The sequence below is a fragment of the Drosophila tropicalis genome, unplaced genomic scaffold (genome assembly GCF_018151085.1).
Source record: "Drosophila tropicalis isolate 14030-0801.00 unplaced genomic scaffold, ASM1815108v1 contig_463, whole genome shotgun sequence".
Taxonomy (NCBI): Eukaryota; Metazoa; Arthropoda; class Insecta; order Diptera; family Drosophilidae; genus Drosophila; species Drosophila tropicalis.
Genome location: NW_027172929.1, coordinates 2302556 through 2363613, shown reverse-complemented (window position 1 = coordinate 2363613; position 61058 = coordinate 2302556). Strand labels below are relative to the sequence as shown.

Genomic DNA, 61058 nt, shown 5'->3' with positions numbered 1-61058 from the left:
GACGGGATGGAGCTGCTCGAAAGGGCTGCCCCAAAATGGGTGAAAGAGACTGCTAGGGAAGGGGTGGGGGTTGGTGGGGGGACTGAAACTGGTGTAAAAAGGCAACGCGTTGTCGGAGCTGCGGACAATTGTTTGACTTTTCGCATTTTGAATTCAACTGTCAGGCGGCAGAAACTTTTCAAGTGCTTACCGCACACATGCCAGCCAGGACGAGGATGTCCTTCCCCCCCCACACACACACACACACACACACTCCACCATTATTCGGTTCGTGACGTGCCATACCGGGTCCTGGTCCCTGTCCTTCCCCCGCCTAGTTTCCGTACAGAAATATTTATGCAAGTCAAGCGTCAAGCATTTATGAACTGTCAAACATTCTCAACGCAATTCCAATGATTTTGATACTTTAACATTTTCGTAAAATACCAGTGTGAAAGTGGAGATGGAGGGATTGGGAGGGTAGGGAGTACACACACACACACACACACACACACACACACACACACACACAGAGCGAGAGAGAGAAAGAGAGAAGTGTGTTGACTGGCGTCAAATTGGCGGTGTTAGTGCCATATGTGGGTGTCATCCCACAGTATCTCTCTCCCTGTGTGTGTGTGTGGCGAGTTGTCTCCAAGTGGAGTAAAACTGAATTGACTGAATAAGGATACGAATAAGATGGAGTTTGAGGATGGATGGCTATAAACATGAGCATGAGAAGGACGATGATGTTGAGCGAAGAGTCAAACAAATTTTAAATTCCTGCTTTACGTCTCTTAAATTGACATACTAAAAATCATTTAAAGCCTTCACATTAAATTGAAATTGGCAAATTGTTTAAAGAGTTGAAAACTCTTTGAAAAACATCTGAGAAAAACTTGGTTCTAAACCAAACCAATATTTGACTTTGTAGCCAGAAAGTGCCTGAAACTGAGAAACACATTTCGACTATCGATTTATGGAGATAGTGCTATCGATAGTTTGCCATCTCTATGCTAGACCCCTTCAATAGATTGAACTCCACTTTTGAATTGAAACTACATTTCAAAACCATCTAAAAGCAAGCGAATCAGAAAATAAGTTGTATTTCATTTCTGAGCTGTAAATAACCAACTTGAAGGGTTTTCGTTTGGATTTTTTGATATTTTTCCACAAATGGCCCAAGTACTAATAAGTTCCCAACACCTGGACCAGGAATCCTAACCAAGTTTATGGTTTAGACAACAATCTGAGACTACTCTATCTCTATGATCTATAATCTTAATGAGGTCATGTCCATTATAAACTTTGAAATGATTGTCATCTGCGATTTTCAATTCATTTTCTTACTTTTTGGCAAAGAACTCTTCTAAAATGTCTGCTTTTTGGGCTTTGGTTAGTAAATGAAGCAATCAAATTTATATACATATGTATTTGTCGAGGCGTTATCACTGTTTACTGAACTCACTCATGTTTGTTTACTTTTGACTTTTAACTTAATCACTTTTCATTTAGAACTGCCCGAGGCCCCTCTCTATATAGAACCTGATCTGAAGTTAGCTCTCAACATTTGTTGTTGAGGTTGCTTAGATGTTTGTCACCTTCCAAACTGAAGACTCCAAGTGTCATTCTGTAGTCGCTGCAAAGCTAATGCCAGGGTATCGATTGGAACTAACTAGTAGGCTTCGACTTATTAATCAACACTATCCGATTAATCATTCAGAGACTAGAGTATACTTGTCAAGTAAATGATCTAAATTACACAATGAACCGCAAAGTAACAAAATTGTGATGAAATGAAATGGGGTCTGTCATTGGTTTATGGGAAAACTCCTTGTTAATCCAAGTCTAAGATGGATATTATTGAATTGATATAATCTAAACTATATATAGATAATATCCATAGCCATAGCATTCTAAAGGTTCACTTCTCACACATAATTGGAGGTGAAGTGATTCAAGGAATTTGATGTGCCTGCAATCCTTGGGACCTGACGCAGCTGAGCCAGCTAATCAAAGGCGCTATCAACACCTGAATGTTTTTCCCCCAACAACAACCACAGCGAAACGTCATAAAATTCAATGTTCAACTTCATTAGAACTAAACCAAGTTCAGAGGTGAGAAAAGTTAAACAAATAAAGTGAAGAATAACAAAGCGTGAACAAAGTCAAAAGATAGCGCCGCACCGTTCCGCCCCTGTCTTTTTTGCTTTCCGTCAGGCGCTAAGTGCAAGGTGTGAAAACGCCCCACCAAAAAAAAGAAAATGGAAATTTCAAACAAGAAGTAAGAACAAGACAAAATTGAAATTCCCGTGAAACCTGGAATAAGATCTTCTCACTCTTTGCCTCGGATGTTTTAATTGTATTTGTAATTTCGTGCATTTTTACAATGCTTTGAACAATTTGGCGTCAACTTTTAAATCAAATATGGCGCCAGTCGTGAAAGAATAATGTAAAGAACACAAAAAGGAGAGAAATGAAAATGAAAATGAAAAAGAGTAACTCGACATATTTTTCTTTTTTTCTTCCAAAGGGTTTTTCCTTCCTTTCCCTTCGTTGGTTGAGGGAGGTGGGACGCAAAAAAATTGGAAACCTGAAACAAAAGCCAGCCAACATTCATTTGCATAAATGCGACAGGAGAGAGAGAGAGGAGGAGGAGGAGGAGGAGGCGAAGAAGAAGATCTGCGGGTGTTTCAGCAACACTAACAGGATATGCCAGTGAAGCACCAATAATCCTTTTAATAAATATGATATCGCAAAGGACCAAAAAAAGCCACAACGGTATGGGGTAAGACCATTCGTTCCCCCCGCCACCGCCACTCACCACATTATGTATCCCCATATTCCTCTCGCCACCTTCTCCTTCAGTTGGTTGCTGCGTTGGCATCATTTGCATTTTATGCAAATTTTTTTGGCACCAAGCGCAAAAACGTAGCCAAACGTTCCAAAGGATACACAGCAGCTCCATCTCTCTCTCTCTCTCCACTCCCCGTCTCTTTCACTCTGTTAGCACAAAGCGAATATGTAAATGAAAAGTTCTGATGTTTTTTAAAAAGCTACCAAAAAATAAACAACATAAAAATGCGCAAAATGTGAAAGATGGTCATGTGAGGGGGGAGGGGGAAGGGGGCCTAAAAAGGAAATGGAAATGGAACAAAATGCATATTTACTACCTTGTTATGGCAGAGTATTAACTGTAAAGGATATATATGAAAAAAGGCAAGTGTTAATTTTTATTAGTTGTAACAAAAATCGAATTGAAATTTTTATTCCGAAAAGTTATGTAAAACAAATTTCAAATTTTTGTTTTGAATCTTTAAGATATTTTGCGAAGTTTTAGCAAATGTTTCACATTTTTTGAAATATTCCTTGCATAGTTTTTTCAAATGATGCAGCATGCTTTTAGGCGCACTAAGACTGCTTGTCAAGCGAAAGGGCATTAGAGATTCGTTTAGAGAGCGGAATTCTCTGACATTTGCCTGGTTGTTGGGGAAAATATGGTCGAATATTTTGACTGGCGAAGGCATCACAAATACAAACACACATATGCCATGGCAAACATACTCCCCCCTCACACACACACACACACCCATACATAGAAAACTTTTTGCACATATTTACATGCAAATTGTTTGCTTTAAAATATGCACAAATACAAAGAAAGAACAAATGAAAAAAAAAAAAAACACACACACACACACACACAAACCAAACGAATTCTATTTGAGAGAAACAACAAAAATCCAAATCTATATATCTCTTTAGATAAATCAGTTCCATCTATCAAGAGAAAGCAAAAGATTTATAGATTCACCATGGTTAGGCCGCCTCATTCAAAGTGTGGGCGTGGCCATGTGCACCTGCAGCAACTGTAACCGCAATCAAAGGCCATTGATCTGCATAATTTTTTATATTCTATGCCTAATCATTAGCAACAATTGCCGCAATTTGACAAATAGGCAATGATTATCGGTAAACAAATATGCAAAAATTTCATAGAATTATGAAAAACTCAATTCGGGCGTAAAGTTCTGATATTTTTTTTTGTTTTTTTTGTTGTTTGAACGAAACCCTTTGCCCGATCAAAGGACAAAGCAGATGAATGGATGATTGCAAGTGGTTAAGCAGGGTGGAGAGGGCGATGTGTTGTCAGGGGTTATGGGATTTTGTTGCTCAGTCGCGCATTAAATTCAATTTGTTAATTTACAAATCCGCAAAACTATTTGCCAGTGAGGGAGTTACCTAAGGCAAGGCAAGGGTCACCCAAAGGTCGGGGGTGTTGGCACTGGCATCGGCATCGACATCGGCGTCTGTCTGCTTTGTGGTTTCAGACAGGACAGGATAGTGGGGGGGGGTCCACTTGGCCAAACTTGTTATTACTTTATATAAAAAGTTCTCATATTTCAATAATTGTGATACATTCCATTTCATTTCACTTTATATATTTTATTTCATTTTTATTACATGTACAATGAAATCAATTGAAATATGTTGGCAAACATGTCAAAATAAATTATATAGCACATGTCTATGTGGTTAAGTGTCGTTGTGTGTGTGTGTGTTTGCCTGTTTGCTGGTGGTGCCTTCTCGGCATACAAAAGCATTTTGGTGGCAACCAATGTAGGTATATGTGTATACGTGTGTGTGTGTGTATGTGTGGTGGTGGAGTGGAGTGGAGTGGGCTGGTTATGCAAGTGTAGCAACCACAAAAACCGAATTTTAATTTGCACGCTTGCAACATTTGTTAGTCGACGACAACCAAAAACCAAAAACCCAAACCAAAACTCACTCCCCTTCACTCTCTCTGTAAGCGGCTTACATACAATCATCCGCGAAAGAATGAAAAGAAAAAGAGGTCGAAACAGGAAATCATTTGAACTCACCCCAACCGACCAACCAACCTACAAGTCCAAAGGGGATTGGACAACTTTAACGCCTATTTACAAGTTATAATTCGGTTAAATCTTGACAATGGAAGGAAGGAAAACCAAAAAAAAGAACAAAAGTCGAGTGACGGTGGCTTCAATGAGTGCCGAGGGTACTCAATGAATGCTAAATATTGTGTGAGTGTGTGTGTGAGAGTATGAGTACAAAATCTTCCACTGTTCTTCAAAAAGGACATGCCGCCCACCTCAACACTTCTGGCATCTCCTGTTCTGGCACCAAAATCCTAAGAATCCTTATCACAGAGTAAAGGCCAAAAGGATTTAACTTGGCCAACACAAGGTCTTTACGAATCTAACTTGCCTAAATGATTTGAATTCTTAACTCAAATCTCATTCCCAGTCTATAAGAACGCCTATTTGCCGTTAACCTGGTTTATGAATTTCCTCTTCCCAGGCACAATCCCAAGTCTCCAATACCAATTTCTGAGACTGAGATTCGGAGTCGGTTGCAGTTTCAACACCTTGCGGCCAAAGCTGAGGTTATGCATCATAAATCAACACTGAGAAAGATCATTAAAACCGAATCTGGCTATCATAATAAAGAAATCACACGAGAAAACAAACTGAAATGAGTCAAAAACAGAAAGAAAACAAAAAAAAAGGCAAAGGCAAAATGTATGTACATATATAAGTCTCCCTCTCTTTCTCTCTCTTTCTCTGTGTGTGTGTGTGTGTGTGTGTTTCTGTCTCTGTCTCTTTTGATTTGATCGCTCAATCAAAATGATAAATGAAAATTAATATTTCTTAATATTGTTTACAAAGTGAGAATTATATGCACGAAACTTGGGTTTCTTTTTGGTGGGATGAAGCTTTTCTGTGTCTCTCTCTCTCTCTCTCTCTCACACTCTCTTCCCATTCATTTATTTCATGTTTCTTTGTTTTTTTTTTTTTGGGTTTCTTTGGTCTCTCTCATAGGGCAAAAAGGTTAGAAGCAAATGTAATAAGCTATAGAAAGAGAATCGTCAATCGTCAAAGGGTATATAGATTTTGTGGTGATTCTCAGTTTAATATCTGGGCTAAAGGGTATAGCAATGTCGGCTACTTAGCTGGAGCTCACAAATGAAAGGAATTCTTTGCTTTTGTGGGCGGAGTAATATAGCCATCTATGGGAAAGGCGCTGTGGTTAATTTTTCATTGCTGCTATGGTCATTGTTTGATAAGAATTATTGCAACATATCAATCACGAGGTTAAGTGGTTACCCTTCCCCCTACCCCTACCCCTACCCCTACCCCTAACTCCGTCCATCCTAGCCTGATATCTTGCTTATTTTGAGCACATAAAATTTGACGGAACATGCATCAAGCAGCACGCAAGAAATTCACAAAATAAAAACATTAAAAAACGAACCGAATGAAAATGAAGAAGAAAACCAACAACAACAACAACAACAACAAATATACATATGTATGTACATGTATATATGTATATAAAACAGCCAACACAAAGTTGTGGCCAACATTCATCAACATCAAAAATCAACAAAAAGGCGCGAGTCGGAACAACAACAACAACAACAAACAAATAAACACACACACACGCACACAGAAATAACAAGTGGACTTATGGGGCACCATCTATAACCATATTCTCCGGCTAGTCGGACTACCTCCATCTACCTTATTTCTTGGGTCTTTTACTCCCGTATTTTTGACGCCGCTTTTGGCGGTTGTCGCGGTTTCTGGATCTCTGAATTATTACCGCGCACTTTAGGCGATTAATTGACTTTATGGCCAAGCCGCAAGATGAGGTTATGAGACCTGAGAGATACTTGCACCTAACTGAATCCACAGACAAGTGTGAGTTGTGTGAGGAGTGTGAGGCGAGGACTTAGGTAAAAGATGAAGAAGGCCATGGGGTTCCAATTAGAGAACGCCTGAACAGCTGAGAAAGTTATAGAAAAGTGTTTGTTACTTTTTCTCTTTGCTTGTTTTCTTCATCTACGACAGAAAGTATATATCTAACTCTCTCTCTCTCTCTCTCTCTCTCTCTCTCTCTCTCTCTCTCTCTCTCTCTCTATCTAGTCTCTTCAAAATATGCAATTAAACCTTTCTAGGTTCATTTCCTTTTGCATTTTATGGTCTGTCGTTTTTGATAACTAAACGAAATCCAATTGCTTAATATTTCTTAAATTTATTAATAAGATGAGGAAGAGAATATTGACAAAAGTCTCTAAATGATCATTTGTCCATTTCGTAATCCTTACATAAACTATGATCCGTGGCCAAACTGTGAAAGTCGAAAGGTTTCTAAGATCTGCCACCTCTCCATCTGTTTTTAGGGGTCTTCTATGTTGAAGTTTGCTGGTTTGTATCTTCGGGTATCTAAAGAAGTATACTTTAAGGGGCAAGTTTTCCCATTTCACAGCCCAAGAAACGCCTGTGACCAAAATTTCCCTAAACATATGTGACGTAGATGAATGTTGATAATAATCTTTAGATGAAATTATAGCTCTATCTGTAAAAGGAGGCAATAAGTTGGATCGGGTTACTATAACATAAATAAACTCCCAGACGAAAGCCAAAACTGAAGCAGCAAGAAGGCGGTCCCTTAATGCGAGAGAGCAATAAGGATACTTTTAAGTCTGTAACCGATCTGAAAAAGGACTTTAATACCTAAAATAACCTTCGGAAGAACAATTCAAAAAATTCCAGCCGAAGAAAGCCTTCACTTTTGAACACTAGACATAATGCCAATCGCCTTAAGTTTGTCAAAGATCATGAGAATTGGCTTGTCCAAAACTAGAGGAACCTACAATGGACTGATGAAAATAAAGTTGTAATGTATGGTAGAAAAGGCTCTAGACCATACGACTGGCGTCCACAGAACCTGGAATTCAACTCCAAATACACCCTAGAGTCTAGAATCAGTGTCCTTGGTATGGGGCTGTTTTTCTTATTCTGGTGTCGGTCACATATTAGTCCACAAATCGATTATGGATCAGCAAGTTCATATACACTATACGCTGAGGATAATATGCCCCAAATATGAGCCTTTCAAAAGGACATCGGCCTAAAGCACACCACCAAGAAAGCCAAGCAGTGGTGCTCAGCGAATTATCTTAATGTAATTGAGTGGCTGGCACAGTCTCCAGACCAAAACCCCCCAAAAGAAGTTGCTCTTTTCATTACCAACAAAAATTGAGATGTTTTGGGAAAGTAATCCAGGAGTCCTGGGGCAAATGCTATCAAGACCTGGTTGACTCAATACCAAGACGATGTGCAGCGGTTATTGCCAATAAGAGCAATACAATCAAGTATTAAGTTTATAATTTAATAATATTTTGAATATCTAATCATAACTTATTAAATATAAACATATTCACATGCTCCTTGAACCTTAAAATAAGTCAAGGAATCCTTCGAACACATTACCTTAGCAAGTGATGATATTTTTAAGTTCGCAGCTGTATAGCTAAATGGAAGGATCGTACTTAAGTAGGTTTAGTGCAACATTTTTGATCAAATAATGCAAATTGCAAAGACTTTGCTGACCCAGTTACACGATTTATCTCTCTCACGATTTGTCTCTCTCATTAAGGACTAGATTTCTAATATGATTCAATGCTGCGGTTAATCCTTCAAGTAAAGAACATGCATATCAACTTATGAGTCCTTTCAAGCAATGTTTTCTCTAGCCAATTCAAGATTTTCATGTTATGGCCAAATCTTTATGATATTAGAGAAATCTTAAAGATGTCTTATCGAATGAAAACAACATACTTATTTAAGTAGGTCTATATGTATGTGTATGTATTTGGCCCTTTTGCTTCTGACCACCACCAAGTGAGTGGCTCGGACCAATGGGAGTCCGACTTTAAGCAAATTAGCAATTCAACAAAAGTGTTGTCAGCTTCGACTCGACTGAAATCCTATTCCCTGTCACTCTCCATGCCCAACTTCTCCCCGTTGCCTACCATCTATCCCTGTATCCCTGCTTTTGCATCACGCTTCAACGCAACGCCGTTCGCCTAATCGTGGCACGTGCTTCCACATACATAATCACAGGGCACATACTACATGCTACTACAACAATATCTACAGAAAAAAAGGGGGTCGCCTTCTGAAACAGAGAGGGAGAGGAGCTACACACACACACACACACAAGAGAGAGAGAAGATAATCCAATCTTATGCTGCTAATTTTACAGCATCAACTTGGAATAGAAACCCAAAAATGTTGAGATACAAAATAAAATCAAATCTCGTGTGTGGACGAGCGTGTGCAAATGTGGTTAGGGCGGCAGAGAGGTAAGGAGGGGTATATACAAACTGAAAGTGTGTGTGTGTGTGTAGGGGGAAAGGGAGGCCTGCTAGGATATATAAGACTTCAAGTTGAACTCAAAACCGCTTGCCAGCTTGCAAAAACTTTTATCCAAAGAAAACCCTCAGTCAAATAAATTCGATTATATGTGAGCAGTCGCCGTCTGGTCCACCTCCTGTTAAAGGGGGCGTGGTTGGCCACCACAGGGTGGCACTTTTGTATTTGTTTAGAGCTACTTTTTTTCTTTTCTGCTTCTTTTCTTTTCTGTCCTGCCTTCCTTTCTATCTTTTGATTTTTTTTTATATTTTTATATTTGTTTGTTTGGCAAAAAAACTTTTGCAGCGAGAGAGCTGCCTAATTCGTTTATCAAATTTACTTTACATAGTTGAGAAACGAGACAGAGATAGGGAGAGAGAGAGAGAGAGAGAGAGGCATAAAATATGAAAATTCAATCAACTTCTTGGGATGCTGGTCCTGCCACTTGCCACTTGCCACTTGGCGCTTAATTGTGCGTTGCCGTTGCCTGTTCTCGCACCTGTTTGTTGTGTGTGTGTGTGTGTGTGAGGGTGTGTGAGGGGGGGCAATAGCACGTGCACCGTGCACTGTGCACCATGACAAATGTAGAGTGCCGAGGTGGGCGGAGGGGGAGGGGGGTTGGATGGCACAACACGCACGAACTGCATTTGCAAGTGGGCGTGCATAATTTATGTTAATTTTCTTGGGAAAGCCCAGCCGAAAAGCGTCTAAACCCAACAAGAACTTTTCAAGGCATCAACTTTAAAGATGAAAAGCATATTAACATAAATAAATCATTTTACAATATATTACTTTAATGAGCGAGGCAAAACACACACACACACACACACATATATATGATATTTTCATCGTAGATTTTGAATCAATTTAACATTAACAACCAAGAAATTGGCAATTAAAGCAGATATATAGAGTACAGTAGAACCTCAGCTATATGGCCATCGATTTCTTAAGTCCCATGACAAAGTTATCCCATAAAGTGTATAGGATCATCCTCATTGTTCATCCTTAAGACTTCCTAAAATTCCAACATTTTTTTTCTATTAATAACCAAATTTCATTAAAATCGTATAAAAAATCGTTGCAATGTATACATATTGAAGAAGGGGATTTGTTAGGGATATGGCTTATATTTGTGTGTCCCAGTCTGATTCTGGTCAATTTCAATATATCAGTTTAAGAGGTGTTAGTTGTTGTCCTTGTATGTCTTTGTGTTTTGTTTCAGGAAGTTTAGGATGTCCGTGGGGTTATGAGTACATATTTTCCGTAATGAGAGGGAACATTTCTCTGTCTCGTTCCCTGTTATTCCGCAGTGACCGGAGACCCAAAGCAGTGATATGATCCCAATGCATGTTCTTTATTGCTTGTAGTGCGGAAAGGGAGTCTGAACAGATGGTGAACTTACCTCTTTGATTGCTTGCATACATATGTATGTATATGCAGGCTGTGAAGATAGAGGTGCAGTCGGGTAGTATTTGTTACTACTCCGTCTATGGAATCGTCTTTTGGAATCGTCAGGCATAAAAATATACTTTTAGGCATTTGTTACAGTTTTTAGGGGTTTCACTTATCATTGTTTAACCCTTCCAGTGCCTTCCACTTTTGAACAATCAAAGTTCTTTTACAATTACAATCAGATGCCAGTTATATATTGGCTATATAGAACTCATTATCTTGCAGATCTGAAGAATGATATTTTGAAAGTTGTCAAGCAAAAAGTTAATCCTTTTCATTGGCTGATTGTTTAACTGTTACAATTGCCATAGAAAGGCTTTCCTCTCGGAATTCAAGAACATTAAGGAAAGGCCACTACTTGAGGACAATGTCCCAGTGTGAGAAGAACCCAGCTGAGGATTCGGCAGGTACCAACTAACTAATGCCCAAATATTAAAGCAAATGGACAGTGGTGAGAGGAATGAGGAATAAGTTTGCGAAAGGAACACTCGATCTATCTATAGACCCTTCCCGGAATGATCTGTGTCCCTTGTTTTAAGCTTCTTTAGTTTTGATATGAAATTTAAGTTCCACCTTTTACATTAGTTGATATTTTTTTTCTTAAACTTTAAACGAATTTCTTTTAATTATCTCGTTTGGAATTTTCGCGTTGCTTTTTTTTTCCATTTTAACCCTCTCAACCTTAACACTTTACGCTTCATGCTCTGTCAATTGCAAAAGGCAATATCATAATTATCAAACAAAACAGAGAGAGAAAAAAAAAAAAACACCCAAAATGATTAAAGTTAATTTCTATGTTAGGTGTCATTTTTGTTTGGTCTTTTTCCTGGGTGCAATTAAAAGATCATTGGCTTGGCTTGGCTTGGCTAGTGCCTGGTCTCTGGCTCGGTCTCTGCCGTTGCCTTTGCCTGTGCCTCTGGTGCAATGTGCGGGCTGCTCTGCACTTCATTAAATGTCAATTTGTTGACGTTCATTGACGCCTCTAATAACTTCATTAGGTAATGCTAAAAGGGTTGACACATTTCTGATACCCTTGCCGAAGAAAAGTATTTTGAAATATTTGAAAGAATTGTTTAATAAACTTTAAACTGGTCTGTCTGCCATCTTCATTCAGACACCTCTCAAGTTAGTGTCCATATCAATAGAGTTTAATACAATGACTAAGTGAGAATCTAAATAAAGCCAAGCTAAGTTTGTTGATAACGAATTCTGTCTACTAATAGACCCGTCCCGGAATGATCTTTGAGTCCCTTTTCTTGTTTTCAGTTAAGAATGAATTCAGGTAAGCAGATTCGATTGAAACTCTGTGAAATTGTAATCCCTGAAGACGGTCTCCGTAAGAGAGTAAAAATTAGATCTCATCCTGCCCTCCTCCTCCTCATCCTGCTCTACAGTTCGAATTCCGGCACGGTTGACTTCTTCCCCCGATGGAGCAATCCTAAAAGGTCCTTCCATCGAAGATAGTGTTTACAATTTTCTTATTTTTCATCCGGATGGAAGTAGAGTAAAAAACACAACCAAATTTGTGAGAGTATACAGATCTCGGTTAGACAGAATACGAAAGAAATTCCATTCGAAAAAGAAAACCCAATAAAGAAAAACTTATAATTTGTGAGCCCGCATGGCACAACCCTTGGAAGAAAAAACCAAAAAAAAAAAAAAAAAGATGATCTGAAAAAAAATGACAAAAAAAAAAACTTCTTGATGATTTTTATGAATATTTCCTGACGCAGTAGCGTCCTAGACAACAACGAGGAAGGATTTCCTTTCCGCATTTTCTTTTTATCTGGTTTTCTTTATTATTGTTGTTGCTGCTGTCAGTCTCCTCTATTGTCATTATTCACACTGCAGTGATTCCAAACCAAGGCAAAAGGAAAAAAGGAAGAAAAAAAAACCAAGGAGGCAACCCAAAGGACATCAGGCAAAGAAAGACTTTGTCGCTTTGTAGAAAATTCATAAAACTTCCGGTTGGTTGGCTCTGGAGTAGGCGTAACAAGGAGTAGGTGGCATGACAAGAAAGAGAGAGAGAGAGAGAGGGGAGAGAGAGAGGGAGAGATGGGTTGGGACCTGCCTTGGCAAACAACAAAAATGGCGCATTTTAAAGTAAAGTCTAAGAAAATTTTTCCATGTCAAGAAATTTGTATTATTCCTTTTTTTTTTTCTTTTGCTTTCTTTTTTGTTGCCTTTGCTTTGTAAGAAACTTGAAGCCGAGACTCCTGCTCCGGCTGCTTGCCGCCATTTTCCTGGTATGCTCTATCTCTTTCTACTGGCTTAAGGGTGCGTGCCACCCCCACAGGAAGCTCCGTTTGTGTGTGTGTGTGTGTGTGTGTGTGTGAGTGTGCGTCTTGAGGGTGGGTTGAAAGCAAAAATAAACAAAAATCAAAGTTGCAAATAAGAAGAAACTACAAAGTAAGTTAACATAAAGAAGAAAACAAAAAAAAAAACACAGAAAGGAAAACGAAAACGAAAAGAACAAGAAAAGAAGAGAAAAAGTTTAGCGGCGCCTTGTTTTTCACAAGTTTTGGAATCTCTTATAAGCTCAGGGAGAGACCATGAGAGGGGAGTTTGGGGTTTGGTAGTGGTGAGGGATTGGCATACTTAGCAAAAAAGCACTAGAAGAAGGCAGGGAGAGGGAGAGAGATAGAGAGAGATGGAAAGAGACACGGACAAAAGATTTTCTCGAGCACTTTTCAGGCAACAAAAGCCGGAAACAGTCGACGGCAAGAAGAAAACTCAGTCAACATCCTCTCAAGTGTTTCCTCCACTCGTAGCATTTTTCGCTTTTTCGTTTCTTTTTTTTTGGTGTGCTGGGAGCTGCTCCTTCCCAGTTGCTAGGTAGCTTTCAACCCAGCATGCAGCCAGTGGCAGCGGCAGAGAGACACAGAGCAATGTGGAAATGCTCAGCCAAGCGCAAGGACAACGATGCTCCCACCACCTTGTTCATGCTGATCACGTCTATTTATTGTGCACATAATATGGGCGCACAGTTGCCTTGCGCCAATGCTCCTTGCCTCCAGCTCCAGCTCCATCTCTAGCTTCAACTTCAGCTTCAGCTAGCTGCTTCATCTCGTTCTCCCTTGGTTGCTCCTCCGGGCTACGTGCGACGCATGCATCGCTGGACACGAGATGCTGGCTCTGTGCTTTGCTCTCTTTCAGCTTTATTTCCTTCTACATTTTTTTTTTTTGTGTGTGTTTTCTGCTGCTTTTTTTTCTGCTATTCCTATTCTCCTCTCTCTCTCTCTCTCTCTCTCTCTCTCTCTCTCTCTCTCTCTCTCTCTATAGAAATTCAATTATCGAATGCGAATTTCTGTTTTTTTCTGCTCTTTTGGTTTCTTTCCTTTCCCTTTTTGGAATTCATTTCTTTTCCCCCCGTTTCTGTGATTCCGCTTCGAATGTTTTTTTGTTTCAGCCAAAAGCATCCCAAGACGAACTTTCAGCATATCAGCATTTATTTGCTGTTGATTTATGCAACGAACACGCCCTCATACACCTCTCCCTGAGGCCCACCAACCGAGCCCATTGCTTGCTAACAATTGTCGTTGCTTGCCTGAGTGACTGGCAGCCTGGCCGCCCGACAGCCTGGCAGCCTGGCAGCCTGAATGGATGAATGGCTCACTGTTTCACTGCCTGTCGACATTCGAACATCGTTGTTGGAATATTTGCCAAGTATGCTGATTGAATTTTTTCCAGTTGACTAAATGATATCAAGGATATTTGTCAGGACACAGGCCAACCGGCAGCAGGGCGGCTACGCGACTCCTGGGAACAAGTGTCTTTAAGCCTAGCAGAAAAAGATTTGCGCTTTAGTTCTCGAATTGTCGAAAATTTTCCACTAGGAATGCTGATTAGATTATAGCCAACGGCCAGTTGGAGCATTAACTTAATATTGCATAAATTCAAAAAACAAAAAATAGAGCACATAGAGCAAGGATTTCTCCTTCTTGAAGTAGACAATAATCTTTTCTGATTTATCAAAGATTTTCCATTTGCTTCAGATTTCTTTTGAAATTTCTCTAGTTCTGTTAACTTTTTGTGGTTATTAAGTTACTTTCCAGCTCTTGCTAGACGGAAGATTTGTTCTGTTAACTTAAATGAATATTTTTGAAAGTAGTTTATATTAAGAGGAATGATTAGCTTATGTTAAATCTCTTCAAATGTATTGCTCTGTCCATTTGAAGAAGACTTAACACATTATACTTAAGTTGCTATTTTTGTGTCCACTACTGTAAGTACTTGTAACTAAATGTGTTTAACAAAATTTCGGGTAAATTTGAATAAGAAAAGTAAATAAATTTGTATTGTAAAATGAATACGTTCTTTATTTAAGCATTTTTCATAGCATACTTATTGGGGCGCTGAATTTGAGGCACCAAAGCAAATCATTTAACCATTTACTTTTCTTCTTCACCTTTTCTCTTTCTCTAATTTCTCAAGTGACTTTCCTCTCAAAGATTTCGTTTCTTAAAATTAGTACTAAACATAAGATTATAAATAATATCTATAAAGTCAGTAATTAGCAAGTAATCTTAAAAAGATTAATAAAATTAGTTTTTGGAAAGCTTTGTTTTAGCTTTAGGTCAAAGCAAAGGTTATCATCCATTTGTTTTTGGGTCCTTCTGGGTAATCAATGGAAGGAAGGGTTTATTTTTATTAGTATAAACTTAGTGTTTAAGTCTAATGAACTGTATTATATTTTTTGGAAAACAAATGAAAAGCATCAGTTAGATTGCAGACCAAGCGAAGAGAGAGGGAGATTGATGTGGATATGAAACATACGCTGGAATTTCATTACAAATATCTAACTAACTATTATCCAACATGCAACCAAAGCTCCTGCCTGCCTGTCGGCCTGCCTGCCTGGCTAACACTATTTATGATACGACAAACAAGAGGCCATGCCTCTTATGACACCCACAAGTAATCTCATTCGCATTCTGCAATAAACCATTTAGCATTCGCATCCGCATCCGCATCAGGCATCGGCATGGGCATGGATATCAGGCATGAGGCATCAGGCATCAGCCATCAGGCATCGTCATAGGGCAATAGGGCTTTCATATTGTCAATTTTCAATATTTAGACAGAGGCAACTACTACTAATAATCACGTTTGATAAACGTAAAGCGAGCATGCATTTTGCAAATATCCCATGCCTAATGCCCCATGCCACATGCCACATACTGGAGAGCAAAGGGGGATACGTTGACGGGTAAAGGGGGACCCACATTCAATCGTAATTAACACTTCTGTTCCGTGAAGCAAATCGAGTGGGTTAAATACTTGCCAACTGCAACAACTGCACAACATTTACCAAACTCGCATCCTCGTACTCGTCCTCGTCCTCGTTCTCGTCCTGTCATAATTAATATGCCCAACGTGCTGCAGGACTTCAGTGAACGAGTGATTGAGGAGGAAGGAGGCAGGTTAGAGGAGGTTGAAAGGTGAGGGGTGTGAGTTAGATGAAGGGATGCTGGCGTGTCATAAAAGGCGTTAAATTGACACAATTGAACACACCCTTGAGATTTGTGTGTGCGTGTGTGTGTGTGTGTGTTTGAATCGAGTGCTCGAGGGTTTTCCAGTCGTTTGTTTGTTGTTGCTATTGCTGTCCTTGCTCTCAGTTTCGTATGCAGTGGCGCGTGGGCAGAGGGAAGGGAGAGGAACAGTAACGGAACGGAACGCAACGGAAGGGGTAGGTGGAGGTGGTGCATGTTTAATCGGAAATGACAACATCTTCATCATACGCCGCATAAAAATCGCGTTCACACAGGGAATAGCAGTGATGACAAGTGGAAGGATATGCCTGTTATTGTTGTTGTTGTTGTTGTTTGGCTCATGCAAATATGTGTAACAATTGATATTTTACGTAAATATGCGTCGTCTCACACGGAAAAACGTGACTTGATTTGGCGGAGTTTCACCGAGACTGAAATGAATTCCCTCCTTGGCCCACAAGGACTGAAATGTTTATCTAAATTACGTAAGCGATTCCAACTGCGGTCGACAAGGAACAGCCAAAGTATTCCATAATTTCATAAGCGATTGAACAACATTTGTACACCTCACAACAAGGACTTCACCAAAAGGATAATGCGCTAAAAAAAGTCCTTCAACAACAAGTGACAGGAAAGAACCTTAAGAATGCCGAAAATCGCAAAGAAAACTAAAGAAATTGTTTGGACATTCTGTGGACATTATTGGAATATGTCCTTTGGACATCCTGGACATTGTGGACATTTCTGGAATTTGACATCCTGTGGGCCTATTGGAAAATGTCCATTGGTCGTCTTATGTCATTTGGAAAATACAGAAATTGGAGAGAAGGAAATGAGAAAGAAATTTTATGGCAGACTCTGGAGTCGCAATTAACAAAGCGAGGATAAGGATTAACATAGAATCTAAGACGATTCTTCATGGCAAATTGGCAAGAAAGTCTTATCTAGATATTAGATTTAAAACTAATTTAAATTTCAATTCAGTCGTAGTTAGGCATCTCTTTGCGCAGAGTGTCTCTGATAAAGGACAAGAGCCTCCAAGCTTGACTGTCAAAACAGGCAAACAAATTGTGCAAATAAGTCGAGAAAATGTTATTTATAGTCAAACGATTTTCCATGATTAAATAACTCCCCCGGCTCTCGATTTGAACGAACTTCTGATAAAATGACGCGAAAGTCTGCTTGGTGAGTGGGCGCGGGAGAGGGGGGAGGAGGATAAAGCATTGACTACCAACCGCAATTGGTGTAGCCACTCCAAATGTGTCAGCATCGAGTTGCATATTAATGGCCCGGAGGTGTGCATGCCAATTGTCATGCGCTGAAATGCTTGTTAACAACGGCGATTGCTTTTGGGAAGCCCAGTTGCCCGCACGGCCCGCCGCATCTGGCCGATTGAATGGTCCCTACTATCGAGTATCGTATGACCACTAGTGCCGAATGTGTCCAACTGGCCAAACTCTATCCCACTTCTCTCACATTCTGCACACAGAACGCGAAAGGTTTCTCTCTCTGTTTTTAATCAAAAAGATGTTTCGCTCCTTTGGTAGTTCGCACACTCCTCCCCCATGGCAATAACGCCACACATTTGTAATGTTGCTTCTGTTTCAACGAACGAGCAGCGGACCGACAGACAGACAGACGGGCAGACATATGGACGGAAGTTTCATCTTGCTGGCTTGTGGTGTTTCTTCTGCATCTCTTAGATGCACTTTACAAGTTACTTTAAGGCAATCAATTTGTAGTCGATATGGGGGAAGGCGAGTGATGGTATGGTGGGGCGGGGGGAGGAGGAGGGCGGGTTGCGAAAAACCAATCAAAAGAGCGTTGCGAACGCAAATTGAACGGCAAATGGTTGCAAGATGATATTTCAATACTCGTCCACCTTTTGAAGACAATCCACCCGACAACCTGCCCCGCCACCTGCCCCGCCCGCCAGCAACCTGCTTTACGCTCGGTTTGAGGCCATAAATTATCGTCGGGTGACGCCTGCGCGTAGTTTTCTTACTTTTTTGCAGTTATGATTATCGCGCCAGGTTCTTCTTTTTGCAGTTGCAGTTTTCATCTTCCGCCCCCTCCGCCTTCCCCTTGCCAGTCCCGCTGGGCGCTTTGTGTGCAAACAAATGTAAAAAATTTTTAATTGACTTTTGGATTTTTTTGCCTTTTTTTTGTTGGATTTTTTTCTTGTAGTTATGTTTTTTGTTTTGTCTCCCTCTCTCTCTCTCTCTGTCTCTCTCTGTGTTTGGCAGTTGCACTTTTTTATGGCCCCTCGCGTGCATGGCAGCTTAAAAGTTAATAAAACACGCCCAATGATAACAAGCCGCAAACAACAACGCATATATTGCCCCTGAGGTCTTCATCATGCCCATACACTGCAGTTAGGCTGATCCTCGCCAGTCAGCCGGCTAGCCATTCGACTTGGACTTGGACGTGGTCATGGAAGGAGCACTGAGGTGCACAGCCTCCAAGCTCGTAGAAAAACAATCAATTAAGCGCACAAGTAGCTGGCAGCAAAAAGGAAGCGGGAGCGCCATCACCATCCACTCATCTACTCATCCTCATCCTCATCATCATCATCATCATCATGATGATCATCATCTTTGGGGCTGGGATGGTTGCCCAGTGGCAACGACACGACTTTGATTCCTGCTTTTTAGCCGACTCGGAGGGGCCATGCCTGAGATACTGACTACCAGACGGAAGTTTTATGGCCTGCTTTGGTAAAATTTATGTTACATTTTTATAGTTCAGTGTAAATTGACTTTTAAAATGCAAAAATTTATCATAGGAACGAACAGAAAGAAGGCAGAAGCGAACTTTAATTGCTTTTTTTTTATTTTCTTTTCTTTTTGCTTTTTTTTTTTTGCTGTTTTACTGTTTGTTGGCGTATTCCATCGAGGGTGGAGTGAAGTGGTGGCAACTCTGGTCAGAAGCTTTATGCAGCCAAAAAAAGCTCTAGCGATAACCATCTGCTGTGTGACCAAAAATACAACCCTCATGAGCAAGCTTAAAGGAAACTAAACTAAAATATTTGATACCCTTCAATCAAATGATACGAAATGATGATCCTTGTTAAGGTTAAAAGACGTCTTGACACAACCCTTTGAGGTCTAATGGCAATTTTAGGCAGCAATTGACTTGGGCATTCCAAGGATTCTATCTCGGGAATACAACTTATTCTCAATTGGTCATCAGTTTATCCTGAATGACATAGGGCTTAGGCCCTAAGAGCAAATGAGTGTAATCAAAACATAAACGCAAAAGCTTTTCAAGTATCAAAACATTTGGTCTCACATTTAGACCTTGGCAGTCGAATTTTTTCCCACACAGTTCCTCCGCCTTCTTCTTGGGGAGTGCAGTGCAATTCGACTTGTCTCGGCAAAGCTTTGGCAGAACTTTTCATTTTAGTGTCTGAGTGCGGCAAATTAACCACCCCTACCACCGCGAATACATCAACCCCCTGGATTGCATGACGAAACAACCGCGACGCTCGAGTCAGTCGCCTCGCCAGTTGCAAGAAGTAACACCAGCCACACACAAGCAGCTTGTTGTGTGTGTTAAAAGTGGAGCCCACGGACAGAAGCGACAGAAAGAAAAATCCATAAATTGATTGAGAGGCAGCAGCGCGGGGACAGCACCAAAGTTCTTTTAGCAGGCGGAGGAGAGGGAGTGGGCGATTATGCTGCTAATGTCCACGGTCAGGACAATGGCGGGCAAATGGGGCTGCTGTCGACGCACCTATGAAATGCTGATGGCTCCCATAACACCAAGAAATCTAAGGACAACGGCTCTGCTGACAAGCATCTATCAATTGGTGAGTAGCAAACCCCCACGCCCAAGAGAGACAGAGGAGACTACACTTACATAAGAGGCATGAATAAGGCGGGGCGCAGCGCACAAGTACGCGCCTGGCACGCCAGGGGGAGGACTCCCCCGCAATCCAAGGCGTACCAACTAGGTACAGCCGCGAGCCCCAAGACAAAAATTATGCACTGGATATGCAAAGCCATACCCCACTGGACTGTTTTGTTGAGAAAAGCCCCGCACAGAAGTGAGATCCAAAGGGCGGCAATTTCACGCACGCCCCCCACCACTCCGAGAAGCGGCGTACGGATGGGCCAAACAGTGCAATGCGTCTGCACAATGATTCCAGGATAGGAAACGTGCCAGGACGAGCACCCTTTTCTGAAGACTTCCATGCTCATGTGGGAAATGTTGCTCTCTCGCTGACTAAAACCAGTTGGGAATCACAAGGGCAGGGGACTGGCAAAAAAAATAAATGTTGCATTGCCCCCGCAGCTAAAGATCATTTTTTGTTTCTCTCGTTTCCCTCGTTTAGTTGATTGCCCATTGCATTCTGTTTTTGGTCCTATTATGCTTGGCCCATGCAGAGCAAATGCGGCACTTGCTCGATTTGGATATATTGGATCAGAAGGATAATGGCTTCTATAACATGTCACCATTCCACAACGATTTGCGTCTCCAGACAGCTGCCCAGTTGGCCGATGCCACTGAGAATGCTCTCTACTTTCTGGCCGTGGTCACCGGAATCTATGCCCTGAGTGCCATTGCCCTGTTCTTTGGGGTCTACAAGAATATCCCGGGTCTGATTATACCCTGGCTGGTGATTGAATTCCTCGGAGCGATTGCAGTCGGTGTGCTTATTTTCATGCTGAAGGACACGAAATTACCCTTGATTTTTGGTGGACAGTGTGCTTACTGTGAGTATGTATTGGTTTTCGCCAAAAGGATCTGAATTTACTCGCGTATCCTTTCAGTTGTCATCTGCTATACACTGCTCTGCATGGATGGATTCAAATGGTATGTGATGCACAGTTTCTATCAGAGTTTGCGTACCATGAACAAACTGCGGGAGATAGCCACTGTGGCCATACCCTGTCCAGCGCCAGGAGCTGTAAGTGTTACCAAACATATTCACTAACACTAACATGGCTTATGAAAGTTGCAATTTCCATTAGATACCCTACCATTTTCGACGCGAACACATGTATTTGGGCAGCAATGGCTACAAGCATATATTAACCGAATCTCCCGATGGACAATGTTAGATCGATTCTATCCCAACCTCCCTCCAACTCCTCACATCTGCAGCATACGATCCTGCTTCTGGCTACTTCCATCAAGTGTCTTAAAAACTTATTAATAACATAATATAATTTAATGTGTGGAATCTGAATGTGTGAGTCTGTGTGATAAAAAATACCAAAGCAACAAGGAAAACAAGAGATACTATTTTAGATAGCCATTAATGATGGATGGATGGTGCGATCCGAACAGATCAGGCAAATTGTAATTCATCGAGCGACCTATTCCTTTTGTTTTGTATGTTAGAGCTTTTGGCCTTTAACTTGAGAATCTATGTAGTTTGTAAAATACGTTAAATGCCACATTCAAAATAAAGTTGATAAACATTAGAAGAGCAAAAAAAAAAAAGAAAAAGAAAAAAAAAACTTAAATTTATTGCTAAAGCATGAATGAGAAATAACTTTTACCTGGCCCGGAGTTGAACCAAGGCCCTTGGCTAGTCAAGTTCAAAGCTCTATGTGCCAGGCTAAGGGCAAGAGCTTTCTGCGCGTTGCTAACTTAAAGCTTAAGTGAAATGAAAGCAGGGCAAATTTCAAGCAGTTTCTAAATTGAATATTTTATTTTCTACTAGCAAGAAATTCCATTTACTCTCTCTCTCTCTCTTCAACCCCGTCGTCCGGCTCGACCTTGTTTTATTGTTGGCGTTGCCATTGTTGTTGTTGTTGCTGATGCTCTCATTGTGGCTGTTGTTCCTGCCGTAGTGGTCGGTCCCAGCAAGGTCATATCATTGTCCAGACTATCCATCAGCATGTCAACCACTGTAACATTCGTACTGGGCTCACCATCACCCTTATCTGTGGGTATACTGATCTGAAATTGTAGCAAGACCACCAAATAGGTAACCATTGTGGTAAGCAGACCCTTGAAGAGGCTCCGATTCACATCGAAGAAGCCACCGCAATTGATATTCGATGGATTCATTTCGGTGGCCCGCAAAAACATATTGATCTCTGTCTGGGCATCAGAATTCATCCAGTTAAGCTCGACCATAAGAAGTTTCTTTTGGAAATTCGTACGCACATTGACACTGGCGTAGTGAGCCTCGTCGCAGATATAGAAGAGTAAACCTATGTTCCATAGAGCTGTAATCGTCAGGCCAATGTCCTTAATGCCAAAGCCCTCCGAGAGCTGCGACATGAGGCCATAGATCGATAGTGTGATGATGAAAAACAGATATAGACTCATGAAAACGAAGGTATAGCACATGGCATTGCCAGTATCGCGGGTTAGTTTACTTAAGCGTAGCCACAGGACACGATAATCGGCCACCATAGCGGCCGGGCCCACATGCTTCAAGGCCTTTTGGAAACGTTCGGCCAATAAGTGGGCCGTATTGCTCATCGCCTCGCATATGAGAAACCACCAGGCACCCAACATGGCTGTTAAGTTGTCCAGAATGCAGTAGGGCACCACCTGATTGATATTCAGATCAGACATGGTGATGTGTGTGATCACAACAGAGAGAACCGAAAGGATGGGCAGAATGATGGCAATGTATAAGGCCTTCTGGCGCAAGTGCAAGGGCAAACTGTGTCCAGAGATCTGATAGTACAGGACCTCAAAGTCGTCCCAATCGTTGAAGAGGCGGGCAATTTTCTTTGCCTCCCACCACAGGATCGGTATTATCATTATGGGCAGGATGTTAACCAGAAATAGATAGGCAATAACGGCCTCCTCGAAGGGACCACTGAGGGAGCGTACCACATGAATGCGATTGTTGGCCACATATCCCACATAGCACTGAAAAAAAATTGTGTAATGAGGACATTTCTTCCGATAGCAACTGCTACTCACCGCCAGGAGCATAAAGAAAACAACTGAATAGAAAAATGCAGCCGAGTTTATTTCGAATTTAGCCCTGGCTGGTCCTCGTCTAACAATGGGCAGAACTCCAATAATCCGTAGAAACCAATTAACCGGAGCTATGTTCCTATAGAAAACGCTCTAAAAAAAAAAAATACATTATTAATTATCATTATTTAATCGTGTCTAAATAAGTTAAGTTAAATTGTCTTACTGGCGTAAATTCGGGATTATTCGATCCGGTACTAGCCGTACTCTTTTCCTTTCAATTGGCGGCGGTTGATAGTCACTGTCCAATCTCTCGGCCAAGCCTATAGAGTACTTGCGCACTCCATATAAATAGGCTTGGGCATTTGCACTATTGATGGGCTTGGCATTCAAAAATACCGCATCTGGTTTTTTACGTCTATAATAGTTGGCCATTCTTTAAAAACTGTGAGGAACATTTTATTGTCCTCGGCCTTTTTGGCTGCCAGACATCGATAATTAAAAATTGATAGCCAATATCAACGCCTCTTTGTTTGTTTAGTATTGACATTGCTGGTAAAGTTTCCTAGTTTCCTGTTGAATTGCTCTTGTTTGTCTTTTGCATGCATTAACCTTAGCCTGGTGTCCCACTTTCAAAATTTATGTCAATGGCGCGCATGTGTTGAGTGTCATATTTTGCAACACTGCAAATTTGCAGTGTACTGAGTGTTGGAAAGCAAGGCAGGTTGAATTTTAACCAGTATTATTGGTCTGTGGTGAATAGTGGCTCAAGCGATAGTCCCGATAATTAGCCCATCACTAGAAAGCAGAGAAACAGGAAACTTTTGCACTTCGCAAGAAGTTACAAAAAAAAAAGGAACAGATAGAAACTCAACAAGATGGTCGACTACAGCAAATGGAAAAACATAGAGGTAAATAGATGATAAACAATAACAAAGAAAAAAAAAGCAAACGAAACCCACCTGTGTCGCTCACAGATTTCCGACGATGAGGACGACACACATCCCAACATTGATACGCCTTCGTTGTTCCGCTGGCGGCATCAGGCACGCATCGAGCGCATGGCCGAAATGGATAAGGAAAGGGATGAGCTGAAGAAGAAGCGCCAAAGCTATCAAGCTCGTCTTATTGATGTAAAGCAACGCATTGGAAAAAAGGAGGGCGATGAGGCCGCACTTAAGGTGAGTCAGAGATCAATATTTATCTGATTAACTTAACAATTAATCATTATTTTAACTTGGTGCAGAAAGAGCTGGAGAAGATCGAAAATGAGGGCAAAGAACTGGATCGAATTGAGAATGAGATGCTTAAGAAAGAAAACAAGACTCCCTGGAATGTGGACACAATAAGTAAGCCCGGTTTCGAAAAAACTGTCATTAATAAAAAGGCACCGCGAAAACCCGACGAGAATCTGTCTGAGGAAGAGCGCGAGCAACGCATGAAGAAGTTTATCTCGGAGAACGAAGCACTTTGCAAAAAATACGGAATGTTCCGCAAATACGATGACTCCAAAGAATTTCTCCAGAAGCATTCCCAACTAGTGTGTGACGATGCGGTCAACTATCTGGTCATTTGGTCCATTAACCTGGAAATGGAGGAGAAGCACGAACTGATGGCCCATGTGGCACATCAATGCATTTGCATGCAATACATTTTGGAGCTGGCCAAACAATTGAATGTGGATCCCAGGGCCTGTGTCACTTCTTTCTTCTCGAAAATTCAAAATTGTCTACCTGAATATCGTCAGCAATTCGAAACTGAGATCAGAGACTTTAAGGAGAGAATTAAGAATCGGGCACGGGAAAAGGTTCAAGAGGCCATGGCTGAGGCTGAGGAGGAGGAGAGACAGGAACGGATGGGACCTGGTGGCCTGGATCCAGCTGATGTGTTTGAATCCCTGCCAGATGTAAGTTTAATCTTATTGCCATGCCAATTACATATTATTAATACATACACAACATTTTTCTCTTTAGGAGCTTAAGGCCTGCTTCGAGTCGCGTGATGTGGAACTGCTGCAAAAGACCATAGCGGCCATGCCTGTGGATGTGGCCAAGTATCATATGAAACGATGTGTCGACTCGGGTCTCTGGGTGCCAAATGCTGCTGATGCCGAGGCGGCACCCTCTTCTGGCAGCGGTGTGGAGAAAACTGATGATGCCAAGGAGGAGAGCGCCAAGGGGAAAGAGGAGGGGGAGGGTGATGAGACCAAGGAAGAGCCAATTTACACTGGTGTCAGCACAGAGGATGTTGATTGATTGCATGTACCGTTTTTAGTCTTTCTTTCTTGCAAGTTCCATCAACAGGTCTATCTTAAGCTTAAATCTAATCTGCTAATCTATATCCCCTCCCCTTCAGTCGCATAAAGCTTGAGTTCAGTCGTTTTGTATATATAATTTTTGAATAAAATCAGAGCGAAATTCTCAGTACTCTGTGCCTATCCAGCCATCATATATCATATAAAAACAAAAACAAAAAAAGATAAATCAAATAAATTCAATTAAATATTCTAACGAAACAAATAGACAATTCATTGAATATTCTAGAATAAGTTCACATCGCGCAATGAATCGACCGGAACTGGACTATTATGCCGTTCTGGATATACCCAGATCGGCCACTAAAGAGGAGCTGGCCCTGGCCTATCGCCGATTGGCTGTGCGTTTGTGTCCTTATCGAGAAAAGCAGCATGAACAGGATTTAGTGCCATTTGCCCAGGACGGACGGCTCACCCATCTCTCGCCCATGGGTGAGGCGAAGCAGTGGGCCTTTATCAATATGGCCTATGATGTCCTGGGCAATGAGCTTAACAGAGCCGTTTATGATAGATATGGTGAAGCTGGACTCTTTGAGGGTATAATGCTGCCGAATGGTTACTTTCATCCCTACCAATACCATGGTGATCACATGAAGGTTTACTCCAATGTATTTGCCTCATACTCCCCATATGCGAATGTCATCGATGCTATTACTAATCCACCCTGTTTATATGCATCCCGAGAGCACGGTATTGGGGTACGCACCAAAGATCCAAATACTGAAAGGATTTTGGCCTTGTCTCTCGAAGAAGTGCGCTCGGGTTGCCTAAAGTTGATGCATGTGTGGCGTCAAGAGATTATAGATGCAAAGGCATCCAAAATGGAAAAACGTAAACGAACGCTCAAGATTCACATTCACCCGGGCACTACGGCGGGCACACGTTACTGTTTCAAGGAAGAGGGCGATCGCTACCCGACCAGCATACCAGGTGACATTATTTTTATTACGGCTGATAAGCCGCATCCAGATTTCGAGCGCCGTGATATGCATGACTTGGTCTATCGCTATGACATAAATATATCGCAAGCCCTTACCGGATTTAGTTTCATGCTCAATACGCTGGATAAACGCAAGCTAAAGATTGTCGTCACTGATGTTGTCAATCCGGGATACGCTAAGATTATTCCTCTGGAGGGTTTGCCCAAGTGCCGCAATTTGGATGCCGTCAATGCCATTAAAGAGGCAAATACAAGTATCAATGAGTTTGGTGATCTATATATTGAATTCAATTGTCAGTATAGAAAAGGATATATATTTCATTTCAATTGATTAATAACTTAATTGATCCTCTAGATATTTTTCCAAAATACTTGACTCCCGCCATGAAGAGTATGACGCGAGAGTTTTTTGCCGAGTTCCGTAAACTAGAGTTGGAACTGGAGCAGGAGCAGGAAAAGCAATTGCAATAAATGACCTTGAATTAGTTAATTGTAATAAAATACGTTTTAAATTGTTAGTGCAAAACTGTAGACAATTTTTTTTGGCAAGGTAAGCTTAGAATTAATTTTAAAGTTTGACTTTGGTTCTGGTGAAAGCAAAACAATTTGAAAAACCATTCTTTATGAGCGTTAGATGTGACCGTTTGACGATATGTTATCGGCGATTGAATCCGATAACGATAATTACTCGAAATTTGCGATAACAATTTCTCATCGACTAGTCGATAAAACACCACTGTTGTATAGTAAACAAAACGCGAATGCAAGGCGCAACTTGAAAGTTGCTGCGAGTGTTATAATTGAAATATATTACTTGAATATTAATTAAATACGACGTATTTCCATATTGGGAAAGAAACAAAAACACAACAAAAAAGAAAGGTGGCCGCCGCAGCGAAAACGAAAAAGTGAATGTGCTCTCAAGGTACATAAACCAACAACAACAGCAAACAATTTGTCGAAAGAAAATTCTTCTCAAACCGGTCGACACGCACATATACATGCATACATCTTCTTTTTTTCTGTTTTTTTTTTCTTTTGTAAATGAACGTACACACATGCAAATGCATGCAAAAAAAAAAATGCTATTTTCGTGTGTGAAAGACATTGAAAATTGTGAAGCAAAACAAAAACTATAACAACATCTTTCATCTCGCCCTGCCACACACAAGCACACAACTAGAATCTTGTCATTGCCGCTTTCTGCCAAGAAGAAAACTTCTTTTGCGTTCGCGTGAATTGCAAATTGTTTTTGCAAACAACACAAGCAGCAGCCTCCCATACGTCCGCCTCCCCCACACCACATACAAAACTTTTCATCGCCATCAGTCGCTCGCTCTCTCTAACCATCCCCGGCATCACCCCCCGCCATCACTTTGCTACGTGCATTTAACAGTTGTCCTAATTTTTGGTGTGGAAAAGCGCAAACAGGACACAAAATTTGGTTCATCTCCCTGGATTTTCGGTTTTTACTTCTGGGGGCGTGTCAGCAGCATAAGGGTGCAGAGATAAGCAGCATATGAAGAAGTGCAATATGTGCGAGAAGAGCTCCTGCTGGAGGTGAGTATAGAGAGAATCCAAACAAATCAAATTCCAATTACCTTTCAACCCCCCCCACTGCCACTTCACCCTTCTCCCCTTAACCACCACATTCCCTCCCAGCCCACCTCTTCACCACTTTTTATTTATGTAGTTTGAAGAAAGCAGCCGAGGCCGGGCCACGGCCCCATTTATTGACTTGTCTGTTTTTCTCTTTCTGCTGATGTTGGCTTCTGGCCCCTACCCCAGCCCACCCCCTTGTTTACCCGTTTACCACTGCACAGTGGCACAAATTTAATAGCTAAGCAACACACACACACACAAATCAATCCTTCAGGCATATTAAGCACTTTTTGTAAAAGAAAGTGAAAATTCACTTCAAATGAAATGTAAATTTATGGATGCACTAAAAAACAAATTCTTTATAAAATGCTTATAACTGTGAGACCTCACAAAAGTATATTTTTATGACAAAACCAGTTTTCAACGGGCTAAAAGTAGTAAAATATGTCACATTTGTGTTTCTAGTTTATGTTTACAAATGTTAACCAAAATGAAAAGTTGGGAAAAACAAATAAAAAGAAGGTTTTCTGTGAACCGAGGCAAGAAAACTTACATAGTTATCACAACGAGTTATAGTATATACATAAATCAAGTTTTTCTTATTAGAAATGAGTGCTGACATCCCCTTCTTATAGGGAAAGGATTTTGATTACAAATGACTTGATATAGGAGTTCTATTGAACTTCCTATTGATAGAAAATATTTACTTGTACTTCTCAACTTTTACCATTGTCTTTTAAACTGTTTAACTTGGTAAGTCTCTACTTCAGTGGAACCAGCATATAAAAGATTAACTGATTGTTGTATATGGAGCGCCATTGATGCAATTGCAATTATTTCTTTGTTTCAGTTTATATTAACAATTCGAAACCGCAAGACACGTCTAAAAGAATAGTTATGGTTGAATAGTTTGGATGCGCTTGGCTTAGTCCTTTAATATACATACATACATACAAACATATATGTACGTTTTTTTGATTGAAAACAAATGGCATGGAACCCACTGCACATGCTGTGCTGCCGTGCTGTGGCTGCGCTGTGCTGCGTTGTAGGCTTTGCACGTCTCTTCTGCATCTATTATGCCTTTTGTATACAAATGGCGCACTGTTGTTTTTATTATTGTTGTTGCATTCCACTTGCTCTTGTTGCTGTTGTTGTTGTGGTTAATGTTACTTATAAATATAGCAAATGGATCTCGTTTTGTTTAAATTAGGGCAGTTAATAATACAACTCATTCCATTTCCCTCACCACCTTCGTCCATCCGTCCGGTTGCAGTAAAAATAATCGAAAATATTTGTTGTCTCTCCTTTCTACCTCCACCCTCAACCTAACCGACCCCATCACTCATTCTGTCTCTCTCTCACAAATACACTCTCTACGTATGCATGTCCAACCATATGTAGGGTATGCATTTTTTCTTATGCTTGTTTGCGAGTACATACATACATTCATGCACACCTCCTGGCTGGCCACCCACTTTGGGTCACGGCGGCTGGATAATTTAATTAACGTACATATATACATACACTCTTACCCTTCAGCACTCATCAACATGTGTGTGTGTGTTGGCTAATAATTAAATAGATATTTGTAAATCTTAAAATTCACTGGACTGTGGTGAAGCCTCAATAATTTGCCTTTCCCTTTCCGTTTGCGCCACACTGCAATAATTTTTTGTATTGCAAGTGAATATTTATTTGAATTCTTTCTATGATGTACATATGTATATGTACATCGTGTAATCTATATGTATTCCTGATCAGCAAGACGAATAAAGTTCATAGAGGCATGTCCATTTTTCTTCCCCAAGACATTAGTCAATCATTTTCAGTTTACAAGTTGGAACGATTAGTTGAATAAATTTCAGATCGGAATACTATAAGTTTAGTAAATGCAAGCCAAAGGACACAAATGTCTTTTGTGGCAGGGTGGGAAGGCAAATAACTTTTCCCATGACCCAGTTAACTGCAAACAGTACACACCCAAAAGAAAAGCAAAATTTAATTTATAATATGGCAAAATAAAAAAAAAGGATTTCTAAGTGAAGTTACTTTGGTTCCATAAATTTGAAAGTTGCTTAATGATAAATTGTAAAATTTTAATTATTTAATTTTAATATTCTTTTGTATTCTTTAATCCTTTTAGTATGGGCCTCATCAAGGCGCAAAATATCTGGCAAAGATTGCTGTAAGAATTCAAAAGAAGTTTTCAACTCTGCAGCAGGAGTAGAAGGAGGAGGAGGAGGAGGGATTTTGCTCAAATGTCGTCATCAAACGGCGGCATTAATAGTGCCACAAATGGCCGTAGTGGGAGCACTGGGAGTGCCAATATCAATCTGATGTCTGGTGTGGCAGGTGGAGGAGGAGGAGCAGCTGCAGCAGCCTCAGCCAGTGCATCAAAAATACTACCCGATTTAAAGACGCAACGTAGCAATAGTGGCGGAGCAGGAGTCGGAGTGGGTGGAGGTATTAGTGCTCTGGCCTTGACCCATAGACGTGATAATTCCCATGTGGATTGCCCAAAAGTGGAAAAAATTTACACGTATGCTCCGCCTCAAAGTAAGCTAATGACCAGAAATGATCAAGATGGCTATCTGGTTTATTGTGATGGCAAATTGCATTCGGGAACGCTTCAGAGCCTAATTAGCCACATGGTGCCCAGCCATGAATATTATCCAGATGAAGCCTATGTGTTTGCCTTCCTTTTGAGTGCTAGACTCTTTATACGGCCGCATGAGTTGCTTGAAAAGATTAGCCAAACGTGGGAGCAGCAACAGCAAACGGCAACAGCAGAGGCTGCTATCGGTGGAGGCGCAGGCACCGATGTGGTAGATGATGCTGGTCAGGGACCGCAAGGATGCCATAATATACATTTAACTATCAACTCCGCCTCGCCCATGACTCACCGGAAGGGAACAACAACAACGACTACAACAAATTTGGATCCAAAGCCTCAACAACGGACGTGTACCCAGAAATCGGCCCAACATTGCATACGCCTGTTATCCGAGTGGATTGAGATATTTCCCTATGACTTCAGAGATGAGCGACTAATGCAGCAAGTTCGCATTTTGGCTAGAAAATGTGTCTACATTGACAACTCATTGGGCAAACAGGTGTCGCGTATACTTCAGTTGCTTGTCTCGCGGTTGACTGCATTAGAAAAATATGAAGAATTCCTACAGCAATTAGGCAAGCAGCAGGAGGAGCAAGTGCCGCCGACTCATAATCATCACCAGCAGCTTCAGCATCATCATCATCATCACCATAATCCCTTTCAAACGTTTCTCGGCAGCAGTAGCAGCAGCAATGGCAACTCTTCGGCAGTAGGAAATGCTACTGGAGGTCCTTCCAGTGGTCTCCTAAATGCTGGCCATTCGAATTCATCGAGCGGCAACAATTCATCAAATTCCGCCTCAACGACACCTCAGCCGACGGACGATGTCTTTGGGATTATGGATATTTGCCCAAGTTGTGCTTACTTAGCACATCAATTAACAGCCATTGAATTGGAACGCTTAAGCCACATTGGGCCCGAAGAGTTTGTTCAGGCCTTTGCCAAGGATGCCGGAGGAAGTGGAGGTGGTAACGGAGGAGCAGCAGGAACGGCTTCCTCATTGAACGATATGAAAAAGACTCGAAATCTGGAATCATATGTGCAATGGTTCAATCGTCTTAGCTATCTAACGGCTAGCGAGATTGTTAAAGTGAGTGCATTTAATAATTATCAGAGAAAATCAATAAGTACTCCCTTCTATTTATTTTCTAGTATCCGAAGAAAAAGCAGCGAGTACGTATCATTGAATATTGGATCGAAACAGCAAGGGAATGCTTTAATATTGGCAATTTCAATAGCCTAATGGCCATTATAGCTGGTTTGAATCTGGCCCCCATTGGTAGACTTAAAAAAACGGTAAGCTTTCAATTTTAATACTGAATTATTTTATGCTAAACAAATGAGTTTTTTTGTGCAGTGGTCCAAAGTGCAATCGGCAAAGTTCTCTGTGCTGGAACATCAAATGGACCCAACATCGAATTTTAATAGCTATCGCTCAACGCTTAAAGCTGCCATGTGGCGCTCTGAGGGCGCCACAGAAGAACGTGAACGCATAATCATTCCATTTTTTAGTTTATTTGTTAAGGACTTGTATTTTCTAAACGAGGGCTGCTCGAATCGGTAAGCCTGATAGTAGATAGAGCTAAATTTTGTTCAATTCAAATTGATTTTTCATATTTCAGTTTGCCAAACAATCATATCAATTTTGAGAAATGCTCTCAATTGGCCAAACAGGTCATGGAATTCAATGAATGGAAAAAGGTCTCATGCCCGTTTGAAAAATTGCCTCATGTATTGACCTATTTGCAGCATCAGGCGGTGCTCAATGAGAACACTCTGGCGATGGCCTCGTTCGAATGTGAACCGCCCGAGAATACAGAGGAAAAGGATCGCTATAAAACTGTGAAAGCCGAAACGAAGCAACAACTGTTGCAGCAATTGCAGCAGCAGCAGTAGCAGCATGAGCAGGAGGGGGGTGTCACCCCGCCACCACTCTGCCGCATAAAGTAGGAGAAAGGGGAGGGATTAATACATCTTAAGCGCTTGCCATGTTTATTATTTGTATTTAAATTTTTTTTTTTTTGTATGTGTGTCGTCTATTTTAGTCGTAAGGTTTGGGGAATAAGAGATTTTCGTGTAGGCTTTGAAAGCGATTTAGAGATTGATTAACTAACTAACGAACTACTTAAAGAAACAAAAACTCAACAAAAGATAAAAATGGAAAACTAAATTTTTTATTTAGATTATATCGCGGACAATTAAGTTCTCTGTAAGCATCTCTGTTGCCAGTAAAATCTTAAATTATTTTTATTATTAATACCACAAAAAAGATATACACATATACATATGTATATGTATGTATGTATAATTACGAATTAACAAATGAACATATGTACTTAAAGCATTTTGATTGTCGCAGCTAATTTTAATATAATTATTTATTTTTTCAATGCAAATTGACAAAAACATCTCTTAGGTAACCATTATATATTTGTATCTGTAAGTGAACAGTATTTATATATATATTTATATCCATTTACAAAAACAAAACAAAAAAGAATAAGAAAAAACAAAAACAACAACATTTTTTATAGCTAAATTAAATCTTTTATCGGGGACAATGCTTTTTCTGTCTTGACAAATTTTTAAAGCCATAGAGAACAAAAGGCAACGCTGAACAGAGAGTTTGTGTAAAACAAAAAAAAAAAAAAAAAAAAAACAATTTGACTTTTTCTATTTAAGGAAGTCTATTTTGTAATTTCTAAACCGAATTCTATGTACGGATTGGAATCATATATAATTAATATTAACTATAGAGGGACTAAAACAACAAGAACAACAACAACAACAAACATTATTGTTTACAAAACGGCTTTTCAATAAAAAAAAAAAAAAAAATTTAACAAAAGTTAATTAAAAGAAAAACTACTTGTAAAATTTCCAAAAACAAAATTGAAAATATTTTAGTTATGACTGGTAAGTCCAGATGATGAACTCTCTCCCTCTCTCTCTCTCTCTTACACATTCAGTGATTTTTTATCTCTTTTCAATTCACTCTCCATATTCAACGTCTCAGTGGTATTGAAAATATTTTTCAAACTCTTATTCGTAATTGCCAGATGACTTAAATTTCGAAAATTAATATCTATCTATATAGAAATTCTCCAAATCTTTGTTTGATTTCAGCTGAAGGTGACTTTTAATCGGCCATTTTTAGATGATAAAAACAAAAGTCAGAAAACTTTATTTCAAAATGCTTTTCAATTGAACTATTTTAGGTAATAGGATTGATTCATTTCAATATTTTAAGCATTAAGTTTCTTTTAAATTTCAATTTTGACCTGAGAAAGGGCTACATCGAATATTTTTTTGGACAAAATGTTAAAGCATTTATATTTTATTAATTGTAAGATAAACTATTTTGTTACAGGAAATGCATTAACGAATAGTTAGACGGCTTACCAGAAGTAAATTGGTCAATACTAACAAAACATTATACTATGACATTAATCAAGATCTAACAGCTAAAATGGGAAGACTGACTTACAGACAGCAAAATGATCAAGAAACAATGGACAAGTTTATGGAAACTTTCTCATAGGTATTAGAATAGTTCTAAACAACAATAATGGGTATCGGAGGAAATTATTAACAATAGGACTTTAACAAACAATAATTGCATAGGTATATATATAACACAACAACAACAACAACAACAGCAACTGTTCATAGGTCATAGCAAAATAATGGAAATTGAAACTTAACAATGGAAACAATGCAACAGAACCTACAATTACAGCACCAATTTAGAGACAATACCAGAAACAATAACTTAAGGACACCAAAAACCACTGAATTGGAAAACCTTCAGACTTTTCTGGACAAGTACAAAAATATGTATGTATGTACAATGAAGATATAACTAAATGTGGTGGGATTCGTTATATTTCTTACTTGTCCAGTAGTTTCATAGTTTGGTCAAGATAATTCAATATCATTTTAAAATTAAGCCATATTGACAATATAAATTCAACGTATCCTTGTCTTTTTAAATTGCGCGCTATACCGTTAGCAGGAGGTTTGATCTGGTTTGATGCTGGCATCGTTTGTTCGACTCATCGGTTCGAAGCTTTTACAGCTGTTAAGCAACAGAGTGTTAACAGTGACAGGGATGTCAAATATCTTGGGGGAAAAACAACAACAATTTTTTTGAGTCGAAGAAGGATATGGTTCACGATGCGGATAGAAAGGTCCGCAAATAATTACTAATTTTGTCGAGGGAAAAACTCAACCCAAATTGAAGGAACAATTTTTTTTTTTTGTTGCCCATTAAAAGTGACATTGTATGTGTGTACGTGTATGTGTGCGCGCGTGTGTGTGTGAGTGTGTGTGGTGGTCTTCAAAAAAAAAGAAAGTGGAGCCCCTTAAGGATTTTTTTGGTCAAAGAATAGAGAACCTGTTGTTGTTGATGTGCTGGGGACAGCAGCAGCAGCAGCTCGGCAAATTAACGGTCGGAAAAATCGATTTTGCTGGTTTCATTTATTTGTTTTGGTTTTTGTTTTGCGTTTAAAAACAACAACAACAGCAACAATAAACAGACAAAAAAGAAGCCACATCCTTGACTTGATGTCAGAACAATGAAAAATCATAATAAATACGCCAAATTGCCCCAAGATTTGGATTTGGATTTGAGTTATCAATGTGGCGATGATTTGGATTTACTGCCGGAAACAGCAGCTGATATCGACCTAGATGTGGATACAAATGAGTTGCATTTGACTCCGCCTGCCGCCGGCAATCGCAATCAGAAACGATACCGGGAACAGGGCCAGGACCACGGTGACGACGGCGACGAAGACGACGACGACGGTAACGAGAACGACGACGAGGAAGACGAGGACGAGATTGTGTTCGCCAGTGGCGGAAGGCGTAAAGGATTGCGTCTAGCCCCAACTGCTGCTACTGCAACACGTAAGCACCAGCAAAAGCAACAACACCATCAACAAAAGCAACAACAACAACAACAATTGGAACAATTGCATAGCACGAAGATAAATAAAATTTGCGGTCTCGGCAGCGACAGCGTTATCGAGGTGAGTGGAAGGCGCGTGGGAGTCAATACAATTAATTAATTGCATTTTCCCCCCCATTTCATTTCTTCTTTTTCTTTGTTTCTTTTCGAAATGGGTTTTTGTCGAGGCAAATACTTTTTGTTGAAACGTTGCAGTTTATGATCTCCAACCACCCATCCACCCACCAAGAGCACTCTGCGAAACTGTATGAAATGTGGTTTTTAAATAAACTTTTGTTGCCTTTGGCCTTGTGTTTGTCCCGGCTCCTTGCTCCTTCATAAATACGCCACTTTAGAGTTCCTATCGGATAACTAATTTCTTCGAAATTTTATGGTTTTAAGTCTACTATACCCGAAGAAACATACGATAAGAAGAAACTCTCTCTACAAGGACAAATTGGCATAGATTTCTGTAACTCTTAATGTTCTTTTTTTTTAAGGATACCAAATCCAAATACCTAAAGATAATGTGCCAAATCATTAAAAACTTAGGTTGTGTCCTTTCCACATATATCTTCTCGATTGTCGTAGCCAGACAAATTGATTTATCTATATATAGAATAATTTGTCTGTTTTTTTTTCCCTTAAAATTCTGGAAAAGTAATTATTTATGCTAAGGTTGTTTTTGACATTTTCATTTTTGGTTATCTAATAATTTAAACGAGGGAGGCATAAGAAAAAAATCCAAAAAATGAACACCTGACCCTCCCGGTTAATGTAAAAATAAAAGTGAATGACATGCGACAAGTCTTTGTCCTGCCAAAGAAAAAATTTGAGAAAGAAAATCAGGGAAAATTCGAACGGAAATAAGGAAAAGACACACTCACAAACACAAAGCAAAAGAAAATGCTAAAGAACAAAGTAAAAAAATCAAACGACAAGCATTGGATAAAAAAAGCCAACAGAATGGAAAAAAAAATCAATAATAAGACAAGAACGGATACTCTTGTGTGTTCACCTGGCTGGGCTTTAACCCACAAAAAAGAAAGCAAACCCCATATCCTTGATATCCTTAAAGCTTATACACCCCTGACTGAAAAGATCGCCGTAAAATCCTTATCTAATAAACCGTTGGCTAACTAAATTTGAGGATAATCATAAAACCCATGAATTACATGTTCGTATATCTTTCATTTGGATCTTTCACTTTGTGTCACTTATGCCCTAGAAAGCCAAGATTTCAACAAGAAGTTCTAACAAGAAGTTCATTTGCTAAATTAAGCGTTAAAGCGCAACTAATTTGAATGTCAGTGTGAAATACTGCAATTAATACCTCAGGCGAAACGACGACTAAGACCACAAGAGACAAGAAGAGAACGCGAGAGAGAAGGAGGAGAGAGGGAGCGGAAGATGGATAAAGAGATTACTACAATGAATTTAAAATTAAGGCACTGGGACGAGCAAAAAAATCTCATTAACTGAACTTAGAATGAAACGTCATGGAATAGTTTGGTTGGTGGAAGACTTTAACAAATGTTTTCACACATTTTTACTTTTAGTCTGTCGGAAAATCTCAGTCTACATACATATGTTAGACTACACACACTCACACACACACACACACCTGCAGCCAATAATCAATAAGAATTCATTTGGCCACGTACTTACGACGATTTTGTTTTGACCTTGTTGGCTCAGTAGTTTCGAGAATTGATCAATAAGTAATTCAACCTTTGCCCTACTTCCATTGTCCAAGCATTTGTAACTTAAGTGCGTGAGGTCTTACTTTGAAACGTAATTAACTTTAATAATTTAAACAAAAGTTTCAAAGCCCCACGAAAGGTAAGGCATGGTTAGTAATCGATAATTTTTGAAAGGCTTTGTTAACAAGAGAACTACTTTTTAACCATCGTTTATAAATTCAAAATATTTGTATACAAATATCACCATATTGTGCCCTGTATCTGTATATACTTCCATATACACCATTTGTGCTTGATTCCAAGTAAGTGTACACGTTTTTGTACTTACTAAAGTAATGTATATATATATGCAAATTGATATATCCGACAGCTGACACATTGACATTTCATAGTTAATTAATTGAGTGTTGATATACAATGGAAAAAAGCCTGTGAAATGGCGTAAATTATGGCAAGACAGACTTTAATTATAATGCGTAGCCACATTCATAGATTTACATACATTCGAGGGCAAGTATTTAAACAAATACAAGGTTTATTTATTTAGTGTTTAACTTGAAACTCAAGGTACATATAAGACTCTCGCGATGCGGTCAACTGTTGGTGAAGAATTGCATATACTTCCTTCTACCTTTGACTCCTTCTATCATGTTTCTAACGACCCTAAAGAGAATGGAAAATGAAAAGAAGAAGAACGAAAAAACTATTAAATTTATCCATATAACAAAGTTTAGCTATAAAAATGTCATAGAATACATTGTAGAGAGAAGGAGAGGCTATCATTTTTGGGTATTTGCAACTATGAATAGTTTTTGTGATTTTTTTCTTCTTGTTTAATACACACTAAGTGCCTTAAATAGTTGGTTAAACAATTTTACCTCATTAATTTTGTGCTCAATAGTTTTGGGTGGGGTTGCCTGTCAATGGTGGGCGAAAAGCAAAAGGAGCCAAAATCACAAGTAAGCACATAAAACGGAAACGAAAATCACCCAAGCTCAAGTCCCCAACAATTAGACAATAAACAGGTAACACAAGAGAGGCCAGAGGCAGAGGGAATCGGTAAACAGAGTCGAGATTTTAATTGTTTTCCCAGCAGCAACAGAGGCAACAGAGGCATAGGTCAAATCGAAGAATTGTATCAGATTTTTGCAATCAATTATGCCAATCAGAAAGGACTGATCCAGGTGTTTCGGTTTCTCTCTGATTGTTGGTAATCAACCCGCATAAATGTGTAAATTAAACACCCCTAGGCATCAACATGATGACGATGATGATGATGATGATGCAAGGACTGAGGGCAGTCATCCGCAACTCTTAGAAGAGCTCTCAAAAGTCGAGGACTGGCAAGCACTACAACCAAGTACACATCCAAGAACTTTCAACTACCCACGCGAAATGTCTGTAGATGCTCTCAAATATTGACATACATCACTATGTGACTGTGCCCAGGAGAGCCCTTTTCAATTTTATTGTTTAATTGTGAATGGGTTAATTTTTGCCCCAATCCCCCGCCACCTCAACTCTTTCACTCGCATTGAGGTACTTATTGTCGTCAATCATTGATTGCTCTTGATGGCAAACAGGAATTTCAAAAGGTACACAAGAGGCGGCCTCAGTTTTCTCTCTCCTTCAAAAAAAAAAAAAAAAACACCGCTGGTAAAATAATAGATATTGTTTATAGACTCTAGGGCCTTATCGTTTTGTCATAGGATTTACAATTGCCCCAGAATATTTGAATGCATATCAGGGATTGTCCACACTCTTACCTCGAGGACATTTATTCAGTTATTGATTTTCACTAATGAATGTGGTGGGGGGGAGTGTTAAAAATTGTTTGCCGACTTAAATACACTATGGCCGCCTTTGCCCTCATTGTAAAATATTATATTTGAGCGACCTAAATATATATAGAAAGAAAAGTCAACAGGACCAGCAAACTGAAAACCTATTTAGAACATGGGTGCAGGAAGAAACGAAGAAGGAAGAAGGAAATGACTTAACCTTAACAAAGATTTTTGGCCTCGCTACACAGATTAAGCCTCAGCTTACAAGCCAAAGGGAGGGAAAAAAGAAGTCTAAAGATTAAAAACCAAGAAAAACCAACACATATGCGGACAAGAATGTGGAATGAAAACTTGCTAAAAAAGCCAAGAGAGGACAAGTAACCCCTGCAGGACAAAAAACCCTTAGATGGGCCTTTGTGTTTAGATCACAGAAAGAAAAAAATACCTAAAAAACCATGAGTAAACTTTAATGTTTTTTGTCTTTTCCTTTTGCGTACCCTATCTCTTGAGGGCGACCAAGGAGAAGGCAACAGTTCCCCAAAAATTACACCATCAAATGGACTCTACCTATTCCCAATGACAATCAATATTCTTAATCTCTAAACGAAAGAACACGAGAATAGACTATTAGATCCTGTTCAACTGGTGGCGGATCTAACTCATCATTTTGGTGAGGAAAGTTTCAGAGGTGTTTACCATTCCACATCCATGGATCTGCCACTGGATCTATCTATCTGGTGTTTCGCAATCTTCTTGAAGAGTTTTTTGATCAGCAGACAATATCCTTAAGTTTCAAATCTATAAATTCGGATAGCAAGACAAAGTTTCTGTAAATTTCATGATACCCGATGCTAGAATGTGTGTGTGTGTGTGTGTCTATGGCATAAACCAAAAAAAAAAAGAAAAACGATTAAGGGAACACTGGGTAGAGTGGTAGTCGTTTTTGGGGACATGTTCCGAACGAGTTTGTAAAAACAGTGAAAACAATTAAAATGGCAAGAGAAATGGTAGTAGGTGCGGGCAATCTAATATAACGGAAGTAGTGTGTAGTTTATCCACACACACACACACACACAGGCACAAACACAGGGACGCACACATACAGAGGCAGAGCAACAAGCTGTCATTTTGCTTTTGCCTTGCCTAAGCCTTTACCGTTACCTTTTGCCTGTCGAGTTTCCCGTTCCCAGTAGAAAATTTTCGCCTGACTCGGCAATCCCTCTGACACTCACCCATCCCCTCCTGTTCTCTCCCTCTCTCTGTTGATATGTGCTGTCTGGCCAAGCTTTGGTTATGTCAATAATGTCAAAAAGGGAGAGAGAGAGGTATATTCTCCATCTTCCTGTGTGTGTGTGTGCCTTATCAACAGCTGCAAAGCACACGAAAATTGTATTGTACGCCATTTTTGATGCGCATTTTGAGAAGGATGTTGATGTTCATGTTGATGACGATGATGATGATGATGAAGATGGCAGATGGGAAAAGGCAGGAGAAGATTGTTGAAATAGTCAAATAGCATTTACGATTGAGTGGTGGATGGCAGTGAGTGTGGTCTCCCCCGCCCTTGACATTCCTCTGCATTCACTCACATGCTTCAAAAATACCACAAAATTGAATTTATTAAATTTACTTTTTAACATCACTTGCCCCCAAAAGTATGCAAAAGTCTTGGAGTAATTCTGCAAACAAAAAACCTAAAAACAAGTCCTTTTAAACCTGTCGTTAACTGCCTTTTCATTGCTTTGAAAAGCAACAGTTTAAATTCTTTGAATCGCAGTTAAAATGTGGAAAAAAAATGTGTATAGTCACGAGGGTTACCACTTGAATTTGCCATTCTTTGGAGGTGATTAAGTGGAAAGCTCTAAAGAGACAGCATCACCACCTTAGGATAATGTTTTTTTTTTTTTTTTTAAGAAGGCTTTTTTATCAAACTGCAGGAGGCATCATCAACCAACTTGCAAATAGTCATAAATCATGCCATTCAAGTGTCCTTGAGAGTAATTTTATTCCTCTGCTAAATGGTTTTGTTCAAGACATCAAATTTAATGAAAGTACGCATCACAGCCGCCACCGCCTTCGCCCCCCATAAAATATAAATAACAGCCCTCGCATTAATCTACTAAATAGGACTGGCTGTTGTCCAGAGATAATGGAGCTGCAGAAACATAACCACATCCCACCACATCCTACAACAGGAGCCAAACGAGTAGAAGTTTTCGAAACTAAAGTCTGGTCCACCACGTACATATGTACGTACACTTGACAAAATAAATGGCAGAAAAAATCAGATATTCATTTTGTTTAAACACACACACACACACCCAAGAAGCAATACTAATTGTCAGTCAATGACAAAGTATTAGTAAGCTTTGTTTATCAAAGTGGTATTTAAACTTGACTTGGGTTAGTTTTTGCTTTTTCTTTTTCAGTGCATTTCAGTTTAGATTCATCACAATGCATTGGGTGCAACACTGAACTTTTAACCTGGGGAATTTTCAGGCTCTACTAAGAGAGGTAGATGGAAAATACGGAAGCCATTCCATGCGAGCACACATGATACAAGTTTGGTTAGTTGTAGGGGAATCTACATATGAACTCGACGTTACCTAAAATGAAAATGAACGAGCTGTGCTCCTACATACATATGTAGGTGGAGGAGGTGGTGGGGGGAGGGGAGAGTAGGAAGGCATTGAGGCACATGAAAAGTTTGCGGATTCTCTCTGTTGTCTGTTTTTAGGAACACTTACATTTACTCCTAACCGCCACCCAAACGGGGTTGAAAATTAGACACTGGGCAATAAATTAGTATCCGTTTCGAACTGACCCGGGAAGAATTTTAAGTGCTCTGCATACTTATGTACATACATACATATATTTCAGATATATATATTCAACTTTAATTGGTTAAGCATAAATGAAAGAATTTAGAAGGCTTAAAAAAATCCCTTCACTCTCATCAGACACTATTGATTGATGGAATTTTGCATAATTCTAGTGGCAGTTGGTTCTAAACTCACATCGTTGGACAACAAGACTGTCCGTAAAAGAGTCTAGATAACATGATAGTTATAAAACCAAAAAGTACTTTTGTTAAAAACAAATAGTGAAACCAGTTTTTATACCATACACCCATAGGGTGAAATGGTATATTAAAGTCGCCAAAATGTATGTAACAGGCAGAAGGAAGCTTCTCCGACCCTATAAAGTATATATATTCTTGATCAGGATGAACAGCCGAGTCGATCTAGCCATGTCCGTCTGTCCGTCCGTCCGTCCGTCCGTCCGTCCGTCCGTCCGTCCGTCCGTCCGTCCGTCCGTCCGTCCGTCCGTCCGTCCGTATGAACACGCAGATCTCGGAGACTATAAGAGCTAGAGCCACCAAATTTGGTATGTATACTCGTGTATTATGCACGCGTACAGAGTTAATTGGAATTTCGGCCACGCCCCCTTACGCCCCCAGGAATCACATAAAACTATTTTTCTTAAAAAGTATAACAGCTAGAGACATCAAATTTATTTTGTATACCCGTTTAGTTAGCGCGCAAAAACTGATTGTTCAAACTTTTTGCCACGCCCCCTTACGCCCCCAGGAATCACATAAAACTGTTTTTCTTAAAAAGTATAACAGCTAGAGACATCAAATTTGGTATGCAGATTAGCTTGATAGACGCGCAGATATTGGCTATTTAAAAATTTTGCCACGCCCACTTCCGCCCCCGCAAATTAAACAAAACTGATTTTCTCAAAAACTAACAAAGCTAAAGTCACCAAATTTAGTATGTACACTGGCTTAGTATGCGCGCAGGGTACATCTATTTTCATATTTTGCCACGCCCACTTCCGCCTCCATATTTAAGAAAAAACCGATTTTCTCCTGTAGATTTTTGACTATCGCATTCAAATTCGGCAGACTAATTATTCTTATCTATTTCTACAAAACTACCGAATTTTATTGAAATCGGACTAGAAACATGCAAAATATGCGTATGAACGTATTTTACAAAGCAGTCCACAAGGCCAGAATTGGCCGTTGGCTAGTAGCGGCGCTAGAGTGCTCGTATGTTCGTAGAGTGAGCGAGATAGCACATACTATGAAACATGTAAAAACAATTTAATAGACATACATTTGGTTTTCGAAATTTGAAATATTTGTTTCGCCTGGTGTATGGTATACCCAAGTCGACGAGTCGACTTACTTGCTTCATTTTTATGAACAAATGCCTGTTATATAGTTTTTTATGGTTCACATTAAAAATGTTCAAATAATTCTCATTCTTGTTGACAATGTTCTTACAAAACAGGTAAATGGCATAAGATTATAATCTACACTATTTGTATTTGTGGTAGTGGCTAAAAGGGTTATTTTCCCTTCATATGAATAATTGGGCATCAGTGTGTGGGGGTGTGGTATGTCACCTTCCTGGATGTCCCCGTGGTGTCATTACACTTAAGTTCCAATAAATAACTGCAGTCTCTGCCAGAGTAGAGTGGTATATGGTATGCACTAAATGTATAATATGTTGCACCTGTGTATGTACCTGTAATTGTAACTTGAAATGTGAGTGAGAAAACAGTTGCCAGTTTTGTTGTCTCAATATTCTCATGTTGCTTCATGTTGTTGTTGTTGTTGTAGTCACCACAAAACCGTGTGCTGAAGCGAGCTCCTCGGTTTGGAGTTGAGGGTTTTGAATCTGGTTTTGGTTTCGTGGCGGTTTTGCTGGTTTTTGGGGTTGTGACATCTTTCCAGCAGTTTGTGGTCGTCATTTTGCTGCGGCTAACGTGTAAAATCTTGTTAATGTATACTCAAACACACACACACACACACACTTAGACCGTTGTTTTATATATTTTTTGTCCTTTTTGTTTGCCGAAATTTAATTTTGAAAAACAAACAAACAGAAAAGGGAAAGAGCAAGCCAGCATTAAATTTAGGGCTAACAATTAAAACAGAATCAATATTTTTGGCACTTTGTATTTCACATCAGTTTTACACACTCAGAACTATTCAAATGTCATGTATCTCAAAAAAAGTCGGAGCATCAACTAGTAATTATGCTCAAATCAAATCGGAAAATGTAGCAAATAAGTTCCACACCAAAGAAAATTTATTGCGCAATCGTAAGGATACAAAAAAAGAAGCGAATAAAAGAAGCAAACAGAATAGTATTGATAATCATGATCTCGTGAATGAACTCTCAGAGGAGCAAGAGCAAGAACCTAAACCAATGGTGAGACTTAAAGATATCCATATATATATATACATATATGAAAGTATGCCAAGTTATTACGATGGATACACAGGTAAAATATCAAGTCAAGTTTGTGTCTAGTTCTCGTAGAGTGTCCTTAGCTAACGTTTCGTCAAGAAAGAAGAAAAAATAAAACTGACGACTGTTGTGAATTATGAAGGTGTTTGCGTACATTTAAACGAGTCTTCCTTTTCGCTGAAAACAGGATATCCTGCATAGTTGGCAACGTAGTTTCCGTTGCAGTTAGTGCACATCTTTGTTCGTTACGTTGTTTTGTCTTCATCAGGGCAAAAACAATTCGAGTGACGAAATCATGTGTGTGTGTGTGTGTTTGTGATTGTGTTTGTGTGTGGGGGTGTGTGAGTGAAGCAACCCTGCAAATGTTTTCCATTAAGTTGCTTATTTTAGTTTACCAAAGTAACTCTAGGGTTTATATAAGGCTGCTGGAATGATTTGTTTCGTGTCTTTACCAGCTACGAAGAGTAAAGAGAAAAGTACATCGATATAAAAAAACGCCACTGTACATATGTACGTATACTTGATATGCGGGATAGACCATTTATCAAGGCTATAGGTAAACGGAGAGAAAAAGCAATCCACACCTCGAAACTGGTGTTCACTTTGGTCAAAGTCAGAGGGAGTTATTGATGTCATGTCGCTTTCAGCGATTAAAATTGGTATGCCAAAAGGCCCACATTGGCTGGATTGTCAGGCTCCAGGATGCTACATGGCTGAAAGAACAGTTTGCGTTCTCCCCCTTGAACATTCTGAGTTCATCGTCATCATCATCACAGGACTTGTATATCAGTGCCAGGGCCACGCAATGTGAGTCACTTGCGACACTGGAAACTTAATTTTAAGGATGAGTCGATACTCTGCATACGAGAAAAGAAACGCTTTGATGGTCACCTGAATATCTGGAGCCAGAGGAGACCAACTTGAACTAGAATTTCCATTTTAAAGTCTTCATCGGGCTCTGCAGCTCTGAAATTCGAAAGTTTTCAGTTAAAGGTTTTCTGCTCCTAATTCATTATGTTAAACCCTTTTTGCACCTTTGCAAAGGGTTTTGCTTACCCGCATATTTCTCAAATGCCTTTTTATTAGTCTTTCTCCTTCAAAAATGCTGTTTGAATTGTGTGCTAAAACAAAAACTTTCTCAAAAAAAAAAAATATAGAAAAAAGTCTAGTTATTATTACTCCATTCTTTCAATTGCGAAAAAAACAAAGAAACGAAAAAAAACAAAGTAAATGCACAAAAAACTATTTCAAACTTTATGCTCTTTATTTTTGCAAACTTTCTGCAAAAAGTTTGCATAAATTGAGTATCCTTATATATAAGTATGGATGTATGTATGTATGTGTAAGTACACCCCGCGTCAGGCGATTAGATTTTAAATTAAAGGTGAAGTGAATTCAATTATTTTCGATGAGAGAGAATAATGTCTTCTTCTGTCTTTGACGACCCTTTTTGCCTTTTGAAGGACACTCACAGGATGATGTGCATATAGAAATATAGACGTTGATAGTTATAGAGTGGAGGATTGGCAAATTCACACCTCCATTAAATGAAGTTTGTGATTGTGATATATAATTGAAAGTAAAAACGGGGGCAGACATTCTTTTGGACATTGCATTCAATTAACAATTTGTGGCAAAAGTTGAATCAGTCGAATATTATGAATTATACTGTTACGCCCCCTACTTGATAACAAGTTTCGGATGGTCTCCCCGCCTCAGTTAATGTGACCACTGATTGTATATTTCTCTTTCCTTTCTTTTTCTTTGTCGTGGGGGGAGGGGGTATACATGCATACTCGTAAGTGTGCTTCCTGTCTGGAGCTGGGGCGCAACCCAGTCTCCAATTTGTATGTCATCTCGCTGCCCTTGTCATCGTCGGTCGGTGTGCTGTCGTCTGTGCATGCCGGGAATGCAGCATCATCTTCCTCCCTATTTTTCTTTTTTTTCGTGTTGCGGCTCTCGAATGTCATGTTAAGGGATGAACAACGCCTTCTGCCTGCAGGGGTTGTCAACTATCATAATGGTCTTAGCCCCTAACCCCCAACCCCGGAACCCTAACCCCCAACCTCGATTGCAATCTCAACTTTTCGCGATTTCTTTTCTAGTGCCTTAGAACATTTCTCTACATATGTATACATACTTATATATGTATGTATATACATATACAGGAGCAAGCAGTTTCAGTAAAAGTGTCTAGCAAATATTTGAGTCACTGAAGATTTATTCGTATCCATTAAACTGGCTTCTGCATTAATAAGAGAAATAAAAAAAAACTGTAACGCTTTTTTCAATCATCAGTTTTTATAGTTAAAAAAAAAGTTATTGTAACTGGAATTTCTGTACGCCAAATTCTGTTATTAGAATATTTTAAGTCGTCGGTAACAACATATGGTAACGAAAATTTAACAAACGATTTTCAAAAGCTAGATACTAGATTATATTTTCATATTCAATGCCGGATTAAGCCATAGCGGGGCTTACGAGATCCTTTGGGACACGATGGAATCAATTGCATCAAAAGTTATAAAATTTTTGTGGCAAGTCTGCCTTCTTTTTTAGATTGTATTTTGGCCAATTTCTAACGGATTTCAAAAAGTTATATCTTAATCAAATCGAAATTTAGTTTATTTTGTAATGACATCAAAAAATTTGATATTTAAAAAAATTAATTTCGATGCGATTTTTAAAAAAATCATGATGTATACATCACATTTTTTTTCGAAAATTGACTTAAATTTAGTTCCCGAGATTTTAATGCAGATCGAAACTTATAATTCTAACTTAAAAATAGAGACATGAATTTTTGAAATACTCCAAAAATTGATTAAATTAGAGCTTTATGAAATATTGGTTTATTTCAATACTTTGCTGTTTTTTGTCTCTTTTTCGTCTCGTTTGAAAAAAAATAAACTTAATAAATAAAATAACTAAAAAAAAAAAAACATTTTAAAATTGAATTCCAAAGCTTTGAAATAAGTTATTGCTTTCGAAAATCGGTTAAAATTTGACACAGTTGAATGTTTTAGAACTTTTTTCAAATTTAAATTTTGCCTCCTTAAAGCTATTAAAAGATACATACATATGTACATATGTTAAGCCAAATCTATCAATTGTTATTTGACGGAAATGGAAAAACGTTTATATTTTACTAACAAATGCAAAATAAAACTGAATTTACTACATTGAATTTCAAGAGCTTATCGGATAAAGAGATTATGATACTTTCAATAACAATGGGCGAGGGCAGCTCTCGCTTTTTCTATTCTTTATTTCTTTACTAATGGATATTTGTGCTTACGCATGCTTTGTAGCAATTAACTAAATGAATTAGTACTGGAAAGCAGACGAGTGTGTACCCCGTTCAAAAGGTGCTCCAACTTAACTTACATATCTACATATGTATGTATGTACATATGTACGTATGGATGTATACAAGTAAATGACTGGGATTTTCACCGGATGAGAGTTGATCATGCGACTAAAATATTCTCATATACTATAAAATAAATAGAAATACATATTCTAGGGTGTATGAGAGTTTTAAATTCATATGATAAATTATTGTAGGTATGTACATACATTAATCTGTCTGTGTTTCTCGAAGCGAGAGAAACTTGAATATCTTAGCTTAAATAATTGGAAATCCCACATATTAAATTGATTTACATACGCTGCTAGGGAAAGAAAACAAAAATAAATAATTTGACCTTCTAAAGAAAATACATATGTAGGTACAAATGTACAAATGTTGGAGAGATCCCTTAAGATAAGCTATTTTAATGAAGTAACAAAATGATGCTGAAACAATTGTAAAATAAAAAGTAGTTAATACATATGTACTTATGTACATATGTATGTATGTATGTATGTATGTATGTATATACGCATTTTGGGTGGCACACTTCATTAACAATCCAAGTATTGAAATCATTATCAAATACATGTATGTACATACATACATATATAAGATATCTTGTTATTATTATGATATGATCAGTTCTACTTTGTCTGCGTACCACTGTGTGCTCCCAACACGTTTATTCTCTCTTCTCCTCTCAATGGTATGCTCTTTCTGATGCTCTATTTCTGTCTCTGTCTGCCCCTTTCCTAACATACCTCAATGGCTCTCGATCGACCTGTGGCTCTCCCTAACTCTTTCTGTTGTTCTCCCTCTCTCGATTTTAAACAAGTCACAGTGGACTGGAATCATTGATTTCTGCCCAAAAAACGAAATACCCAAACAATTCACTAGTTAATGCTAGTAATGAGAGTGAATACTAGTCGACTTCTTTTTTTGTGTATACATTCATTTTATTTATTTATTTATTATATTTAATTAATGTCTAATTAATAAAATTGCAATATTGAACATTTATCATTAGTCCTGGCCCATTGTGCGCTCTCCAGCTCCATTTGCTTCACATTTGCTTTTTTTTTTCGCTCAGTCTGGATTTCGCCGTCGCTTTGTACACGCTGCTCTTATCGCGGCATTCGTCATTTTTTTTTGCTCGCAAAATGTACTGAAAGAAAGAGAGACAAAACAAAAGAATTACTAGAACAAACAAACAAAAAAGCATCATCAACAACAACAACAGCAACAATTGAAAAAGAAAAGTTCAGTGAAAAATTCGAATTCTATATGCATTGTAAATATCGCGTGAGTTATCGAAAGAGAGAAAAAAGTGCAACAGGAAAACTCGATACTCTCTCCCTCTCTCGCGTTCTCTCGCTCTGTGGAATTGTTGTTGTGCCGCGTTTTGTTGTTGCTATTGTTGTTGTTGTTGTGTCGTGATTGCCCTCGTTCATTTGCTGTTGTTGTTGTTTCTTATTATTATTTTTTTTTTTTCTACCTGTGTAAGCGTCTCTGTCCATCAGCCATTAAATCATCAATTCTCATTCAGTTCTCCTCCTCAGCTTTTCGTTTGCCAAACTAAAAATATTTGTTTAGTCGCGTTCTGAGCGTTGCCGGCAAAGCTTTGACAAAAGGGAACAAAAACAAAAAACAAGAAAAAACGAACGTTCGTCATATTGAAAACATCATTACTTTTAGACATTGATTTGGTTTTTTTTTTTGTATGTGTGATGTATACATAAGCGAGCGTGTGGGTACATACATCAGTACTTAAGTACCTATCTCTACCTATGTACATACAAATGTATGTATGTACATATTTACATCAAGATGTAGTTATCAAGTGAAAGTGTGCCAGCACATGACAAAAACAAATTTGTATTGTATCTGCAGAGTGAGAGAGAAACGTATTCTCACGCCACGTTATCGTTTTTTTTTTTTTTTTTAAGAAAGATAGAAAACAAAAATTTGTGCAAAAAAGAATAAAAAAAACAGAATCTGCCGGCCACATCCCGATATACTCCTCTTGCATTTCGTCGTGTTCGCATTGGTATTCCCTCTCTGATTTCCACATTCCAAGTGCTCAGATGACTAACTGACAACAAATCCGCATAAAAATAAAATGCCGGATCGAGTTCGCTAGAAAAGATCAGTCATATCCTTGGGATTGGGCATACATACATACATACATAGTTTTTGTGCCACGTCCAATCGAAAACCTTCTCCAAGAAGAAACATTCAGTTAATATTCTTACCTCTTTTTATTTTCATTCTTGGCAGTTGGCAGTTTCTCAGTGTCAAGTTGTTTGAGTAAGAACAACGAGATAATAAATAAATACACGTACAATTCGAAAAAAAAAAAACGTGTGCTGGAGGCTGCCTTTGCCTCACTTTTGAACTTGATAACCCTGAGACTGAGCAATGTTTTTCAAGTATGTTGTGTTGTCTTTAAAGAATTTCATTGAATTCAATGATTAAGTGTGTAGTTGGTTGCAGATCTTTCAGAGGAGCACTTCGACTTGAGACCCTTACAAATATGGCAAATTTTTATCAAGTTCTTTCCACTGAAATTCATTAAATAAATGAAATCCCATTATTGATATGGGCTAGATCTTATCGATGTTAGTGCAAATTTGTAATCACTTTTGGGTGCAACAATTTTGTTGGGGGGAAATCCCAAGAACAAAAGGGTTATTCACTTGCCACGTGTTTATTTGAACATACAAATGTATTCCACATTTATTCTATTCTTTATTACCTTTATTTCACTTTTTGGTATTTTCTTTTGTCTCTATTTGCCTTGAGGAGGAGGGGAATCTGTTTTGTATACCGAATGCTTGAAGAGGAAATGTCAATGACCTACCCGCACATTTTCGATTATAATTTGATTTTCAGTTCGGATGTGTTGAATATGTTATCAATGTTTCTCTGTTCATCGATTGATAACAAAACAAATTGCGCTATTTTGAAATGTTGCTAAACTGATTGAAAATTGTTAAAGACGCGAAATTGCAAGGGTATCGAAATAAAGTAAAGCCGTTACGGTTTCTTGTTGGTTTCTTATTAATTATCTAATGACAAATTTGCTATACCAGATACAGCTCAGTATGTTTATAATGCTTCTTGGATATAGTATTCATGTACCTGTTTATTGCAAATAACAAAATAAATAACAAAAAAAAAAAAAACAGGCACATGCAAATAGAAAAATATAAATATTGATATTTAAAATCTGCGTGCGTGACAAAATTAACTATTAATTAAAATAAATAACCGGAGCCGCAGATCATTAAATTTGTACGTCAACCTGAAACGTTAAATGTAAAGTGTGAGAGGGTTAAAAAAAAACCCACAGACAACAACAATTCATTCACTAATGATAAGCATTCGCCTCATTGTTCCTGTTATTGTTGCTGTTTTTGTATTGTTGCCAATATGATAGTGATCAATGCGTCTGATGTAAGTGCCCTTTCTTTATCATCTTCATTTGTTTTGTTTTGTTTTTTTAAATTGGTTTTGGATCAATCTTTCTCTCCCTCTATCTCTCTCTCTCGCGCACCCTTTTAATACTGGTGTTGGCTAAACTTTGACCCCATTATTTTCAGAATATATTTATCCACGATGCTTAGAACTACTAGACGTGGAGTTAGTATATATCTCGACTATCATCAGGTACACAAAAATCAATAAAGCACTCAATTTTATTGTTTTTCCATCAGATAAGCAGAAAGAGAATATTCCGAATCATTAAATTATTTAAATTTCCAGCATCTGAAACGAGATCATATGACAAAGTACACAAAATAGATATTTAATGGCTAACTATAGTAACTAAAATAATTATCTTTGGCATAATAACAGATCACCACAAAATTTGCAAAATTCTCAAAATCATTTTGTGCTTAAATGATGCATTAAATTTTGCAACAAAAACAAAAAAAAAAAAAACATATTTCCGGACAAAATTTACTTGTGATTTCAGTTGGCAGTTTAACTCTGTGTATCCATCTTGAAATAGTTCGTAAATTGGGTGGGTCCAGCCCGCCTCTTTTGTCGTCTGGTCGGCTGTCTGGCATTTGTGATTGTCATGCCATGTCGGAGATATATGGGTACATACATACATATATATATATTTATACGAGGGTGGTGTGCTAAAAAGTTACGAGAATGTGGTCACGAATCTTCTTTTTTTCTTCTTTTTGACAGGCACTAATCAAAATATACTCAAGATAGAAAAAACAACACTACAAAATCTGTCAAGTGGCAGCATTTCTACGTATTTGAATGAGGATTTTGGGGTAGGAGTTACATACTTTAGGGTTGATTGGCCTCGTTTTTGTACATACATATAAAAATATCTTAACGGCAGCATATTCTCCACATTTTTGCTAAATAAGATGTTAACCGTAATTCCACTTCTGCTTTGACAAGGACAATGTGTTCCTGACAGAATCCTCAATAGTTGCCATGGAGAAAATCCACCACAAAAATAATCATTGGTCGTCGTTGTCTTCATTACTACTTTATCTTTTTCTTTAACAAACTTTTTTCGTCAGGCTATGTAAAATTAGAAAATAATCTCGCAGAGTACTAGACTTTTTGCGGTAAGCAAACAAAAAGCACTTTACTTTTTTTTTACTGTTTTGTCTGTCAGTGAGCAAAGACACCAAGTGGCGGCTCCTCTTATGATTTTAGAGTGAAACTCGAAATGCCACAACGTACTTCCCCCATGTTAGTATACATAGTTCTTAGTTGCTATTAGTAATGACAAACTCAATGGGTTATATTTGACAAGCCCGCAATGTAAAAGGGAATGCAAGACCTAATAAGATTACTCACCAGCTTTGTAGATTCAGTTAATGGGGGGAACCCCAGGTGTTATCATTTTGGGGTAAGTCTCTGAGATATGTATGCAGATTTAACCCTTCGTAGAGACCAAGTTGTGCTCCACTGAATATTTTAATTATCCAGTAATTCCGCGTTTTGCCGATTGAGGTAAAGAGTAATGAAACTGCACAACTTGTTAGACATTGCAAAAAGGGCAGACTTAGTGCAGAAGCGGTGGTGGGGAGATTCTCTCTTAGTCTCTGTTTACGTTTTCTTTTTCATATGCCATGATGGCTGGTGGCATGTAATGAATGATTGTGCCTTGTGCTGGGTAACAAGCAACTGTGAGTTAATTGCAAAAGTGGCCAAAAGGTATGGAAAAGAGGTATTTAATTTGTGGTGGCCGAGTAAAATTAGAACATTCTCTTTTGTTAAAGCGCTTTACTACTTACTACTGCTACAGCTACTAACTACATCAATTAATTCATTTCATTCTTGGCTTAAATTCCATTTCTAACATTTTATCTTTTGTTTTTGGGTTTTGCTTCACAGACGGGTCTAACCCTGACACCTGAAATGTTGCTCTCCACATCGGAATCATCAACGCATAGCGCCTCCGAGGTAGCTGGACGACTACAAGTTGATGTTCGAACGGGTCTAAAATGGACGGAAGCTAAATATCGAGCCAAAATCATTGGCCACAATGAATTACTTCTCGTCGAGGAAGATCCCACATGGAAGAAGTATATCGAGCAATTTCGTAATCCACTAATTCTGTTGCTTCTTGGCTCAGCTTTGGTGTCGGTGATAATGAAACAATTTGACGATGCTGTCAGCATTACGATTGCCATTCTCATTGTGGTCACTGTGGCATTCATACAGGAATATCGCTCGGAGAAGAGTCTCGAGGAGCTGAAGAAACTAGTTCCTCCGGAGTGCCATTGTCTGCGTGAGGGACGCCTGGATACATTTCTCGCCCGTGAACTCGTTCCCGGGGATGTAGTGCATCTCAATGTCGGCGATCGTGTGCCAGCCGATATGCGGCTGTTCGAGGCTGTCGATTTGTCCATCGATGAGAGTAGCTTTACGGGCGAAACGGAACCGGCGCGTAAAATAACCGATGTCCTGTTAAATAACACGAATGTCAAGGACCACAGCAACATGAAGAACATTGCCTTTATGGGCACCCTAGTGCGTTGCGGCAATGGCAAGGGCATTGTGGTTAGCACTGGCGAGCGCAGTGAATTTGGCGAGGTCTTCAAAATGATGCAGGCCGAGGAGGCACCAAAGACCCCGTTGCAAAAATCAATGGACATTCTGGGCGCTCAATTGAGTTTCTATTCGTTTTTGATAATTGGCGTCATTATGCTACTGGGATGGCTACAGGGCAAACCCTTGTCCGAGATGTTTAACATCAGTGTCTCCCTGGCTGTGGCTGCCATACCCGAGGGTCTGCCCATTGTTGTTACCGTCACCCTGGCATTGGGAGTGATGCGTATGGCCAAACGGAATGCCATTGTCAAGAAGTTGCCCACTGTCGAGACTTTGGGATGTGTCAATGTCATTTGCTCGGACAAGACGGGCACTTTGACGAAAAATGAGATGACCGCGACCATTATTATCACATCCGATGGCTACATGGCTGATGTAACCGGTGCCGGCTACAATGACCAGGGTGAGATTCATATTCGTCATTGCAATAATATTGAAATGGCTAAGGCAAATATCACAAATCTCCTCGAAATTGGATCCGTATGCAATAATGCTTTCATTCAAAATGGCACACTGCTGGGTCAACCCACGGAGGGTGCTCTCGTCGCGGTGGCCATGAAGAATGGCATGTATGCCACCGCCGAGAATTATGTCCGCATTCAGGAATATCCGTTCAGCTCCGAACAGAAAATGATGGCCGTCAAGTGTATACACAAATACAACAATAATAAGGAGGAAATTTTCTTTGCTAAAGGTGCATTGGAATCTCTGCTACCACAATGCACAAAGTATCAATTTGGCACCCAGACAGTGCCATTGACCAAACAAAACGAGGATGAGTTCCTTGCCGAGGCCTATGAAATCGGACGTAAGGGTCTCAGAGTGTTGGCCCTGGCTAAAGGTAGATCCATGCAGGATTTGATTTACTGCGGACTAGTTGGCATCACCGATCCACCCAGGCCCCTTGTTCGCGAATCCATCGAGATGCTGATGCATAGCGGAGTTCGCGTCAAAATGGTCACCGGAGATGCCCAGGAAACGGCCATGGCTATTGGTGAGTACCGAAAGAATCTAACAATTGATTTAAAGTTAAACGATCAATTGATAATTGAGTCTCTTGCATAGAAAAAGTATGCAAAGATAGGATAGTAAATGAATTGATATTGTCTTTGATTATATACCCTTTGTATTTTATCAAATTGCAAAGCTGTAATTAAAGTTTTTGCTTTTGCAATGCCATAACATAGTTATCTTTGTGACCATTGGCGTCCATCCATTTTTGCCGTCCCTGTCCCCATGTCGACCATTCTTTTTGTTCGTCACATACAGGAAGCTCAACTAATATAATGCAATGCACAACAAGAAGGAAGGAAGAAATCCAGCAACCAACAAAAGAAACGAAAGAACGAGCGAACGAACCATCGTCAGGGAGTCGTCAGTTACAGAAATAATTAATTGTGTCTTTACTCCAATTCCATTCCTATTCCCCGACTCATTCTCACTCCCATTTCCATTCCCATTCCCATTCCCATTCCCATTCCCATTCCCATTGCCATTGCCATTGCGATTACTCTGGTTGAGCTTTGTGCCACCGACAGCACGTCTGTGGCGGACAGGAGTTCATCATCTGCAATCCAACATTCATCAGTTGTGTGGTGGTAGATGAAGGACCTTGAATGGCAAAACCTTTATGCACTCTGCGTTTTTACGTTTCCTTTTCAACTTGCAGAAAATTCATTTGAATATTAAATTTACATTTTCTATGCAAGTTCAAAAAAAAAAAAAACCCCAGAATAATTCCAGTTTTTCTCTATCCCCAACTTATTCTCTCTCTGTCTCTCTCTCCATTCCTCTTACTCTCTCTGTGTGTGTGTCTGGCTGTCTAAATCATTTCACTTATTCAATTTTGGCTACTAAAATCCGCTTATGAAGCCTAACTAATTGGCCAGAATTCTGCCCATTTCCAACATATCGAAAATAAGCACTTTGTGGAGAGGAGAGAAATGTAGAGGAGGTCGGCCCGAATGGCATGGACCAATCCTCAGGAATTTATGTCGATTGACGGCAGACAAGCCTTATGGCCCTCACATAATTAAGTCTTTCATGTTTGAATTGATTCGCGTCCAACCAGTTGGTCTGCTTAATTCAATCCATGAATTGCAGGATAATTGAATTTATTGTTGTTGTTGTTGGGTTTAAGCCAACACAATTTTCCCAATTTTCCGAATTTACCAAACGCACACAAAAAAACACAAACAAATTGAGCCTAAACAAATTGTCATCCCAACACACACACGCACACACACCCACAGACCGTCTGACACATATCCAATTAGTGAAACGCACTTTTGATGACTCCAATGCAGAGCATTATTCAGCTGACTCAGTAGTCACTGCAGCAGGAGAAGGCACCAAGCACTCATAATGTGAGGCATTATGTCCTCATGGCAACAGCATATGGGATGAAAAGTGAAGCCAGGATGGAAAGACCCTGAAAGATACGAGATAATGATTCGATAAGTGACAAAGAAAAACCAAAAGGAGGCGGTAAAAAGGTGTATTGTTAGTGAATTTTGACGACAGCCGGCGTATATGAAGGTGTCTTTAAAATTTCTCTTGCTTTTGCCTTTATTGAAGTCATGAAATTGCGCACTGCATAGTTTTAGGCGCTTAACATTTTGTATGAAGGGTGAATCTTCCGCCCATCGTCGTAATCCATAATCCATATCGATTGCCATCTCAGGGCCAAGGGGCCAAGACAAACACCGGAAAATATTCATAGCTTTTGGATTTGATTCTCTCTAATTTTAATCAACCAGAGACAGAGAGAGAAAAAGAGAAAGAGAGAGAAAAGCAACCACCGCATAGGGCAAAGGATAAAGTTCTGCCATTTTTGTTCATCTTATTCTCGAGCTGTGGTCAACCTGTCACACTAGTTTCTTTTTCCTCCCCCCCAAAAAAAAAACTTGTCATAATGGACCAAAATTCCTCTTAATACAGAAAAGAAGTCATCATCTGTTGGAAATATTTTGACTTTGACAAAATATTTCTACTTAGATATATACAACACAGACAAAAAAAAAAAAAAAATGAAAAATGATTGGAACAACTGTGCAGCTTTCTTGTAAAATCAAATTAATTTACGATTATCCTTGTAACTTGCATTGCAATGGAAATTGAGGACACATTTACACGGTATCTGAAAGTCAGCATTCAATTTGCTTCCTTGAATTTTCTCTTCATAAAGTTTGGAAACATTTTGTTTTACTCACTAATCGGCTTTTGGTTTGCTTGCGGTGGTTGCCCTAAGTGAAATTTTTCCCATTCCCAGGAAGTTTTCTTTCCTTTTGCTGGGTCGCTGTCTCTTGTATAGAGAAAGAAAATATTTTGTTTCTTTTTGGCGTTGAGAGTTGATGGGAAATTGTTTGATTTCTATTTTCGTGCCGCCATCCATCCTCTCAGTGAATAACTAAACAGTTTTCAATTTACAAGTGTAAAGGCAAAGAAAAGTGATTTCATTTTGGCTTGAAAGAGGAGTCACTGACATTTTGCTAGCATATGTTACTGATAATTACAGGATATTTTAAGAGTCCAAGTTCTTTCATTTTGCTTTCCTTTCAAAAATTGCGTGTTTTGCATTCCCAAAGAGGCTTAGTTCACATTATTTATTCCTTGTATATTTGCCATAAGGTCACATCGTATTCAATTACTTGGAAAATGTAGGCTCTTGACTTTGCAGAGAGTATTAGATGACGAAAAGGAGATGATAGGGATCCTGCATGTAACATAGATTGGATCTAATATAATTTTACTGCTCTTTGTTCCTGAAATTTGCTTCTAAAACGCCATTTTATCCGTTTTATTTGTAGCGAATCTCATTGGCATTGATACGATACATCATCAGACACTTTCTGGCCAGGAAATCGATCAAATGAACGAACACCAGTTGGACAAGGTGGCCAATAATGTGAGCGTATTCTATCGGGTCTCACCACGTCATAAGCTGGAGATTGTCAAGTCACTGCAACGAACTGGAAACATTGTTGGCATGACAGGCGATGGCGTTAATGATGGTGTGGCCCTCAAGAAGGCAGACATTGGCATTGCCATGGGCAAGAATGGCACAGATGTTTGCAAGGAGGCGGCCGATATGATATTGGTTAATGATGACTTTCACACAATTATGTGAGTGGTTAATTGATTATATGTTCATTAATCATTGGCAATCAATATTAACCATTTCTTTTTTTAGTGCTGCAATTGAAGAGGGCAAAGGGATTTTCTACAATATACGGAATTTCGTGCGATTTCAATTGTCAACATCGATTGCTGCATTGGCCCTCATTGCCTTGGCCACCTTAATGGACATTGCCAATCCATTGAATGCCATGCAAATTCTATGGATTAACATTATTATGGACGGACCACCGGCTCAGTCGTTGGGCGTGGAGCCTGTCGACCATGATGTTTTGAAGCAGAAGCCACGGAATGTGAAACAGCCAATGATAACTAAATCGGTGGTGGTCAATGTATTGCTAAGCGCCAGCATTATCGTCCTGGGCACTCTATGGGTATTCCAGCGAGAGATGGCCGATGGGACATTGGGCAAAACCAAGCGGGATACAACAATGACCTTCACCTGTTTTGTATTTTTTGACATGTTCAACGCCTTGTCGTGCCGCTCACAGACCAAAAGCGTGTTCACAATTGGCCTGACCACAAACCGCATGTTCCTGCTGGCCGTGGCCTTCTCGATCATTGGCCAAATGCTCGTCGTTTACTTTCCCCCACTACAGATGGTATTCCAAACGGAAGCTCTAACAGCATACGACATCGTATTCCTCGTCTCGCTCACCTCCTCCGTGTTGGTTGTCTCTGAAATCAAAAAATGGTTCGAACGCGCCATGGAACGCAAAATGTACAGCACGCGATCTGAACTGGATTTTGTATGACAAAACGCAAGCGCTAGAGACGTGTTGCATAAACAGAAAAAAGCCGAGTAAAAAATAAGCCAAAAACCAAAAAAAAAAAAAAAAAAAAAAAAAAAAAACCAACAAAAAAAACGAAAGAAAAACAAAAACCAAGTGAGCAGAGTGCAGACAGAGGCAGAGAGAGACAGAGATAGAGAGACAGAGAGAGTTGGGAGAGTATGGAAATGGATAATAGAGAGCAGCGAAGTGTGTGTTAAAATCTTACATTTTGAATACAAAATTTTCCCATAGATCCCGGGCAATCCTCATGAACGTGTCTTCTAATCAGTGTAAGCTTACGCTATTTCGAACTCAAAATCTACATTTTTGATTTTATGCTTTGTGTGTGTTTAAATTTCACTTTATATTTTGTAAGTAGTTCAATTTAATGTGTGTAGTATGTATTTTTATTACTATTATTATTTGAATACCCACTAGAAGCAGCAGCTACATACATACATACATATATACGACTATTTAGTTTATCAAAATTTTGCCAACAGACAAAATGGAAACATATCGAATTCCACCACGATATGTATATGTATATATAGTATATATTCCTGATCATCTTGAATGGACAAGTTGATTTAGCTATCACTTGCCGTCTGTTCGTTTCTATGATAAGTCTAGTTTTTTTTCTTTTTTTTTTTTTTTTTGGAATAAAAATATCATTCAGTTAGGCAAATTCATGGAAAATTGTTTGAACTTCTGGTATTACACATCATCACAATTGTTTTGTTACAAAGAATAAAAAAAAGGAACATACTTAGAATAAATATACCTATATATTATTTTGATCAGATTAACGAGCCAACTCAATGACCGCATATATATTCAAATACATCAAAGAAGTCTTTCGATTCGAAAAGCTATAGAAGCTATATAGATCATTTAATTTGCCGATATTGTAGAATCTTACAAATTCAAGAATATATATTAAATATGTCTCTTAAGTGTAAATGCCACATTAATTTTTCTTTGTTTTATGTTTTTTTTTTTTTAATTTTGTATTTTTTTTTGTTCACAAATTGTCATTTTGTCTGCAAATTTTACGCAAATTTTAAGTATCGATTTCCAAAATAATTTTAAGATTTAATTTAAAAACAAAAACACAATATGTTTCTTGTTTCTTATGAAAAAAAAAAACAAACAAAATCATAAAAAAAAAAAGAAAAACCAACGAAATGAAATGAAAGAAACATAATTAATGTGATATTATTTTAAGCATGGAAAAGTTTATTTAATTAAAATATAATTTGCTTTCATTGTTTTAAATAAATTTTAATTACATTTTATTCCCAAAATAAAATAAAACATATGTCCACATACATATACACTATATACTATATACTTATATAGTTTCTTTTGATTTTGACAGCAATGAGAAATTCGAGATAAATTCATTCGTAATTCTCTCCAGCCAACACGCAGCATCAGCCGGAAGAGAATGCATGCAGAGAGGTGTGGAGTCCAAGTGGAGTGGATAAGAAGAAGAAGAAGAACGAGGAGTGCAGGATAAGGAGCAGAAGGATGATGAGAAGAAAAGCAAAATCAATGGTGTTTTTTTTGTCAAACGTTTAATTTGGTTTAACTTATTCGGCAAAATGTATTTTTGTGTGTATGTAACAAAACTCTAGCGCAGAGTAACAGCAGCAACAACAACAACAACAACAACAGCAGCAGCAATAATGTTTGTCTGATTGTTTGTGTTCTTTTTTTCTTTATTGTCTTGTCTTGGAAAACAGTTTCAAATCGATTCGAAATTGTGCAAGTGAAGTATTTTCACACAATATTTATAGATTTACGTAAATGATATGATTCAATTAGTTGGCTTACGAACCAACAAACAAAACAAAACAAAGCAACAAACAGCAAACAAATTCAAAATAACTCTTAGCAATATCTTAATGCACAGATCAAAGAGCAAGTTTTTCTTCTTCTGAGTCAGTAAACCAAAAAATTTAGTCAAAGAATATGTAATGGCACCAAATGCAAAATGCAAAAATTTAAAATGTATATTTAATATAAGAAATTCCATCTAACATTCTTACACATATGTACATCACGGCTAATAATTGTAGAAGGTGAATAATACAGAGACAACAATGCAACAACAACTTTTTAATAGTAATAATAATGATGATAATAATAGGTTTTCAAATGATCAAACAATGAACAGTCAAAATCAAAAGCACAAAACATTTAACAAAACAAAACAAACAAAAAATAGTCAATTACAGAGTAAATATATGTATAATGAATGTATTCATATACACCGGAAATAACCATTTTATTGGCTTCCCATAAAGCTCAACTTAAGTGCGATTTAGAGAGAGACATTCATTTTAGAGCAATCTCAAAACTAGGATGAAGCTTGACTAGTTACTTGCACTTGAATTGAGTTTTATGCAGAGACAGTTGTCGGTTATTGCGGCTTCCACACCTATTCATCACTGA

General features: G+C 38.8%; 6 protein-coding genes, 1 long non-coding RNA gene and 1 other non-coding gene across 15 annotated transcripts; 5 read left to right on the top strand and 3 right to left on the bottom strand.

Annotated features, from left to right (window-relative positions):
- The first annotated feature begins 19124 nt into the window (after nucleotides 1-19124).
- On the top strand, nucleotides 19125-21556 carry Fie (Fire exit). 2 transcript variants are annotated; one of them, XR_011032013.1, is made up of 5 exons: nucleotides 19125-19976; nucleotides 20502-20883; nucleotides 20941-21077; nucleotides 21142-21362; nucleotides 21422-21556. XR_011032013.1 is itself a non-coding variant. In XM_068286863.1 (4 exons), exons 1-4 carry the CDS (start codon nucleotides 19842-19844, stop codon nucleotides 21229-21231), a joined length of 744 nt encoding a protein of 247 aa, XP_068142964.1. In that variant the 5' UTR covers nucleotides 19126-19841; the 3' UTR covers nucleotides 21232-21556. The 2 variants fall into 2 exon arrangements, 1 of the variants encoding a protein (XP_068142964.1); XM_068286863.1 differs by having other exon boundaries at nucleotides 19126-19976; nucleotides 21142-21556.
- On the bottom strand, nucleotides 20046-20348 carry LOC137574878 (U11 spliceosomal RNA). The gene has a single exon (XR_011032057.1). It is a non-coding gene; the product is annotated as a U11 spliceosomal RNA (small nuclear RNA).
- Nucleotides 21557-21829: 273 nt separating the features above from the next.
- On the bottom strand, nucleotides 21830-23564 carry Gr63a (Gustatory receptor 63a). Its single transcript, XM_068286927.1, is given in 4 exon segments — nucleotides 21830-23008; nucleotides 23063-23212; nucleotides 23286-23332; nucleotides 23335-23564. Coding segments are annotated over 4 exon segments (1494 nt in total). The 5' UTR covers nucleotides 23495-23564; the 3' UTR covers nucleotides 21830-21871.
- Nucleotides 23565-23830: 266 nt separating this feature from the next.
- Cdc37 (cell division cycle protein 37) lies at nucleotides 23831-25485 on the top strand. The gene is made up of 4 exons (XM_068286928.1): nucleotides 23831-23970; nucleotides 24037-24240; nucleotides 24306-24965; nucleotides 25033-25485. Exons 1-4 carry the CDS (start codon nucleotides 23938-23940, stop codon nucleotides 25312-25314), a joined length of 1179 nt encoding a protein of 392 aa, XP_068143029.1. The 5' UTR covers nucleotides 23831-23937; the 3' UTR covers nucleotides 25315-25485.
- Nucleotides 25486-25578: 93 nt separating this feature from the next.
- Nucleotides 25579-26839, top strand: LOC137574568 (dnaJ homolog subfamily B member 13). Its single transcript, XM_068286929.1, has 2 exons — nucleotides 25579-26606; nucleotides 26669-26839. The coding sequence occupies exons 1-2, from the start codon at nucleotides 25622-25624 to the stop codon at nucleotides 26782-26784; spliced, it is 1101 nt and encodes a 366-aa protein (XP_068143030.1). The 5' UTR covers nucleotides 25579-25621; the 3' UTR covers nucleotides 26785-26839.
- Nucleotides 26840-27050: 211 nt separating this feature from the next.
- LOC137574606 (ras-GEF domain-containing family member 1B) lies at nucleotides 27051-32998 on the top strand. The gene is made up of 5 exons (XM_068286977.1): nucleotides 27051-27873; nucleotides 30062-31622; nucleotides 31685-31828; nucleotides 31890-32092; nucleotides 32155-32998. Exons 2-5 carry the CDS (start codon nucleotides 30177-30179, stop codon nucleotides 32426-32428), a joined length of 2067 nt encoding a protein of 688 aa, XP_068143078.1. The 5' UTR covers nucleotides 27051-27873; nucleotides 30062-30176; the 3' UTR covers nucleotides 32429-32998.
- A 1678-nt stretch (nucleotides 32999-34676) lies between these two features.
- On the top strand, nucleotides 34677-60800 carry SPoCk (secretory pathway calcium atpase). 7 transcript variants are annotated; one of them, XR_011032005.1, is made up of 5 exons: nucleotides 34677-35565; nucleotides 52969-54682; nucleotides 57498-57813; nucleotides 57881-58888; nucleotides 59980-60800. XR_011032005.1 is itself a non-coding variant. In XM_068286729.1 (5 exons), the coding sequence occupies exons 2-5, from the start codon at nucleotides 51025-51027 to the stop codon at nucleotides 58578-58580; spliced, it is 2754 nt and encodes a 917-aa protein (XP_068142830.1). In that variant the 5' UTR covers nucleotides 48707-48754; nucleotides 50685-51024; the 3' UTR covers nucleotides 58581-59377. The 7 variants fall into 7 exon arrangements, 5 of the variants coding, with proteins under 5 accessions (XP_068142827.1, XP_068142828.1, XP_068142830.1 ...); XR_011032006.1 differs by having other exon boundaries at nucleotides 59961-60800; XM_068286729.1 differs by lacking the exons at nucleotides 34677-35565; nucleotides 59980-60800 and adding exons at nucleotides 48707-48754; nucleotides 50685-51048 and having other exon boundaries at nucleotides 57881-59377.
- Nucleotides 48625-50138, bottom strand: LOC137574428 (uncharacterized). The gene is made up of 3 exons (XR_011032007.1): nucleotides 49845-50138; nucleotides 49088-49211; nucleotides 48625-48757 (listed from the first exon to the last, which is right to left on the bottom strand). It is a non-coding gene; the product is annotated as an uncharacterized lncRNA (long non-coding RNA).
- Nucleotides 60801-61058: the final 258 nt, after the last annotated feature.

Bases quoted from the DNA above. Each gene is read 5' to 3' on its own strand.
- Fie (XM_068286863.1), top strand. From the start codon at position 19,842: ATGCTGCTAATGTCCACGGTCAGGACAATGGCGGGCAAATGGGGCTGC. The intron at 19,977-20,501 runs GTGAGTAGCAAA...TCCCTCGTTTAG, and splicing joins TGACAAGCATCTATCAATTG to TTGATTGCCCATTGCATTCT. The intron at 20,884-20,940 runs GTGAGTATGTAT...GTATCCTTTCAG, and splicing joins TGGTGGACAGTGTGCTTACT to TTGTCATCTGCTATACACTG.
- Cdc37 (XM_068286928.1), top strand. From the start codon at position 23,938: ATGGTCGACTACAGCAAATGGAAAAACATAGAG. The intron at 23,971-24,036 runs GTAAATAGATGA...TGTCGCTCACAG, and splicing joins GCAAATGGAAAAACATAGAG to ATTTCCGACGATGAGGACGA. The intron at 24,241-24,305 runs GTGAGTCAGAGA...AACTTGGTGCAG, and splicing joins GCGATGAGGCCGCACTTAAG to AAAGAGCTGGAGAAGATCGA.
- LOC137574568 (XM_068286929.1), top strand. From the start codon at position 25,622: ATGAATCGACCGGAACTGGACTATTATGCCGTTCTGGATATACCCAGA. The intron at 26,607-26,668 runs GTCAGTATAGAA...TTGATCCTCTAG, and splicing joins TCTATATATTGAATTCAATT to ATATTTTTCCAAAATACTTG.
- LOC137574606 (XM_068286977.1), top strand. From the start codon at position 30,177: ATGTCGTCATCAAACGGCGGCATTAATAGTGCCACAAATGGCCGTAGT. The intron at 31,623-31,684 runs GTGAGTGCATTT...TTTATTTTCTAG, and splicing joins CGGCTAGCGAGATTGTTAAA to TATCCGAAGAAAAAGCAGCG. The intron at 32,093-32,154 runs GTAAGCCTGATA...TTCATATTTCAG, and splicing joins AACGAGGGCTGCTCGAATCG to TTTGCCAAACAATCATATCA.
- SPoCk (XM_068286726.1), top strand. From the start codon at position 35,110: ATGAAAAATCATAATAAATACGCCAAATTGCCCCAAGATTTGGATTTG. The intron at 35,566-52,968 runs GTGAGTGGAAGG...TTTGCTTCACAG, and splicing joins GCAGCGACAGCGTTATCGAG to ACGGGTCTAACCCTGACACC. The intron at 54,683-57,497 runs GTGAGTACCGAA...TTTTATTTGTAG, and splicing joins GGAAACGGCCATGGCTATTG to CGAATCTCATTGGCATTGAT.